Source organism: Neodiprion fabricii, chromosome 1 (assembly GCF_021155785.1).
Source record: "Neodiprion fabricii isolate iyNeoFabr1 chromosome 1, iyNeoFabr1.1, whole genome shotgun sequence".
NCBI classification, from domain to species: domain Eukaryota; kingdom Metazoa; phylum Arthropoda; class Insecta; order Hymenoptera; family Diprionidae; genus Neodiprion; species Neodiprion fabricii.
This window is the reverse complement of record NC_060239.1, coordinates 16,377,077-16,438,024: the sequence shown is the minus strand read 5'-3', so window position 1 is coordinate 16,438,024 and position 60,948 is coordinate 16,377,077. Positions and strand designations below refer to the sequence as shown.

General features: G+C 35.7%; 2 protein-coding genes across 2 annotated transcripts; one reads left to right on the top strand and one right to left on the bottom strand.

Annotated features, from left to right (window-relative positions):
* Positions 1-15,408: 15,408 nt before the first annotated feature.
* Positions 15,409-18,548, bottom strand: LOC124187803. Its single transcript, XM_046579988.1, has 3 exons — positions 17,371-18,548; positions 17,086-17,243; positions 15,409-15,452 (listed from the first exon to the last, which is right to left on the bottom strand). Exons 1-3 carry the CDS (start codon positions 18,546-18,548, stop codon positions 15,409-15,411), a joined length of 1,380 nt encoding a protein of 459 aa, XP_046435944.1.
* A 549-nt stretch (positions 18,549-19,097) lies between these two features.
* On the top strand, positions 19,098-24,471 carry LOC124187802. The gene is made up of 3 exons (XM_046579987.1): positions 19,098-20,275; positions 20,403-20,560; positions 24,452-24,471. The coding sequence occupies exons 1-3, from the start codon at positions 19,098-19,100 to the stop codon at positions 24,469-24,471; spliced, it is 1,356 nt and encodes a 451-aa protein (XP_046435943.1).
* Positions 24,472-60,948: the final 36,477 nt, after the last annotated feature.

The window sequence follows — 60,948 nt, the reverse complement described above, 5'->3', positions numbered from 1 at the left end:
ATACATTCATATAATTGATATGAATACATTTATTTATATATATATATATATATTGTAACCAATATTTTTATATATTTGAGGGTAATCACGATATAACGATAATTGGTTACCCTACGGCGCAGTCGCTAACCTAAATAATTAGATAGAGAGAGATACTAAGGGAGAAAGATACGATTGTTGGGCGCCAGACGCACATGCGTCAAAAATAGATAATTAGAGAAAAAGACAAAGGTAAAGGTAAAGGTAATAGATAAAGGTAAGGTCAGGTTCTACGACGGTTTTGCACAGTTCGCTCAGAGAGACAAGATAATGGTAGAGGGGCGGAGTCGAATCCAATAGATAAAATAAGAAACAGGTGAAGCAGGAATAATATCAAATATATTAAACAAGAAGCGATAAGTTTACTGACAAGCAAGTAGCTGAAGAGTTGGCGATACAAGTACGATAAATGCGATAATTAACAATAGTTACAGCCAGAGAAAGGTTAAGCGAGAGAGTTAACAATTAACGGAACGTTTTCCGAATAAGCGGGAAATATGCGTAAGCTCGCGATACTAAAGGTAATGATTAACACGGTTTTAAGATAGATAGGCAGAACAGAAAAGATATACTGTACTTAAATTAAGCGGTAAGTAAATAAATCATAAAATATGAGAAGCGATTATAAACACATGCGAAATACAGCAATTGTAATAGTTATCACATTACCAGAATAATCAGAAATAGGCAGACAGGGAATTATGAATTACAAGGCAAATTCAAGCGACAGGTCAAATAGAAAATTATTATAAAATATAGAGAATAAAAGATAATACGTAGTTTATAGTTTGCGGTAAGTGCGAGAGAAAGATAGATAATATTCGGTACGATAAAAGGCAATTCAAGATAAGACAAACAATATTCAAGATAATTAATAGGCAACGTACAGCAAACCAAATAGACTGTGGACAACTACGATTAGCGATATTAGCGAAGAAAATAGTGAAAAAGATGTTATGCGATACGGCACAATACTCCAATGTCAAATGAACGACGAGCGGGACCGCGCAGCGATATAAGATCGCTCCCGCGGTACTCGCAATAAGATACAATAATCAACGATAATAGGTAAAGAGACAGATAGAAACTAATCAGAGAAAATATAACAAAATAGTAATGCTCAGTAGCTAAGATAAAAATTGATCCTTCAACGGAACGCGCTGCTAGACAGCGATGTTAGACATTCAAATTTTCTAGAAGAGAAAGATAATAAGATAAAACGATAGTCACTACAATGCGTAAGTAATAGTCAACCAGTCGCGAAGTTACTTGCAATAAGACAGAGAAAGGGACAAGATAAGAGATAATAAGGTACGAGCCCAGGTGGCTCAAGCAGACCAACTGCAAGGTAAAGAGAGAAAGAGATAAAGGTAAAGGTACGATATATTGCAAGTAATCTCGTGGCTTCACAAAATAGAAAAGGAACCTCACTTACGTAAAAGAAGATCTAACAGGTGCGAGAGAATGCGATACGATAGCGGTAAACAAAGCGATAACGTGAACACTGGTACAATTAACAAAAGCTGAAGGTCGGATTAATAAGGGCGCTATTAACGAAACTGGAAGTCGAGTTACAAAAAGGCACGTCTGCTATGATTGGTAACTGAACGTAGAGTGACGAGATGAGCGATGATCCTGATTTTCGTCGAGCTGCTGTCACGTGATTCTTCCTAAAATTTGCGGTATTCTAATTGGACCAGCAGGTCGCGTGGCCTGGTCCACGGGTAGGCGGCGATAATCCCTCGCCGCTTGTTTTTCTTCTCCCTCGACGACAGGTATCAAGGTATCGGGACGTCGGAAGGTGGTTAGAGATGTTTTCCTTCAGCTGTGCGGTATCGTTGGTGAGAGGGGGGGGTCGTACTGCTCATGTGTTGCGATAATGAAGTGTGCGGCATTGTTACGTCACCGGTCCCCTGGACTTGCGACAGACTGTAACTCACTCCTTGCTTTACTGGTACTCCCCGTTGTAGCTATTTCGTCGGCGCTGCATCCCGGCCCTCGCTCATCGAAGCCCTCATGCCGGAACGATCTGGTGGTGATGGCCCTCAACCCGGATCCCCACACTAGATCCACCAGATCCACGTGGTCAGCATATCATTAGCCTATTCCACGCCGCAGTCCTTCGATAAGACGGTTCGTGAAGAGAAAACCGTCTTTTATTGGATAGTCAACGACTTAGTAGATGTTAGGGTCGGTTCAGCTCCAGGCTGATAAGTATCGTCGACGGGAGGCTTCGTCGTGTTTTTGACGCACAGCCCTGTACGCCGCCTGACGATGCATCCGAGCGGTAGAAGCATTCGTTCGTGGTTCGGCTCCTGGCCGATAAGTCTCAAATAGTTGGAGGTGCTGTTTGTGCATCACGCACGACCCTTTTCGACAACTAGATAGGCATCCATCGGGAGTGGTTTCAGCGGTATTCGTTCGTCTGTAGTCGGTGGTGTTGATGTTGAGCTGGTACGTGACCCCTGTCAGGCAGTGTCCTGGTGTCTTGACGCGAAGGTCTCGCGGATGGTTCTCGAAGAGCATTACAGAATTAGAAAATAGCATACAATTAGCTTAGTAAAGAGAATTCAACTTAAAGATAATTAGTCGTTCATTTTTGGAGTATTGGCCTCAGACGTGCTTTTGTTATTTTTAGCGATATCTGCACCTAGGGGAATGCGATAATTAAACAAAGTGACGGGGTACGAAATACCACGTCACAATATATATATATACAGGGTGTCCCTAAATTGCCTCCCACGGACTAGCCAGCGTGATACCTCGTTAAAATCCGACCGAGAATTTTTTTTCCGGAAGCTCGTCCGACGCATAGTTTTTGAATTATAAGCGATAGCGCTAGGCCAATCAGAGTGCACCATTTTATCTAGATTTGCCGCCACGGAAATTGCTGTTTTGTTCGCCTGGGTGAATTATTATTATTCGGTTACAAAGTAAATATCGGCACCTCCCCTCACTCGCTGTTGTACCCCTACTCGAGCGCTGACCTCGGTATTGTTGCCGCGGCACACGCTGCCGGCCGCACATCCACGGACGCACACTCGTGTGTGTGAAACAAGCGAATGCCCAGCTACGCAATACTACGAAACACACATCTACGAGTGAAAATAAAAATAAATCTCGAAATAAATCAGCGGATTTAAGATTTAATGTTATAAAATACTCCGAATCATCGTACCGTGATAACGGAGGTACGTGAATATCACTGTCAACGAATTGACGCGCTCGTCACATCTTCCATAATTACTCACCCAATCAAGCTGGCTCAAAATCGTCAAAATAATGTTGAATTGAATTATTTAATTTAGTTTCACAGAAAAATCGGAAAAAAATTGACGAAATTTTTAGGTATTGACGTGAATTGGGGTAAGTTATCGAGAATTCTTGCGAAAAAAACTAATTCGATCGAATTGAATGAATTAATTTGAACTAACGGAAGAAACAACAAGGAATTAATTGAAATTATTCAGATATTCACTAGAATCAAAGTGTATTACCGTGAATTGATGGTAGAAGTACTGCATTAATTGAATTGAAAGAATTCACTCGAATAAAGTTGAATTTAGTTGAATCAATCTAAATTAACAGAATTGTGTTGAATCAAATGAATTATTCTGATTTGTTTCAACCTGCGGAATTAATGTGGCAAACAAATGTTAAGTTATTTCCCCCTCGACTTATACTTTGCCTGAGCTTATTCGTGGATTGTTGACTGTCGATAAAAGATCTTATGAAATCACCGTATCGATACGAACGACAAATCAGCTAAACTTCGGGTGACGATTGATTTCTTATTAAGACGCAGTGATTAAGTATGCGAGGATTCGTCGTTACGTACGTATAGCAGGTATTCCGTATACCCACCAAATTACAGACTCTACGAGCCTGACTATTTTACATTTCATCAGTTAAATTGTTGTGACAATCGTCACATGAAAGAAAGGCTGATTTTCATTCAATAATTTATCAGCCCAATTCAACTGTCCTTTGTTAATTTTTCAAGCTACTTCGTGAACGTGAACTTTCGTATCGTAAGAAAAACTCATACAAACTCAGTGATGTGAAATTATTATTTCAACGATTTTGTATAGTATTTATCTGTTTTTCGTCTTTCGTTTTTTCTCACGGTGGTTTTATCAAATCTAAATAATTTTATCGTAATCACGATAGAATATCGTTGGTCCGGCCCTTGATTAGCCGAGGCTCCGGGGTATAAATAATGCCATAAAATAAGGCACCGACTCGTTAGATTGGTCCGCATCAGTCGAGTAGTCCAGTCGGAACCTACATGACTTCATTCGACAAGGAACTAAGACTGGGCAATTTTTTGACTGGTTAACTAGATCTGTAAGTTTGCCCTACAAAATGATTCCAAATATGCCGACAATTTTTTCTAGATATTTCAAAATTCCGTAATTCAGCGTGGTTTTTTTTTTTTGCTCATTTTAGAGAAAAACGGTTCCCACACGGTTGTCCATCGTATTGCCCTCAAATTAGACTTATACGAAAATCACAAATCATTGTTAGTTTACTTGTGAATTGCCGCTAGGCACAGACATCGAGCATGTTGTTTAATTGCTGTCATAAATTCAGTGAATTTTCAATGCCATATCCTGAAACTCATCCGACGTGTAGAACAATCTTTTCATGATATTCTAGTTCTGATTCGATGTTTTAATGTAGGTAGCAACGAGAAAATAATAATGGTATTATGAGCGTTTGTTCTTTACAATCTAGTTTGTTATTGCAAATTTGTTGAACGCATTTTTTTTTAATTCCAGCTTATTTTTTATTCCAGAACGTAACGCAGTACGCAAATTATTACGTGTGAGTGCACGTTCAAACCACGCGTTCGACTTTACCCTTATCTTGCGGTCATGCCAATAAAATACTGAAAAATGACAGTTACCAATTTTTTTTACCACTGACACACCATTGCGAAAAAATTAAAAAAATTACGGAAAATCACATCACAGCAAATATTTATACCGTAAAAAAAAGAAACTGATGCCTATCTAAAATCCACCGGAAACCGGCGATCTCAATGTTCAAAAATTTTTAGAAGATGGAATTTCTTAAAGGAAAATCCAAATAAAATTCTCGGTATGTACACATGGCTGGTGGGTCTGTGTTTTTATTCCAAATATTCTGAGTAGCAATATCGGAGTCATCGTGAAAAAACTGAAAATCACGTTTTATGCGCTAACTTCAAGCTAAATGGAGCTAGCAGGGTAAAATTTCGTATGGGTCAGTCACTTACCACACTGAGAGAAATTTTTAGCTCCGATTACCGCTCAGTTTTTAACTATTTTCATTTTTTACCACAATCGAAAAATATTATAGTTCTGGGTAGAAAATGAAAATTACTTTTCTAGCTGTGACCAGAAAGTTTAGTATCCGTTACTATTCTTTTTCATTGCGATCACTGTTACTACATTTTCTTGTAACTGTTGTCAAAATTTAATGCTTTGTGCAACAATAAATTGACTCTAAATCCTTGTTCAACTAAAAAAGTACAGTAAACCGAAGAAATTCATTTTGCGTTGCGATTACCAAAAAAAGGATCGACAATAGCGCAAAAGGATTACGTGTACCTCGTTCTTCGTAATTCCAACAATATTCAAACAGTTTTTTTTTTAACGATACCTGTTTCACTGATTTCATCTAGTTACTATAACAAATTACATTTTTGTCAGTGCACCACAAATTCGCAGAATTCGTTTCGAGAGAGGGCACTTTCGCATGCTTAATCAACTATGCCGTTCACAATACATTACCCACGCGAAAGTGTGGCCGAATAAAAAGTTTGTTAGTCTTAACAGAATATTTCAGCATTTTTTTTTTTTTTAATTTGCAATCAAATTTTCATAACTCTTCACTCTTCTTAACTTGGTTGGAAGAACGCAAAAGCATTTTTCGAGTCCATTAAATTATGTAGTATTGTATAAAATTCGGTAGGCATTTGTTATACTGTATTTGGAATTCACTGAACATACTGCTGAATTTACCTGACAAGTTTACAAAGGAATTCGATTACAGTCCGTTAAAATAAAAAATCTCTAGTAGCAAAAGTAATCGGTATTTATCTCTATTAATTTCACTGTACAATTTAGAAGAAAATACTGTACGTGGCCCGTCCGTGAAATGTTTTTGACTCGTACGATGATTTCAATACGAACTAAAGGTGCGAGCCGTTTAACTCGTTCTGGCGCGTACGGAAATCTTCGTTCTAGCCCTAAAAACACCTACTTTACGGGCATGCCTCTAAAAGTACTATTGAAGGTAAGATCGTCGGCTACCTGGCTCCACTGGTCGCCGATAAATGACCATAGACTGGAGCTGTAAAAACAATTGCCATCACGAAACATCGGGATTCGTAAGAGTCATTCTCAGGTAAAAGAGAAGCTTGATTCTGTGTCAGAGTCACATAATGATTATTTTTTAGGTGTTGAATTCTCGTCCACCGATGACGTGATGTATAAAAAACGGACTATTGCTTCTCTCCGAAACAGCTACTATTGTGTTATTGTAGTTCGAGAACCGAGAAAAAAATTTAAAAAAAACCCTATTACCGTTTTACAAATTCTATCTTTGAAGCGAATTAAGATATCATCAGACCCTCAGATGTTTATTTTTCATGTGCGTCATGAAATCAAGAGCCCTGGGAAATAATGATCGGCCACGGTGTTTCGATTTTTCACCGAAAAGATCATTTTCGTGTTCGTACCGAGCTGTGCTTTTTCATACATAATTTCGCATGAAAAAAGGGTGCTGCGGCACCCTTTTACTGCGGTAAAAGCGAACAAAAAAAAATTAAAAATTTCGAAATATCTGCTGGATGACTTACAATTAATTTTTTATTTTCATTAAACATATCGTCAAAGTAGTACCCCACTAAGTTCTTTCTAAGTTCTATTAAGTTCGATGAATCGATGATATCACAGTTACGAAATGAAAAATATCGGATGGCACTCTCGTTCATCTTCGTTACTGATGATGACCAATCCGTCTTTGCAAAATTATTTTGTGGCTCTGAAAAGTGCCGTTTTGTATTTGGCTCTAAAAAGTGCCGATTTTGATGACTCCTTCAAAATGTCCCCCGTTTTCGCGGAGGCAAAGCCTACAACGTTGGACCAGCTGGCCAATTGCTGCGCGAACGATTTCCGGCGTCACCGTCGCCGTTGCCTCAACGATTTTTACCTCCAGGGCTTCCAAAGAATTCGGTGGATCCTTATAGACGAATTCCTTTATCAGACCCCAAAGGCAATAATCTAGTGGATTCAGATCGGGTGATCTCGGTGGCCAAGCGATGGGACCCCCACGGCCTATCCACCTATCCGGAAATCGTTCGTTCAGAAATTGACGAGTCCGGGCACTGAAATGTGCCGGAGCACCGTCATGTTGAAACAACATTTCCGCTCGCCGTTCAAGCGGGCGGTCTTCGAGAAGATCTGGAATCCGATCTTCCAAAAACTGTCGATAGGTTTCACCGTCTAGTCTTGCGGGTAAAACGCAGAGACCGATCTGTAACAAGAATTACCCTCTATCAAATTGTTGCATAATAAATCCATAATGCTCGTCGAATCATTGATTAGTTTTGACTAATATTTAATATGAATCATACATATGTCATGATTTTACTGATTTACCGAGGTTGTTTGTCTCAACATCAGTAAAACGGATCTTTACTGAATTTTTTAAAATCAAGCCAACGAGACGATAGAAATTTATAATATCTGTATTCGAGCATTATCGAGTAAGCTTACCAACTCGTCGTCGATCATGCCACCCCACGCGTTCAGGCTCCAACGAATCTGATTTCTACACTCCCGAATATGATGCGGGTTTTCTTCGGCCCAATTGTGAATATTATGGCAGTTAAATACTCCGTCCCGATCAAAATTCGACTCGTCTGTAAATAAAATATTAAAAACGAATAACGGGTCTGCTTCGCTTTGTTCCAAAACCCATGTGCAAAATATCCGTCTCGCGGCACGGTCGGGCCCGTGCAAGGCTTGCACCTTCTGCGTATGGTAAGGACGCAAATCGTTTGATCTTAACACGCGATGGACGGTCGAGTTATCCGTTTGGTACTCCGCTGCCAAACCACGGGTACTTTTATCGGGCGTCCTTGCCACATCCTCCAGAATTCGTTCTTCAAACTGTACCGTCCGTCTTGATCTCGGACGTCCTGCGTTTGATCGGTTGGGGACAAAGGTGCCAGTTTCTAATAAACTTCTTTCCAATCGTCTGAAAGTTTTCGCATCCGGATGTCGTCTTACTGGATATCGAACCGCGTACTCACGAGCTGCTGCCCCCGCGACGTTGTTGCACGCTCCCATCGTCAGTACCATATCATACATTTCACGATTAGAATACTCCATTGTTTAATAAAGAAGTTATTGGCTCTGAAAAGTGCCGGTTTTCAACAGTTTATTGTTACTTGTATACGCGAGCGAGGCTAATAACAATATGACCCAATTTCGCAGTTGGAAGCGCGTTGTTTATAACAACTGACTTCCGAGTTGCTATGCAGTCGCATGAGATTTTCTACACAAAGGGTGTGAAATAAATACGAGTTCGATAAAATACGAAATACTTTGAACTTATTTCAGCGGTATTAAATGACATATTTCTTGAAATCATCAATTGATGATCTAAATAATCAGTAAATACTGATCATTTGAGTTCTTGGTAAATCATGTTCCTGCTAGATTTTTGTCTGTTCACAAAGTTACACTCAATAAATTATTCCTAAATAATCTAGGTTTGTTGAGTCTGTCTTCTCTTACCAGTTTAGCAAGCGAATGATGTAAAAGCAAATCAGGAAACTAAACGGGTCTGCTAGTATTTCGTATTTTATCGAACTCGTATTTATTTCACACCCTTTGTGTAGAAAATCTCATGCGACTGCATAGCAACTCGGAAGTCAGTTGTTATAAACAACGCGCTTCCAACTGCGAAATTGGGTCATATTGTTATTAGCCTCGCTCGCGTATACAAGTAACAATAAACTGTTGAAAACCGGCACTTTTCAGAGCCAATAACTTCTTTATTAAACAATGGAGTATTCTAATCGTGAAATGTATGATATGGTACTGACGATGGGAGCGTGCAACAACGTCGCGGGGGCAGCAGCTCGTGAGTACGCGGTTCGATATCCAGTAAGACGACATCCGGATGCGAAAACTTTCAGACGATTGGAAAGAAGTTTATTAGAAACTGGCACCTTTGTCCCCAACCGATCAAACGCAGGACGTCCGAGATCAAGACGGACGGTACAGTTTGAAGAACGAATTCTGGAGGATGTGGCAAGGACGCCCGATAAAAGTACCCGTGGTTTGGCAGCGGAGTACCAAACGGATAACTCGACCGTCCATCGCGTGTTAAGATCAAACGATTTGCGTCCTTACCATACGCAGAAGGTGCAAGCCTTGCACGGGCCCGACCGTGCCGCGAGACGGATATTTTGCACATGGGTTTTGGAACAAAGCGAAGCAGACCCGTTATTCGTTTTTAATATTTTATTTACAGACGAGTCGAATTTTGATCGGGACGGAGTATTTAACTGCCATAATATTCACAATTGGGCCGAAGAAAACCCGCATCATATTCGGGAGTGTAGAAATCAGATTCGTTGGAGCCTGAACGCGTGGGGTGGCATGATCGACGACGAGTTGGTAAGCTTACTCGATAATGCTCGAATACAGATATTATAAATTTCTATCGTCTCGTTGGCTTGATTTTAAAAAATTCAGTAAAGATCCGTTTTACTGATGTTGAGACAAACAACCTCGGTAAATCAGTAAAATCATGACATATGTATGATTCATATTAAATATTAGTCAAAACTAATCAATGATTCGACGAGCATTATGGATTTATTATGCAACAATTTGATAGAGGGTAATTCTTGTTACAGATCGGTCTCTGCGTTTTACCCGCAAGACTAGACGGTGAAACCTATCGACAGTTTTTGGAAGATCGGATTCCAGATCTTCTCGAAGACCGCCCGCTTGAACGGCGAGCGGAAATGTTGTTTCAACATGACGGTGCTCCGGCACATTTCAGTGCCCGGACTCGTCAATTTCTGAACGAACGATTTCCGGATAGGTGGATAGGCCGTGGGGGTCCCATCGCTTGGCCACCGAGATCACCCGATCTGAATCCACTAGATTATTGCCTTTGGGGTCTGATAAAGGAATTCGTCTATAAGGATCCACCGAATTCTTTGGAAGCCCTGGAGGTAAAAATCGTTGAGGCAACGGCGACGGTGACGCCGGAAATCGTTCGCGCAGCAATTGGCCAGCTGGTCCAACGTTGTAGGCTTTGCCTCCGCGAAAACGGGGGACATTTTGAAGGAGTCATCAAAATCGGCACTTTTTAGAGCCAAATACAAAACGGCACTTTTCAGAGCCACAAAATAATTTTGCAAAGACGGATTGGTCATCATCAGTAACGAAGATGAACGAGAGTGCCATCCGATATTTTTCATTTCGTAACTGTGATATCATCGATTCATCGAACTTAATAGAACTTAGAAAGAACTTAGTGGGGTACTACTTTGACGATATGTTTAATGAAAATAAAAAATTAATTGTAAGTCATCCAGCAGATATTTCGAAATTTTTAATTTTTTTTTGTTCGCTTTTACCGCAGTAAAAGGGTGCCGCAGCACCCTTTTTTCATGCGAAATTATGTATGAAAAAGCACAGCTCGGTACGAACACGAAAATGATCTTTTCGGTGAAAAATCGAAACACCGTGGCCGATCATTATTTCCCAGGGCTCTTGATTTCATGACGCACATGAAAAATAAACATCTGAGGGTCTGATGATATCTTAATTCGCTTCAAAGATAGAATTTGTAAAACGGTAATAGGGTTTTTTTTAAATTTTTTTCTCGGTTCTCGAACTACAATAACACAATAGTAGCTGTTTCGGAGAGAAGCAATAGTCCGTTTTTTATACATCACGTCATCGGTGGACGAGAATTCAACACCTAAAAAATAATCATTATGTGACTCTGACACAGAATCAAGCTTCTCTTTTACCTGAGAATGACTCTTACGAATCCCGATGTTTCGTGATGGCAATTGTTTTTACAGCTCCAGTCTATGGTCATTTATCGGCGACCAGTGGAGCCAGGTAGCCGACGATCTTACCTTCAATAGTACTTTTAGAGGCATGCCCGTAAAGTAGGTGTTTTTAGGGCTAGAACGAAGATTTCCGTACGCGCCAGAACGAGTTAAACGGCTCGCACCTTTAGTTCGTATTGAAATCATCGTACGAGTCAAAAACATTTCACGGACGGGCCACGTACAGTATTTTCTTCTAAATTGTACAGTGAAATTAATAGAGATAAATACCGATTACTTTTGCTACTAGAGATTTTTTATTTTAACGGACTGTAATCGAATTCCTTTGTAAACTTGTCAGGTAAATTCAGCAGTATGTTCAGTGAATTCCAAATACAGTATAACAAATGCCTACCGAATTTTATACAATACTACATAATTTAATGGACTCGAAAAATGCTTTTGCGTTCTTCCAACCAAGTTAAGAAGAGTGAAGAGTTATGAAAATTTGATTGCAAATTAAAAAAAAAAAAAATGCTGAAATATTCTGTTAAGACTAACAAACTTTTTATTCGGCCACACTTTCGCGTGGGTAATGTATTGTGAACGGCATAGTTGATTAAGCATGCGAAAGTGCCCTCTCTCGAAACGAATTCTGCGAATTTGTGGTGCACTGACAAAAATGTAATTTGTTATAGTAACTAGATGAAATCAGTGAAACAGGTATCGTTAAAAAAAAAACTGTTTGAATATTGTTGGAATTACGAAGAACGAGGTACACGTAATCCTTTTGCGCTATTGTCGATCCTTTTTTTGGTAATCGCAACGCAAAATGAATTTCTTCGGTTTACTGTACTTTTTTAGTTGAACAAGGATTTAGAGTCAATTTATTGTTGCACAAAGCATTAAATTTTGACAACAGTTACAAGAAAATGTAGTAACAGTGATCGCAATGAAAAAGAATAGTAACGGATACTAAACTTTCTGGTCACAGCTAGAAAAGTAATTTTCATTTTCTACCCAGAACTATAATATTTTTCGATTGTGGTAAAAAATGAAAATAGTTAAAAACTGAGCGGTAATCGGAGCTAAAAATTTCTCTCAGTGTGGTAAGTGACTGACCCATACGAAATTTTACCCTGCTAGCTCCATTTAGCTTGAAGTTAGCGCATAAAACGTGATTTTCAGTTTTTTCACGATGACTCCGATATTGCTACTCAGAATATTTGGAATAAAAACACAGACCCACCAGCCATGTGTACATACCGAGAATTTTATTTGGATTTTCCTTTAAGAAATTCCATCTTCTAAAAATTTTTGAACATTGAGATCGCCGGTTTCCGGTGGATTTTAGATAGGCATCAGTTTCTTTTTTTTACGGTATAAATATTTGCTGTGATGTGATTTTCCGTAATTTTTTTAATTTTTTCGCAATGGTGTGTCAGTGGTAAAAAAAATTGGTAACTGTCATTTTTCAGTATTTTATTGGCATGACCGCAAGATAAGGGTAAAGTCGAACGCGTGGTTTGAACGTGCACTCACACGTAATAATTTGCGTACTGCGTTACGTTCTGGAATAAAAAATAAGCTGGAATTAAAAAAAAATGCGTTCAACAAATTTGCAATAACAAACTAGATTGTAAAGAACAAACGCTCATAATACCATTATTATTTTCTCGTTGCTACCTACATTAAAACATCGAATCAGAACTAGAATATCATGAAAAGATTGTTCTACACGTCGGATGAGTTTCAGGATATGGCATTGAAAATTCACTGAATTTATGACAGCAATTAAACAACATGCTCGATGTCTGTGCCTAGCGGCAATTCACAAGTAAACTAACAATGATTTGTGATTTTCGTATAAGTCTAATTTGAGGGCAATACGATGGACAACCGTGTGGGAACCGTTTTTCTCTAAAATGAGCAAAAAAAAAAAACCACGCTGAATTACGGAATTTTGAAATATCTAGAAAAAATTGTCGGCATATTTGGAATCATTTTGTAGGGCAAACTTACAGATCTAGTTAACCAGTCAAAAAATTGCCCAGTCTTAGTTCCTTGTCGAATGAAGTCATGTAGGTTCCGACTGGACTACTCGACTGATGCGGACCAATCTAACGAGTCGGTGCCTTATTTTATGGCATTATTTATACCCCGGAGCCTCGGCTAATCAAGGGCCGGACCAACGATATTCTATCGTGATTACGATAAAATTATTTAGATTTGATAAAACCACCGTGAGAAAAAACGAAAGACGAAAAACAGATAAATACTATACAAAATCGTTGAAATAATAATTTCACATCACTGAGTTTGTATGAGTTTTTCTTACGATACGAAAGTTCACGTTCACGAAGTAGCTTGAAAAATTAACAAAGGACAGTTGAATTGGGCTGATAAATTATTGAATGAAAATCAGCCTTTCTTTCATGTGACGATTGTCACAACAATTTAACTGATGAAATGTAAAATAGTCAGGCTCGTAGAGTCTGTAATTTGGTGGGTATACGGAATACCTGCTATACGTACGTAACGACGAATCCTCGCATACTTAATCACTGCGTCTTAATAAGAAATCAATCGTCACCCGAAGTTTAGCTGATTTGTCGTTCGTATCGATACGGTGATTTCATAAGATCTTTTATCGACAGTCAACAATCCACGAATAAGCTCAGGCAAAGTATAAGTCGAGGGGGAAATAACTTAACATTTGTTTGCCACATTAATTCCGCAGGTTGAAACAAATCAGAATAATTCATTTGATTCAACACAATTCTGTTAATTTAGATTGATTCAACTAAATTCAACTTTATTCGAGTGAATTCTTTCAATTCAATTAATGCAGTACTTCTACCATCAATTCACGGTAATACACTTTGATTCTAGTGAATATCTGAATAATTTCAATTAATTCCTTGTTGTTTCTTCCGTTAGTTCAAATTAATTCATTCAATTCGATCGAATTAGTTTTTTTCGCAAGAATTCTCGATAACTTACCCCAATTCACGTCAATACCTAAAAATTTCGTCAATTTTTTTCCGATTTTTCTGTGAAACTAAATTAAATAATTCAATTCAACATTATTTTGACGATTTTGAGCCAGCTTGATTGGGTGAGTAATTATGGAAGATGTGACGAGCGCGTCAATTCGTTGACAGTGATATTCACGTACCTCCGTTATCACGGTACGATGATTCGGAGTATTTTATAACATTAAATCTTAAATCCGCTGATTTATTTCGAGATTTATTTTTATTTTCACTCGTAGATGTGTGTTTCGTAGTATTGCGTAGCTGGGCATTCGCTTGTTTCACACACACGAGTGTGCGTCCGTGGATGTGCGGCCGGCAGCGTGTGCCGCGGCAACAATACCGAGGTCAGCGCTCGAGTAGGGGTACAACAGCGAGTGAGGGGAGGTGCCGATATTTACTTTGTAACCGAATAATAATAATTCACCCAGGCGAACAAAACAGCAATTTCCGTGGCGGCAAATCTAGATGAAATGGTGCACTCTGATTGGCCTAGCGCTATCGCTTATAATTCAAAAACTATGCGTCGGACGAGCTTCCGGAAAAAAAATTCTCGGTCGGATTTTAACGAGGTATCACGCTGGCTAGTCCGTGGGAGGCAATTTAGGGACACCCTGTATATATATATATTATACATTGATATAATTAAATATAAATGAAGGTGATTAAGTTAAATAATTCAATAAATTAAGAAAATAATTAATTTCAATAAATTATTTTTCTCAAATTGGAGAATAATTAATTTTCAAAAATCAAAAATATGAAATTAAATAAATAATCATTTATATGTCTGTATGTTTTCTTCAAACCTTATAATGAGTTCAAATCCATTGTATAAATGTTTCAAATTACAATTCATGAAGTAAATTGATTGGCATTTTCGTAATAAATAACATTTTCATTTCAATTAATATGTGAGCAGATAATTAAAAGCTATATAGGATTTTTTATCAATTATATTCATTTTTAATGAACTTGATTACTGTAAAAATTTTTTTTTCTTTTGAATTTCTCCCTTTTTAAAAGTAACGTCAAAATTATAAAATGTATATATATACATATTATACATTATTATAATTGAATATAAATACATTTATTTATATATATATTATACAATAATATAATTGAATATAAATGGAGGTAATCAAGTTGAATAATTTATTAAAATAAAAAAATAATTAATTCATTCAAATTACTTTTCTTAAATTGGAGAATAATTAATTTTCAAAAATTAAAGACATGAAATTAAATAAATAATCACTTATCTATTTGTATGTACTCTTTGAACCTCATGATCAGTTCTAATCCATTGTATGAATGTACCAAATTACAATTCATAAAGAAAATTAAATGGCATTTTCTGTATAAATAATATTTTTATTTTAATTAACCTGTGAGCAAATCATTGAAAATATACAGGATTTTTTCAATAATTATGTTCATTTTTAATGAATTTAATTACCGTAACAAAAATTTTTTTTTTTTAAATTTCTCTTGTAAAAGTAAATTAAACAGTATAATATATATATATATATATATATATATATATATATATATTATACATTGATACAATTATATATAAATACATTAATTTATATGTTTACATTTAACAATAATAAAATTGAATATAAATAGAGGTAATTGAGTTGAATAATTTAATAGAATAAGGAAATAATTGAATTAAATAAATTATTTTTCTCAAATTGAAGAATGATTAATTTTCACAAATTGAAAATATGAAATTAAATAAATAATCATTTATCTATCTGTATGTTTTCTTCAAACCTTATAATAAGTTCTAATCCATTGTATAAATGTTCCCAATTACAATTTATAAAGTGAATTAAATGGCATTTTCTTAATGAATAAGAATATTTTTATGATGAAGAAGAATTATCTTGACCTTGGAGATTTGTTGATTAAAGTTATTCTTGGATATGAAGGTCACAACTCAAAACAATTTTTATCGTGTTAACGTTTCGGCCCTGGTGGGGGCCCTCTTCAGAACAATTTTATTTAAATATCTGTCACGAACAAATAAAAATGATATACAAATAGGTTTGACAAAGTAAGACATATTGATGTAACTGATATGCAAAGGTGTTGAAGAAGTATAAAAGAGAGATTACCTCATATGTGATAACACTTCCGATTAATTAATGCGTGTTGATAATTAAGAATAAATGGAACAAATAGTCAAAAACGACAGAAAACGAAACACACTGCGTTAGCGACACGTAACTCCCACGAATTCATATTTATAGTTGGTATGTTAAAAGAATTAAAATGCACAGCCGTTATGGTTGAGTCAGAGCACATAAGCACTGTGGAACGTCTAATGTGTAGTGGGAAGAGGTCGATCTCAATAGTTATCAGAGCAACGCAGAGTCAACGGGTTAGACCGAAAAACAAAAAATTTTTTTTTTTTTTTTTTTTTATGTCAAGAAGGTAAAATCGAGAGCAAGCTCAGTCGGTAATGGACAAATTACGAAGGTCGTATCACAGAGGTGTAAATATTGCTTAGGTGTTCTATGTCTTGTTTACGGTTGACAGAATTAGGATGTGCTACGATATTGCACATTTCCAACAGAAGCCTATTATAATACAAAGGTTCGACATCAATAATACTAGCTTGAGAATAGTTAAAAGAGTGGTCGAAATCGATGGCATGTCTCGTCAATGCAGTATAATTATCCTCGTGTTCGTGGATGTTGCGTCTATGTTCGGTTATCCTGGTGTGTAGTTGTCTACTAGTTTGACCTATGTAAGCCTTGTTGCAATGATTGCAAGGTATTTTGTAAACTACACACGAGCGATTGACCAGGGGTAAGGGGTCTTTACCCGAATCGAACGTCGAGGATAAATCATGTGCACATTTGCCCACAAATTGAATTTTGTATTTAGCGAATGTTCTATTAAGAGACTCAAACAGACCCGCTACATAAGGGATGGAAATATAGTTTTTTTGAATGGTCTGTGTAGTAGTTGCATCGAGATTGTTGTTGGGGCTGGTAGATGCCAAGATGGAATCATATTTGAACTTTATATGTTTGTTAAGCAGGCGAGAAGGATAGTCCATTCTTACATAGTACCTGCTGAATTAAGGACAAATTTTTATCGTGAAATTCCATGCTTGAGAGTCGGATCGCTCTGTCAACTAAACAATTGATCGTTCCAATTTTGTATGATTTGGGATGGTGAGAATGGTAATTTAAATACCTTTGTGACCAAGTAGCCTTGTGGAACCAATCAGTTTTAATGAGCTGATTATCATTGATAATCAGTACATCTAAAAAGCTGATTTGGCGATTAGACTCTAATTCGGATGTAAATTGTAGTCTCGGATGGAAACTATTAAAAACTGAAAGCATATCGGCGACTTTATGCGAAGGGACAGCTGTAATTATGTCGTCTACGTATCTGAAAAAGAATGCAGGCTTGAAGTCAAGTTTATTAAGACAGTGTTGTTCAAGGTCATCCAAAACCAAATCAGACAAAATTGGAGAGAGCGGTGAGCCCATAGGTAAGCCAAACGTTTGGGCATATATGTGATGGTTAAATTTAAATATGGCAGCCTTAAAACATATTTGTAATGCCTTTAAGAGTTCATTACGTGGGACCGGAATTTTGTCCACCAGCTGATGCCAACGCTGTTTGATGGCGTTGATTGCCAGATCTTGTGGTACATTAGTGAATAAGGATATAACATCCAGTGAAACTAAAATATAATCAGCTGGAAGACGAAGATCCCTAATAGCATTCACCAACGCAAAACTATCTCTTATCCGTGACAAAGGTGGTATGATGTTATTACCTATCCATTTACTAAGAAAACGAGCCAAATTGATCGTCGGACTATCAGTGAAGGACACAATGATTCGTACCGGTGTGTCAGGTTTATGGATTTTCGGTAGTCCATAAGCTCTAGGTGGTAGGCAGTCCGTTTTAGCAATTTGACGTCTTAGTTGATTGGAGATAAATTTGCTATTGACCCAATCGGTTGTTAGTTTTTTTACTTCTTGTTGCAGAGTAGAAGTGAGATCATATCTAACGACTTTATAAGAATTATTGTTAGATAGTTGTTGCAACATTTTGGCCTCGTACATTAGTTTGTTCATAACCACAGTCTTGTTTCCCTTATCCGCTTTCAAGAAAAGCAAGTCCTTATTGTTGTTTTGGAAGATCTTGGTTTCTTTGATTTTTTTGTGAAGGGCATTCTTATCTGCGTCAAGGGGAGCAGGAGTGTTAATGAACTTTTTAACTGTATTGGTGAAATCTTGCCGAGCCGTATTGCGAGAATTAGAAGGAATGCAAGAGATCTTAGATTCGAAATCCGATATGAGTTTGTTGGTTGGAATGCGATTATTCTTAAAAGGAATGCCATATTTAGGTCCCATTTTTAGTACGTCAATAACATTGGCCGGAATCTCGGTGCTACTGAGGTTTACTAACCAATTTTCAGAGGTCGTGTCAATTGGATTAGAATTGAGTCGTTTTTTGTTGTTGATCAGACTAGCTAGCTTGTTGATATTGGCCGTCTTATAAGCGTTGAAAGCCGGTTCTAATTTCAAGTGTTGCGTGTCAAAGAATTTTTTTGACACTTCAACCGGTAATTCGATTAAGATGTCATTCTCCAGAGACAACAAAATATTTTGGTACTTAACGTTAAGTTAACCATCGTTAAGTACCAAAATATTTTGTTGTCTCTGGAGAATGACATCTTAATCGAATTACCGGTTGAAGTGTCAAAAAAATTCTTTGACACGCAACACTTGAAATTAGAACCGGCTTTCAACGCTTATAAGACGGCCAATATCAACAAGCTAGCTAGTCTGATCAACAACAAAAAACGACTCAATTCTAATCCAATTGACACGACCTCTGAAAATTGGTTAGTAAACCTCAGTAGCACCGAGATTCCGGCCAATGTTATTGACGTACTAAAAATGGGACCTAAATATGGCATTCCTTTTAAGAATAATCGCATTCCAACCAACAAACTCATATCGGATTTCGAATCTAAGATCTCTTGCATTCCTTCTAATTCTCGCAATACGGCTCGGCAAGATTTCACCAATACAGTTAAAAAGTTCATTAACACTCCTGCTCCCCTTGACGCAGATAAGAATGCCCTTCACAAAAAAATCAAAGAAACCAAGATCTTCCAAAACAACAATAAGGACTTGCTTTTCTTGAAAGCGGATAAGGGAAACAAGACTGTGGTTATGAACAAACTAATGTACGAGGCCAAAATGTTGCAACAACTATCTAACAATAATTCTTATAAAGTCGTTAGATATGATCTCACTTCTACTCTGCAACAAGAAGTAAAAAAACTAACAACCGATTGGGTCAATAGCAAATTTATCTCCAATCAACTAAGACGTCAAATTGCTAAAACGGACTGCCTACCACCTAGAGCTTATGGACTACCGAAAATCCATAAACCTGACACACCGGTACGAATCATTGTGTCCTTCACTGATAGTCCGACGATCAATTTGGCTCGTTTTCTTAGTAAATGGATAGGTAATAACATCATACCACCTTTGTCACGGATAAGAGATAGTTTTGCGTTGGTGAATGCTATTAGGGATCTTCGTCTTCCAGCTGATTATATTTTAGTTTCACTGGATGTTATATCCTTATTCACTAATGTACCACAAGATCTGGCAATCAACGCCATCAAACAGCGTTGGCATCAGCTGGTGGACAAAATTCCGGTCCCACGTAATGAACTCTTAAAGGCATTACAAATATGTTTTAAGGCTGCCATATTTAAATTTAACCATCACATATATGCCCAAACGTTTGGCTTACCTATGGGCTCACCGCTCTCTCCAATTTTGTCTGATTTGGTTTTGGATGACCTTGAACAACACTGTCTTAATAAACTTGACTTCAAGCCTGCATTCTTTTTCAGATACGTAGACGACATAATTACAGCTGTCCCTTCGCATAAAGTCGCCGATATGCTTTCAGTTTTTAATAGTTTCCATCCGAGACTACAATTTACATCCGAATTAGAGTCTAATCGCCAAATCAGCTTTTTAGATGTACTGATTATCAATGATAATCAGCTCATTAAAACTGATTGGTTCCACAAGGCTACTTGGTCACAAAGGTATTTAAATTACCATTCTCACCATCCCAAATCATACAAAATTGGAACGATCAATTGTTTAGTTGACAGAGCGATCCGACTCTCAAGCATGGAATTTCACGATAAAAATTTGTCCTTAATTCAGCAGGTACTATGTAAGAATGGACTATCCTTCTCGCCTGCTTAACAAACATATAAAGTTCAAATATGATTCCATCTTGGCATCTACCAGCCCCAACAACAATCTCGATGCAACTACTACACAGACCATTCAAAAAAACTATATTTCCATCCCTTATGTAGCGGGTCTGTTTGAGTCTCTTAATAGAACATTCGCTAAATACAAAATTCAATTTGTGGGCAAATGTGCACATGATTTATCCTCGACGTTCGATTCGGGTAAAGACCCCTTACCCCTGGTCAATCGCTCGTGTGTAGTTTACAAAATACCTTGCAATCATTGCAACAAGGCTTACATAGGTCAAACTAGTAGACAACTACACACCAGGATAACCGAACATAGACGCAACATCCACGAACACGAGGATAATTATACTGCATTGACGAGACATGCCATCGATTTCGACCACTCTTTTAACTATTCTCAAGCTAGTATTATTGATGTCGAACCTTTGTATTATAATAGGCTTCTGTTGGAAATGTGCAATATCGTAGCACATCCTAATTCTGTCAACCGTAAACAAGACATAGAACACCTAAGCAATATTTACACCTCTGTGATACGACCTTCGTAATTTGTCCATTACCGACTGAGCTTGCTCTCGATTTTACCTTCTTGACATAAAAAAAAAAAAAAAAAAAAATTTTTTGTTTTTCGGTCTAACCCGTTGACTCTGCGTTGCTCTGATAACTATTGAGATCGACCTCTTCCCACTACACATTAGACGTTCCACAGTGCTTATGTGCTCTGACTCAACCATAACGGCTGTGCATTTTAATTCTTTTAACATACCAACTATAAATATGAATTCGTGGGAGTTACGTGTCGCTAACGCAGTGTGTTTCGTTTTCTGTCGTTTTTGACTATTTGTTCTATTTATTCTTAATTATCAACACGCATTAATTAATCGGAAGTGTTATCACATATGAGGTAATCTCTCTTTTATACTTCTTCAACACCTTTGCATATCAGTTACATCAATATGTCTTACTTTGTCAAACCTATTTGTATATCATTTTTATTTGTTCGTGACAGATATTTAAATAAAATTGTTCTGAAGAGGGCCCCCACCAAGGCCGAAACGTTAACACGATAAAAAGTGTTTTGAGTTGTGACCTTCATATCCAAGAATAACTTTAATCAAGAATATTTTTATTTTAATTCATATGTGAGCAAATAATTAATAAATATATAGGATTTTTTCAACAATTATATTTTTTTTCAATGAATTCAATGACTGTGAAAAAAATTTTTTTTTTTAAATTTCTCTCTTTTTAAAAGTAACGTCAAAATTATAATATGTATATATATACATATTATACATTTATATAAATAAATATAAATACATTCATTTATATATATATTATACATTATTATGATTGAATGTAAATGGAGGTAATTAAGTTGAATAATTCAATAAAATTGAAGAATAATTAATTTTTAAAGATTAAAAATATGAAATTAAATAAATAATCATTTATCTATCCGTATGTTTTCTTGAAACCTTATAATAAGTTCAAATCCATTGTATAAATGTTCCAAATTACAATTCATGAAGTAAATTGAATGGCATTTTCGAGATGAATAATATTTTTATTTCAAATAATATGTAGATATAAAAATTGAAGATATGAAATTAAATAAGTAATCATTCATATATCTGTATGTTTTCAATAAACCTTATAATAAGTTCTAATTCATTGTATATATGTTCCAAATTACAATTCATAAAGTAAATTAAATGACATTTTCTTAATGAATAATAATATTTTTATTTTAATACATATGTGAGCAGATAATTAAAAAATATACAGGATATTTTTAGTAATTATATTTATATTCAATGAATTTGATTAATTTAAAAAATTTTTTTTCTCTCCAATTTCTCTTTCTTTAAAAGTGACGTCAAAATTATAACATATATATATATATATATATACACACATATATATACATATACATATTATACATTATTATAATTGAATATAAATGGAGGTAATTAAGTTGAATAATTCCATAAAATAAGAAAATAATTGAATTAATCAAATTATTTTTCTTAAATTAAAGAATAATTGATCTTTAAAAATTAGAAATATGAAATTAAATGAATAATCATTTGTCTATCCGTATGTTTTCTTGAAACCTTATAATAAGTTCAAATCCATTGTATAAATGTTCCAAATTACAATTCATAAAGTAAATTGAATGGCATTTTCGAGATAAATAATATTTCTATTTCAATCAATATGTGAATATAAAAATTGAAGATATGAAATTAAATAAATAATCATTCATATATCTGTATGTTTTCAATAAACCTTATAATACGTTCTAACTCATTGTATATATGTTCCAAATTACAATGCATGAAGTAAATTAAATGGCATTTTCTTAATAAAAAATATTTTTATTTCAATTAATATGTGAGCAAATAATCCAATAATATGGAGGAATTTTTTCATAATTATATTCATTGTTAATGAATTCAATTGATGTGAAAATTTTTTTTTTTTTTAAATTTCTCTTTCTTTCAAAGTAAATTAACAATTATAATATATATAAATATAATATATATAATATATATACATTTCATATATATATATATATATATATATATATATATATGTTTATATATATACACATATATTATACATTAATACATTATACATCAATATAATTAAATATAGATACATTTGTTTATATATATATATATATGTTGTAACGTGGCGTTTCAGAGTCGCCCGTCACAAGGGCACACAACCGCTATTGTTTTTGGTTCACGCGTCCTCAGCAGGGTACTCCAACCGAACTCGATACAAAATAGGCAATAACTACTTTTAACTAATTCTTTTTCTTGTAAATTCTTTATTTCGCGCTTCGGCGCAAGCTAACGAGGTACTTGGACGACAACGATCCCGATCAACAAGGGACCACTAGCTACCGTTTGCAGCTCTCGACGACTTCGCCTACTGACGGTCTCATCAGACTACACTGGCTACCTTGGTGCACCTTTATATACACCTGGGGTAGCATCCACCCGAACCTTCCGTATCGCCTCGACTGCCGGTGAACAGGGAGATAAAAATCCTCCCGGCGGCCGAGGGCACCGTTTCTCGAAGAGGAACCAGCTGCCAGCTCTATCGGATGCCGTAAGGATAGCGTGAAGGGCAGACCGTAGCCTGCCATCCTCCGACTTACCGGCCTGGTGCCGGACCGACCCCAAACTACTACGTCCAGGTTGATAAAGCCATCATTCTGAGGATCGACGCTGCCTTCCTATCGGTAGGGACTAATTGTGTGGGTCGTGGTCCACGGTTTAGCCAACCGTCTGACTGCACGACCTCAGGTACAGGCAGCTAGCTACTGCCTGTACAAAAGCCGGTGGAGGTGAACAATGAGGCGTCACTCTCCACCCGGTAACTTTGACCGAGAGGCACCCTGTGTATGCCTCTGTCAAAGAAGTCCCCGATGATAGGCAGCCTGGACTGTAAACCGAAGCGACTACGAAACCGTACGAGTTGGTGTCAACGACGAAATCGCGAGCAGCACATTACACCACATCTAGCGATAATTTTTGGAAAACGTATGACCACGCAGTAACCAATATTCGCCACAGGGGGATGGCCTATTTGCGGTGGGGGTCAACCGACCAATCAAAGAAGAAGAATCACCTTTCGACAACCGCGAGATCGGCGAGCTGAACTACGACCTGCTATTCTACGCTTGACCTGCTGAGGGACAGCTTCGTTTTTCCGATTATTCTCCCGATCATTCTACCGATTTAAGCTACCGACACCTTCCCTTCTACCACTATCGTTCTATCGTTTATTCTACCGAAAACCTTCATCCTTCTAAACTCTTTTCATTCTTTCTCCCTTGCTTCTCAGTTTTGCTAATATAAAGTATAATTTAAATTAGAGTCAGTTTGTGTGCCTGAAGTCAACCGCCAAGGTAAGGCTTCTGCCTTTGAATTGTACCGTTACGAAGTTGCTCATAATTTTTATTCTTTCTTATAGTATCTACCGACTTTGTGTGAATCATGGTCCGCGACTTAAAGTTGCAGTAAGCCGCCGTGTGACTGCATGATTTCAGTAATTTATTATTTTCGTATCTGAGCGACCTCGTAACTGCCAAATAATTATTTCTCTTGTATTTATGATTTTGCTGATTATTTGTGAATCTCTATTATCCTGCTTCCGTATTTTCTATCGTATTTTGAGCCCTATTGGCTTCATATTTTATTCCATACTCTTCTTGTAATAGTAGTGTGCCTTATATTTTATTTCCGTTATTGCTTATTATATTTTTATTTATTTTTGTGCCTATTGTATCGTATATCGAGTTCCTTGGAGTACAAGCGAGCGTAGAATCACCCCTAGATATTACCGCATTTTTCTTTATTACTATTGACAATTTTATACTATTTCTGCCTGTTATTTATTTTTCCGTATTTTGTTAAATTAAGTTCTGTGAATTATTCTTTTGTAATGCGGTGTATTTTAGTGTATTTCTCTATTTTGTAAACTCTCCGGAATTCTCTCACTCTCATAACTTTGTATTTTGGTATTCTCTCAGAAGTTATGTTGAGGAATCCATTATTTAATTCCTCAAGTACGTAATCATTATAAATTGTCAAATCTACCGTTTATGAATAATTCCACCGAAGGCTACCTAGTCGATCGTTTGCCGACTTGGTAAATTGTTACTGAATGTCAATCTCTCATACTGGTTATAATTTATGGTAAATTTGTCGTATCATCCAGCGAACTATCGTTACGTTGTTTTCTACCGATCGCAGTAAAGTTCTCTCGTTCTAATTGACAGAATAATAATTCTCGTGGCGTCTTTGCAACTTGAGTAAGATCACGTCGCCCAGTGACGTGTAGTTTCAAGTCAACTCTTGTATTATATCGCATCTCTCGACCTACGTGCATTTTTCTCTGTTAACTACCGACTCTCGTTCTAAAGCTACCGTTTATTGCTATTCTACCGAACTTTTTGTGAACAACGATTACTTATTTTATTAACTACCGCTATCGATACCATCTTATTTGCCTGTCTTACTCATGTAACCTTCTCGACAATATATGATCGATTGACCTGTACATTTTCCCTTTTGACTGGAGTTTATTCTTTATTTTGTTATTTTCTTTAATTCTGGAATCACTGTTAGCTGCCTTGAATTTCGCCACTCTACCGGGATGTACGCGATCGCACCTGTGCCTAGCCAGCCATACAACGGGTTCTCTATTTATCTCTTTTGTACGGTTTTAAGTTAATTTTATTGATTTGCATTATTATTTGAAAATCAACGCTAAAAAGTCGACGCTAACGCGTCTGGCGCCCAACGTAATTATTTTGTTATAGTTTGATATTGCGGATAAGTAGAGAATCGCGCCAAAGTGTCAACGGTAAGTCCTCATCCGAGGGTAACAGAATTTAGCGTTACAATTTATATCATAAACACTAATATAATTGAATATAAACAGAGGTAATTGAGTTAAATAATTTAATAAAATGAGAAAATAATTAATTTAAATGAATTATTTTCCTTAAATTAAAGAATAAATAATTTTTATAAATTAAAAATACAAAAAAAGTGAATAATCATTTATCTATCTGTATGTTTTCTTTGAACCTCATACTAAGTTCTAATCCATTGTATAAATGTTCCAAATTACAATTCATAAAGTGTATTAAATGGCATTTTCTCAATGAATAATATTTTTATTTCGATTATTATGTGAGCAAATAATTAAAAGATATATAGGATCTTTTTAATATTTATATTTTTTTTCAATTGATTCAATTAATGTGTTACGTCCTCCAGACTTCATATTCCTTTCCCACGCTCTTAGTTACCTTACGCTCTGTAGTCTACTCTTATCGTTCGCGAGTCACAGGTTCTCCTGTAACTCGCGGCTAGCTTGCCTGCTACATCCGGCAAAACCAGGCAGATCCATTCCAGTACTCAAGCAAGACACCTATCCCTCTAAACCAAGACCATACCCTTTTTCTCTTGACCGACTCTGTTGCATTGACCACTCATAAACAATCATATACTTTGAATCGTTTACCTTTCCTCAATACCGATCCCTTTCTATTCCATTCCCTTCCTGCATTGGGAGTAGTAGCACGCGAGTGCATAGTCGACGGGAACGGACAATGGCCTACAATGGCCAAATAACACCTTGGCTGGGCGTGGAGTAAGCTCCGATTACCGCTCATCGGAGCCTACGCAATCTACCCCGTAACAAATGTAAGAAAAATTTTCTCTCAAAAATTTCTCTTTTTTTGAAAGTAAATTGAAAATTATAATATATATATATTAGGGTGGTCGTTAAAAATTAAAATCTTTGCGGCGCCCGAAAAAATCCTTCCTTCTGATGAGAAACTACGGGGAAAATTTTGCTTTCGCCATTTAAACAAAAATAACACATGCCGACGGCCAATTGAAGTTAATTTTTCGATAAAATTATGTTTTTTTTTTTTAATTTGTCTCAGTAGTTAAGTTTGGGTAAAAATCATCAAAAACGGCTTGTTTGAAAAAAATTAAATTCTCTACAAAATTTTCAGCAGTGATTTTGATAATAAGTTAGAATTTATAAATTTGATATTGAGATTATTGCGATGGATATGAACGTTATCAGAAACTTAAAGGAACATTTTTATAGAGAATTTAATTTTCTATTAGCCGTATTTAATGATTTCACCCAAACTTGAATACTGTGACGAATTTAAAAAAAAACTATAATTTGATCGAAAAATTAACTTCAACTGGCGGTCGGCACGTGTTATTTTTGTTTAAATCGCAAAAGCAAAATTTTTCCCGTAGTTTCTCATCAGAAGGAAGGATTTTTTCGGGCGCCGCAAAGATTTTAATTTTTAACGACCACTCTAATATATATATATTTATATATATATATATATGTCGGAGAATGGCCAGATAACACTCGCGAACTTTGTGTTTTGCGTGTGGGACGCATGATGAACCACCTTTTTATTCTTTTACAAGATAAAAACGGAACTTCACTTATTGAACAAAGCTTTTTAAAATTCAACGTTTATAACAAGATCCAAAATGCTCAATGTTTATTCTGTTATTGATCTTTGCCGTAGTTTCTCTGGAGACCGAATAGAAGAAAGCGGTGATAATCCTCCTTGTTATTCATTTCGTCATCCTTGACACGGCTAATCCTGACAATCACACGTCCTCGTGTGCTGTAATACAAAAATTAAAAGATATTTAGACCGTTCGGCCAACCTGATCATATTACCATTCCAAAAATCACGATGTGCTTTAACAAATCCATAAGTTTTAACAAATTTCGTACTAAATAACAAGTCCGGTGACAAACTGTTGACAACACCCCATTTCATAGAAATCATCTTCTTTCCACAAGAGCAAGAACTACAATCTTCTCAAAAGACTTGCATTCCTCTCATGAGACTTATATTTTTATCCAAACATGTAATTTCCACACACATTGCCAATTATCAATTGGGCTTCACATATGTGACCGTATGACAACGTCAAGCCGTCCATACATCGACATTTCCACACACAGTCGCCTCATGCGACAGCACCACACCATTAGCCGTTACATTGCGCCATCTCCGCTCACCGAAATGAGTAAGGTTTTTTTTTTTGACTTGCAACTAATAAGCGTAATGAATGTGTGCACTAGGATCAAGCTCAAACCAAAGGGAATGACAATCATTTCCTACTCCAATATTCTGATGAATTTCTTATAATAGGTGCGCCAACGAGGATGTCACAGGTTATTAATCCAAAAATAACACATTAAATTTGTAATTTAATACCTTGAATACTCAATGACTCTTCAGAAGATTTATCAAAATCAATATCCAATTCTGAAGGTACAGAACAGTCAGGCATTGCTCGAAGACGGTCATGAGCGTATTTGTACGTTCGATTACAATTTAGAGATTTTAAAATGTACCGATCTCCGTCTAACACTTCAATAACACGAAATGGCCCTTTAAATTTTGAATTCAATTTTGTTCGATTTCTTTCGTGATTTTCAATTAAAACATAATCCCCAACAGAAAATTTTTTAAATTTTGCCTTTCGGGCATCAAATCGTGATTTTTCAATTTGCGAGTTAATCTCAATCATATTGGCTGCTCGCTCTCTGATTTCCGATGAGTCAATTTCTTTTTCACAATCAGTAATCGGTAACAGATTCAACGGTCTGGCTACGCGACCAATCATCAATTCCAGAGGAGTAGCTTTAGTCGCACTACTGACGGAACAATTCAGTGCCAGTTGAATATCTCCAAGAGAATCCTGCCAAGATCTATTATTATCAACCTCAACAGAAGTGAGCATATTTTTAAGTGTACTCATAACACGTTCGACTTGACCATTGCCTCGACTAGTACCAGTAGCAATCAAATGAAGATTAATGCAATGGGAAGCACAAAAATCACGAAAATTTTTGTTTGCAAAACATCTCCCCTGATCAGCAATCACACGAACCGGTGCTCCAAATAATGTGACGATTGATTTTAAAGCTTTTATAGCACTTACAGCATCAATAGAAAGAGTATGGTAAAGAAAAACAAACTTAATAAAGGCATCAATAAACACAAAAACATATTCTTTAATATCACTTTTGCCACCAAGCTTTCCAGTAACATCAATATGAAGAGTACGCCAAGGAATACTCTTTGGGATTGGATGTAATTCAGCTTGAATTTTACCAGAAGTAGATTTGGAAATTCGGTAAGTAATGCAATTTTCGACAAATTTTCGGACATATTTGGACATATTAGAAAACCAATAATGTTGGTAAGCCTTCTCTAAAGTTTTATGCCATCCCAAATGAATAATCGATTCATGAACATGATTTATTATAGACCACTGAAAAGCTTTAGGGATTATTGGTAAAATACGAGTGTCATTATTTCGCTGTATTTTTCTGAACAAAATTCCAGATTTAAGTTCGTATGTATTAGAAACATTTGAGTCAAGCTCATCGTTTTCTAATTAAGAAATAAGATCACGAATTTCGGCATCCTTCTGCTGCTCCGCTTGTAACCAACCGTGAGAAATTTTTGAAAAATTTATACGTTTTTGCTCAACAGTTTCAACATTCAGTTTGTCATTCTCAGGTAAAGGATTTCGAGAAAAGAAATCTGCATGTGATAAATTTTTTCCTTCTCGATAAACAATATCAAAGTCGAATGACTGTAAAAATGCCCACCGCCTATAAACTCTTGGGGATAAGTCAAGTTTTGCACGAGATGCCTTGAGAGAATAACAATCTGTAAGTTTTAGTTTAGTTTAATTTATTGAGCTTCTAGGACAATTACATAATCCATAGCCCAGGGGGCACTTATACAATTAATTGACACATTTAATTATAATTCTTAAAAATAGAGTAAAATAGAATAAAACAAAATAAAATAATAAAGTAATAAACAAGACTATTACAATCAAGATAACGGCAATACAAATATACTTTTGTTATCGACAGAATGCGAAGTGATACTAAAGAGTACGCGACAATTGATTCGTTTAAAATGAATGCTCTCAGACGACAAGCCTGAGGTATGAACAGGCTGAGAGCTTTTATAGTTTGCATATCAGGATTTTTCAGAACATCGTGGATTGCAGGAGGTGCAAAACCAGAATTAATCAGGTACTGCTGACGGAGATGAGCCAGGACTGGGCAGTCAGTCATGAAGTGTTCGATGGTGTCATTTTCCTTGGTATTGCATATTGGGCATTTTGAGTGGTAGTGCAGTTCATAGCAGCATCCAGAGGTTTTAAATGCAAAGTAAAATTTGCTGGCAAGTCTTAGTTGCATAAACAGTCTGGTGGCGTTGAGCTTCATCCTTTTGGAGAGATATTTGCAGCAGCCTCTTGGATTATCATTTGTATAAGGTGTTTGTAGGTAATGGGCATTACTGGCCAGCCGCATTTCTTCCTACCAGGTTTGATTCTGGTATCTGCGTAGGAACGTATCCCTGTATGAGCACCATGTGGGTAAGTCCAGTTTTTCGAGACGTGGTACTATATCTGGATAGTATTTTTTGATGATCTCGAGAAGATGACAAAGCCAATTGAATTTAGCCTTGGATTGTGCAGCCTGGGAGAGACTGCTCATACGTTTAAGGCAGATCTTTGGTAGCCGCTTATCATCCATTGCCAGAATCTTGCAGATCCAGTCCCAGGTTGCCTTCAGTACGAAATACGCTAGTCTAGGTCGTCCTAGTTCCACTCTTAAGAGAGCACCGGCAGTAGTCTTTGGCAGGCCGAAAACTCGTTTGAAGAACTCACATTGAATCTTCTCTATGAGATCAAGGTTCGATAGTGCCCATATGGGTGAGGCATATAGGAGAGTAGCTTGAACGATGCTGTCAAAGATTTTCATAATGCACGGCACAGAGTCGGTTTTGGTTGAGAAGATGATTCCGGTGACTGAGCTGAGAGCTGAACGAGCTTTGTTGATGGCATTGATTGCAGTGGGGCGGCTGAATCCACTGGCCGAGACAGTTAGACCCAGATACTCATCGTTGTCGGTAATTTCGATTTTTTGATCACCAAAGCGGAAGTTCAGGTCTCTTGGTAGACGACCAGCGCAGCGGCAGTAAATTATTTTGGTTTTGCCAACGTTGACTGCTAGTTTGTTTGATTGACAGTATTGCGTGAGCAGATTTAGCTTCTTCTGGAGATCGGACTTGGTATGAGCGAGTAGCGCGAGATCATCCGCGTATAGCAAAGACAGTATGTCGCATTTACCATCAATATTGATACCGATGCTTCCGTTGTCTCTGAAGAAATCCTCGAGGTCGGCTATAAATAGGATAAACAATAGCGGGCTCAATATTTCGCCCTGCAGGACACCCTCTGCGACGTTAAAGTTCTTTGTTGTTCTGCCGTTGCTTTGAATTTTGAAGGTTGCAGAGCTGTACATTTTGCGAAGCAGTCTGACCAGTTTTGCACTAACACCCAGTTTGTGTAGCTTTAACCAGAGGAGCTTATGATTGACGGAGTCAAAAGCTCTCCTGAAATCCACAAACAGAATGTAGAGTTTGGCCGTAGGTTGACGCAATCGGAAGTTTATTGCCGAGAGTAAGTTAAACAAATTATCTGTGCAGCCTTTTTTGGCTTGGAAGCCAGCTTGCGACTCAGGGATGGCTCCAGTGTCACGTGCCCATTTTTCCAGTCGTTTGTTTAGCATGTATGTGAAAACCTTGGTAATATGGTTGACGAGTGCGATACCTCTGTAGTTTGAGGGGTCGCCACGGTCGCCTTTTTTATGGAGCATCGTTATCGAAGTAGAGAACCAGTTGCTAGGTATAATTTCAGTGTCTAATATTTTATTAAATAGACAGAGCGTGTAATATTTCCAGTTAGATGGCAGCGATTTGTAGAACTCGCTTTTGACTTTGTCGGGACCAGCTGCTTTGTTTGATTTAGAGTATTTTAATGCCGAATTTAATTCCTCGATAGTAAATTCTAGGTCCAGTGATGGATCTAGCACTCCGTAGAATAGTGTTTTGTCCGGTTCCTTCGGCGGAGTTACCAGTTCATAAAAAGAGTTCCAGGTTTCTATGTCTATAGGAGTAGCATTGGAATTATGCTTCTTTCTATGCTTCTTGATGGTAGCCCAGAAGTCGGCAGAGTTTTTGATGTTTGCCAAGGTTTCCAGTGCTCTCTTGTGCGACTGGCGCTTTTTGCTTTTGACCAAAGCTTTGAAATTCTTTTTAGCACTAATGTAAGCTGACTTTTCTGGGTCCTTGAAGCTTGCTTGTTTGAATCGCGCGAATAGGTTTTTAGCTCGTGTTTTTTGTATTTGCATTCTTCATCAAACCACTCCTGTGACTCTCTGTAGTAACTCTTGGAGGATGATTTTTTAGACATACCTGCATGTTGGGCACTTTCGATGATGGCATTATATAAATTTTCGTTAAGAGCGTCTACCGGGGTGTTATTGAAATCCACAGTAATTTTGGCTGATTGTAGCATTTGAAGTTTGAAGTCCGAGCGACTTGCCGGCAACCAGTGATAGGTAGTTTTGACAACTTTGTTTGTAGCTGTGCCGTGCTCGGCTGAGGCAATGCAGTGGGGATTAAGTATCGTCAGAAGTAGGGGAAAGTGATCTGAGGGGTTTTCGGCATGTAAAACCTCCATGTCGTTGATCAGTGGCAGGCTTTGGATGTTGGCCCAAACAAAATCAATAGTACTGAGTCCATTGCCAAAGTAGGTGAATTTGCCAGGTGAGTCGCTGGGCGTCCTTCCATTCAGGAGTATAAAAGAGTTATCAAGCATAAAGTTAGTTAGTAAGCGGCCCTTTGTGTCTGTTCTCAGATCATTGGAGATTCTCTGCTCGGTCAGGTTGGTTCCGAGAATGATCTCCTCGGAGATTTGGCCCAAAGGACCAACGTGTGCGTTGAAGTCGCCCGTGAGGAAGCAGGCGTGATGCTCATGTGATTGTGTGATCTCATCAATCGCGAGTTGTAATAATTCCAAGGAAGATACTATGTCGCGTTGAGGGCGAAAGTAGATACTCCCAATGATGATGCTGGTAGGACCGAAAGAGGCCTTTGCTATGAGCCAGCTGTCTGACGAATCCAGTATGGTGATGTTTAGAGATTTTCTGGCAATAATAGCAATGCCGCCGCTGGCATGTCCTAAGCTTTTTTCTTTAATGGCAGGAGCTATATGAAGTGTGTAATCTTGGAGGCTTGCTGGAAGAGTGAAAGCTGTTGTTGCCCAGATCTCGCATAGACAGATTATATCAGGACGCGGAGAGAATGTGTGTCCGAACAAATTCTGCATGCCTCTTGCATTCCACGATAAGATTAGCAGTTTTTTGTATCTGTGGATGGTGAAGGAGTGGGAATGGAACTGTTTTGGCTGTTTAGGGAGCGGTTTATCGACGATTTGAGCTGGTCTTCCCAAAAGTCCCAAACGAACAATTCATTATTCATTTCCAACCTGGTACCTTTTATCTTCGGGTTTTTGTCATCTTTTCTCATGTCGGCTGCGGTTTCTTTAATCTTCTTTAGGCAGTAAAGTTCTCTATTAGTGTATTCATTGTTTAGTGACAGGGTCGAACCCTTTAGAACCGTACGCTTGGCATTCATTACTGTGTCTTTGGCTTTTTCATAGCTGAGTTTGATTTTTAAGACTTTTCTGTCTTGACGCATTTGTATAACATCAATAACTGCATTAGATAAGCTGAATTTTTCCTCCATGAATCCATTTATCTGGTGTATGAGGTTAGGTTCACGCCAGTTGTGATTCTTGGCTATAATATAGAGCCGCTTTGCAGCTTTTTCTTGTTGGCTAACCAAGTCCTCCAGCTTATGGAGTCTGGCCTTATTGACTTCAGCTTCTGAGGAAGGATTTGTGGTGGACAGCGAGCTGTTCCCGGACTTGAGTGCTTCAAGCTCCTTCTTGAGTTTGTCTTGCCTTTTTGAGATGTTATCAATCCGGCCCAACAATGTTTTTTCGCTCTTCAGGAAGTCGTCTCTGATGGCTTGGATAGCATTTTGATTTTAGCGCTGACTGTTCTTGATCTGCTCTTTGAGAGCTTCAGTATTGTTGTTAGCCTGTGACTGCATCTGCGCAATTTGGTCTGTTAGCCTCCCTAGAAGGGCTGAGATGGGGTGAGCTTCACCAGTGTTGCTCAAATCGGACATCATCACGTCAGGATTTGACACAAGAGAAGCGGAGTTGGAAGCTTGGTTAAACATCTTTTTGGCAGCTTGTGTTGTTTCTTCTGAATCGGATGGTGAGTCGTCGGGGTCTCTATCATCAATGGTCCTTTTCCTGTTAAGATAATCTTTAATGTCACCAAGTGGGGCGGCTCTTTCTCGAGTAAAAGTGAATGCTTTGATTGGAGCCCCGGGTTTCTTGGAGCTGGCAGGTGAGTTGGTGGGATTGTGAACAACACCGTCTGGTTTCGGGCTGCTGTTCACCATATTTGTGGGTTAAGGACTACCGCCTGGCCGCACGAGGACCAACCCGGGACTGGCATTTATTTATCTGGATTAGTTTAAGAGCCTGAATCTCGATCACACTAATTTGCAGGTTAAAATTTAAAAGCAGATAGTTTATATTAGAGTCTGTTTATATGCCCTGATCAGAAACCTAACCTTCAAGAGTTGGCATCTCGGGCTTTATTTAAAATTCTAGTTAATTTGACGCGAACTTTTGTACTTTTGTGTTTAAAACACTTTTTGCTGCGTTACAATTCAATAAAAAGCAGTTCGGCACTGGTAGGATTTTTACTTGTTTTTAAAACTTTTTATTTTATTCACAACATAAATAAACACGAGGTTACTCAAGCAGCGCTACAGTGGCTCCCCCTTATAATCTGTAACTACTGTAAATTTTCTACCATGTAAATAATGCCGAAAATGCCTAATAGCATTCACAACAGCAAGTGTTTCCAATTCATACGAATGATATCGCGACTCTATTTCTGTAGTTCTTTTGCTAAAATAAGCTACAACATGGGCCTTTCCACCAACTTTCTGGATGCAAATTGCACCGTAACCAACTGAGCTAGCATCTGTATGTAATTCTATAGTAAAATTTGGATCAAAAATCATTAAAAGAGGAGAACTCGTCAGGTGAGAAACAATTTTTGTTCGAATTTCCTCAAATTCAGATTTCCAATCAATCCTACCCTTTCCATTAGTAAGTTCATACAAAGGACAAACAAGTTTAGAAAACCCTTTTATAAATTGCCGAAAATACGAGGCAAGTCCAATAATTTGTCTAAGTTGAGTAACAGTTTGAGAAGGCGGGAGTGCAGTCAACGCGATAACCTTGCGAGGATTTGGTCGAATTTCTCTTGCCGAAACTTGATAACCAAGAAATTCTATTTTCGTTTTCAAAAATGAACATTTCTTTAGATTGACTGAAAATCCAGCTTTAGTCAAGGCCCCTAAAACAACTTCTAATTTTCGAATACCCTCAATAATTGTTTCTGATGGGATGAGAATATCATCCATATAACAAATAATAGACGTATTCACTAGATCTCCCAAAGCTTTGTTAATTGCTCGCTGAAAAACAGAAGGTGCATTTTTCAAACCAAAAGGCATTGCTAAATATTCGTACTGCCCGTCAGGAGTAACAAAAGCAGTCCGTTCAATAGAATCTGGGTGAATAGGAGTTTGGTGAAAACCGCTAGCCATATCAAGAGATGTAAAATAATGAGCACCTCCTAGTCTATCTATCTGATCAGCAATAAGCGGTAACGGATATTTATCAGCCACCGTATTATTGTTAAGCTCCCGATAATCAACACACATTCGATCAGAACCGTCTTTTTTTTTAACTAAAATAATGGGACTAGCAAAAGGAGAACAACTGGGTCAGATGACATTCTCCTCTTGTAATTCCTTGATTTTATCTCACACTATTTGACGTTCAACAGTCGAAAGACGATAAGGTCGTCCTTGCACGGTTCGGTTAGGATCTAGCAAACGAATTTCAAGTTGTCCGGTCGTTACTCTAGATTTAGGTGTTCCTATGACGAAAGTTGAACGAAATTTGTTTAAAACATCAACCAAGAGACGTTTGTCAAGTTCAGAAACGTCTGTTTTTATTTCGTCAAAATTAAATGAATGATAATCTACTTCACAAACATTAACCCTCGGAATCCTTTTTAGAACTAAACTGTCAACTGTCATTTCTATTCAGTAACCAAGAGATAATATTTCTCTTCCAACAAGAATTTCAGTACTAAGAAAATCATCATGAATCACATGAAATAAAATTTCCAGGCAATGATCATTTATAGTCACTTGTGCCAAGATTTGAATGACACTTTGAATACTGGAAGGACCGATACCGGAAAGAATGACTACAAAGTTCTGACGTTTTCCTGAAAATTTTTTAGCAATGCTTTTTTTAATCAGAGAGCATTCAGCACCAGAATCAAAACAAAATGAAAACTTCTCACCGGAATGTAGTAACTCGCCAAAAGTCGGTTGAATAGAACACGAATTAACACGACGCTCCGTTTGACCTTGAGCAAGGGTATTTTGTCCAGATCCAGAAGACTTCTTGCAGCTTGTAGAAACATGTCCAACTTCTCCACATTTGAAGCACGTCACAAAAGATTTCACAGCGGTGGAGGGTATTTTCTTTGAAAGATTTCCAAAGTTGTCCGGGATAGTGCTCAATGAACGACTTCGACATTCCGATATTTTGTGTCCAAATTTTCCACAGTGAAAGCATTTTAATGAAGATACATAAGTTCTCAGTCGTTTGGAATCGAACGATGAGCCCTCTCTGGCTTGAGAAAAAGGAAAAGCTCTTTTTCGGTAATCAACGGCCATAAGTTCTTGTTGTAACTTCGTTCGAGAACTTATTTCCGTAGTAAGAGCCAAACGTTTTAAACGTGGATCCAACTGAGCCACGTGAGAAAGAACAATCGAAACAGCAATTTCTTCGGAATTCATCAGTTGTAGTCGTGGAATAAGAACACTTAGAACTCGACTTGAATATGCAGCGATATTTTCATCTCCATTTGGCTGTCCCGAATATAACGAAAGTAACGTCGCCGCGGGAGTTTCAATAATTTCATATCGCGCGAGAAAAATGTTTTTAAATTGTTCCCAAGTCATTCCGTTAAAGCTGATTTGAGGAAACCAAGATGCAGCTGATCCTTTCATAGCTTTACTCAACGCATTTACTAACTTGCTCCCTTGAAGTTCCTGTTCTTGCATACACAAGCTAGCTGTCGAGCACCAAGCTTGTGCATCGATATTTTGCTCATCCGGATTGAATAGCGGAAAAGTAACTTCATGATAAGAAACAGCAGTTGGACTTTGCATTTTTCGAATTAACTCCATTATATTTTTTATTTTGATTCTCAAACAAAATTTGCCAACGATCTTCCGAAGTATCAGAATTGCGTTAAGGAGTCTCGGACGGTAATTCTGAAATGGATGGTTCCGCGTCCCTTCGGTATCCCACTTCTGATGTCGGAGAATGGCCAGATAACACTCGCGAACTTTGTGTTTTGCGTGTGGGACGCATGATGAACCACCTTTTTATTCCTTTACAAGATAAAAACGGAACTTAACTTATTGAACAAAGCTTTTTAAAATTCAACGTTTATAACAAGATCCAAAATGCTTAATGTCTATTCTGTTATTGATCTTTGCCGTAGTTTCTCTGGAGACCGAATAGAAGAAAGCGGTGATAATCCTCCTTGTTATTCATTTCATTATCCTTGACATATATATCTATGTGTATATATATATATTAGGCTGATTAAAAAAAAACGGCTAATTTTTTTTTTTAAATCCTCACATAAAAACTTCCGAGAAGGTGTGAAAAGACGCCTGTCAAAAGCAGAGCCCTTAATATTATTATTAAGAGGTCGCGCATCGGGAATTTCTATTTCCCGTTTAAATAACACAGGAATAAATATTTTTAAATTTTGCAATTTCATATTTTTGCAACGGCTTAATAAATTAGCGGACCGAAGCACGTTCTTGTAGGAAATTTTACGCTCTACAAAAAAAGTCCTTACAAAGTTTTCGATAGTCACACTCCTTCAAAAGTTATTCGAGGTCAAAGTTGAATTTACAAAAAAATTCAATGTTTTTTTGTGTTCGATGATACTATGAATCTTTTCTCATTATTATGTTATAAAAATATATTTAATAAATATATCTTACTCTAATTGGGCTTTTTCAATCATTAATTTTCCCATCGAGTCAATATAAAGTTACCTTACAAAAACGCGATGTTAAATAATAAACATGTTATCATGGAGAATCCATAACTGATGTACTTGACTATTTAAAAACGTAATTGTGCCGAAATCTACCCTCTTCATAACAAAATAATGAGAAAAGATTCATAGTATCATCGAAAAAAAAAACATTGAATTTTTTTGTAAATTCAACTTTGACCTCGAATAACTTTTGAAGGAGTGTGACTATCGAAAACTATGTAAGGACTTTTTTTGTAGAGAGTCAAATTTCCTACAAGAACATGCTTTGGTCCGCTAATTCAATAAGCCGTTGCACAAATACGAAATTGCAAAATTTAAAAAAATTTATTCCTGTGTTATTTAAACGGGAAATAGAAATTCCCGATGCGCGACCTCTTAATAATAATATTAAGGGCTTTGCCTTTTACAGGCGTCTTTTCACGCTTTCTCGGAAGTTTTTATGTGAGGATTTTGAAAAAAAAAATTGCCCGTTTTTTTGGAATCAGCCTAATATATATACATAAACATTAATATATTATACATGACTATAATTAAATATAAATACATTTGTTTATATATATATCATACATTAATATGACTGAATATGAATGAAGGTAATAAAGTTCAATAATTTAATGAAATAAGAAAATAATTAATTTGAATAAATTATTTTTCTTAAATTGAAGAATAATTAATTTTCAAAAATTGAAAATATAAAATTAAATAAATAATCATTTATCTGTCTGTATGTTTTCTTTGAACCTGATGATAAGTTTTAATCCATTGTATAAATGTTTCAAATTACAATTCACAAACTAAATTGAATGGCATTTGCTTAATGAATAATATTTTCATTTTAATTAATATGTGAGCAGATAATTAAAAAATATATAGGATTTTTTTAATAATTATATTTATATTCAATGAATTTAATAATTGTGAAAAATTTTTTTTTTTCAATTTCTCTTTTTTTAAAAGTAACGTCAAAATGATAATATTTATATATACATATTATCCATTGATATAATTGAATATCAATACATTTATTTATATAGATATTATACATTAGTATAATTGAATATAATTGGAGGTAATTAAGTTGAATAATTTAATAAAATAAGAAAATAATTAATTTGATCAAATTATTTTTCTTAAATTGAAGAATAATTAATTTTCACGAATTAAAAATATGAAATTAAATAAATAATCATGTAACTATCTGTATGTTTTCTTTAAACCTTATAATAAGTTCTAATCCAAAATATAAATGTTCCAAATTACAATTCATAAAGTGAATTAAATGGCATTTTCTTAATGAATAATATTTTTCTTTTAATTAATATGTAAACAAATAATTCAAAAATATATAGGATTTTTTTAATAATTATATTTATATTTAATCAATTTAATTAATGTGAAAAATTTTTTTTTCGAAAATTTCTCTTTTTTTAAAAGTAAGTTGAAAATTATAATATATATATATTAGGCTGATTCAAAAAAAACAGCTAATTTTTTTTTTCAAAATCCTCACTTAAAAATTTCCGAGAAGGTGTGAAAAGACGCCTGTCAAAAGCACAGCCCTTAATATTATTATTAAGAGGTCGCGCATCGGGAATTTCTATTTCCCGTTTAAATAACACAGGAATAAATATTTTTAAATTTTGCAATTTCATATTTTTGCAACGGCTTATTAAATTAGCGGACCAAAGCACGTTCTTGTAGGAAATTTTACGCTCTACGAAAAAAGTCCTTACAAAGTTTTCGATAGTCACACTCCTTCAAAAGTTATTCGAGGTCAAAGTTGAATTTACAAAAAAATTCAATGTTTTTTTTTTCGATGATACTATGAATCTTTTCTCATTATTTTGTTATGAAGAGGGTAGATTTCGGCATAATTACGTTTTTAAATAGTCAAGTACATCAGTTATGGATTCTCCATGATAACATGTTTATTATTTAACATCGCGTTTTTGTAAGGTAACTTTATATTGACTCGATGGGAAAATTAATGATTGAAAAAGCCCAATTAGAGTGAGATATATTTATTAAATATATCTTTATAACAAAATAATGAGAAAAGATTCATAGTATCATCGAAAAAAAAAAAAACATTGATTTTTTTGTAAGTTCAACTTTGACCACGAATAACTTTTGAAGGAGTGTGACTATCGAAAACTTTGTAAGGACTTTTTTTGTAGAGCGTCAAATTTCCTACAAAAATGTGCTTTGGTCCGCTAATTCAATGAGCCGTTGCAAAAATACGAAACTGCAAAACTTAAAAAAATTTATTCCTGTGTTATTCAAACGGGAAATAGAAATTCCCGATGCACGACCTCTTAATAATAATATCAAGGGCTCTGCTTTTTACAGACGTCTTTTCACACCTTCTCGGGAGTTTTTATGTGAGAATATTGAAAAAAAAAAATTAGCCGTTTTTTTTGAATCAGCCTAATATATATATATATATATATATATATATATATATATATATATGTATATATATATATATATATACACATATATATAATATACATCAATATATTATACATTAATATAATGAAGATAAAATTAGTCGAAAATTCCGGTCAGGGAAAGAAGTTCAATGATTTGGAAAACGTAAACATAATAATCGTTTCCGATGTTTCGGCCGGGCCCTGCCGACTATCTTCAGGAATATTTCTATAATAATTACCAAAAAGAATGTTTCAAAAAACAATTCTGAATCGAAAGCAGCGAGGTACGTTTATAAGTATAGTTGTTGTTGTACAACATTTGTTGCACTTATACTCTTATCTCTCGTGATCCCACCATTAAAATACAAAAACAAGTTCATGATATGATAAGCCTGTGGCTACAGAAAAAATTTATAGATTCCAACTCGGCAAAAAAACTCAGAACGTACAACTCTTTGCCTCCTAAAATATATTTCCTACCAAAAATTCATAAGAACAATGTACCTCTCAGACCAATTGTTTGTAACATTAACTCTCCCACTTACAAAATTTCAAGATTTTGTACTAGTGTACTCTCTAACATAACAGGTACATCCAACTATCACATCAATGACACTTGGTCTTTTGTAAACAAAATTAGAAATACACCTATCCCTCGAGAACACCTGTTACACTTCTCGCAAAAATTAAGGAAACAACAAAATTTTCGAAATTTTTTGGTAATTTTCAACAGGCTGTATTTCAGTGAAAAATGGTCGTACAAGAAATAGAGGATCAAAGCTTTCGAAGCTTAAAGACTCTAGTTTTTGAATTTTTTGATTAACAATTTTTCGGAGCACTATTAGCCATGCAATCCTTGGATAAAGCACGAAGAAAAAATTTTCAAAATTTTTTACATTTTTTTTTTTCGCTCTACGGGCATGGAAAAATTTTTTCGAGCCAAACCAATGAATAGGTCGCATAGCCTGTTTATTCAGCTTCCAGACACTTTCTTTTAAACCTCGATACGACCATTTGTTTCCGAGATATCGAATTTTGAATGCCAAAGGATCACTCAACTGCCGATATCTCCAGAACTACTGGTCGCCTAGCGAGCCGAAGGGCAATTTCTTTTTCTGCAGAAAATTTCCTACAAAAATCTGTCATCGTTGATGTCAAAAAAATTTTTTTCCACCTGTAGCGTTAACGTCAAAAAAGAGCAAAAAAATGCCATTTTGCCTTTTTTTGGATAATCGACTGTATCTTCGTCAATATTAGGGGGAAAGCTTAGGTTGAAAGAAAATTTTACAGCCTAATGTACCCCAAAGGTCCCCCTGAATCGGTAAATCGATCGATTCAGCGGTTTTCCTGGACCAATTGATTGAAATTTTAAAAAAATTGAGGGAACAAGGATTTTGTTTCTTAAGGAATTTTTGGATAATCGACTGTATCTTCGTCAATATTGGGGGAAAAGCTTAGGTTAGAAGAAAATTTTACAGCCTAATGTACCCCGGAGGTTCCCCTAAATCGGTATATCGATCGGTTCAGCGGTTTTCCTGGACCGATTGATTGAAATTTTGAAAAAATGAAGGAAACAAGGTTTTTGTTTCTTAAGGAACCTTGTTCTCTTAATTTTTTCAAAATTTCAATCAATCGGTCGAGGAAAACCGCTGAACCGATCGATCTACCGATTGAGAGGGACCTTTGGGGTACATTAGGCTGTAAAATTTTCTTCTAACCTAAGCTTTCCCCCCAATATTGACGAAGATACAGTCGATTATCCAAAAAAAGGCAAAATGGCATTTTTTTTCTCTTTTTTCACGTTAACGCTACAGGTGGAAGAAAAAATTTTTTTGACATCAACCATGACAGATTTTTGTAGGAAATTTTCTACAGAAAAAGAAACTGCCCTTCGGCTCGCTAGGCGACCAGTAGTTCTAGAGATATCGGCAGTTGAGTGAAAAAGAATCCTTTGGCATTCAAAATTCGATATCTCGAAGACAAATGGTCGTATCAAGGTTTGAAAAAAAGCATCTTGAGGCTGAATAAACAGGCTATGCGACCTATTCATTGGTTTAGCTTGGAAAAATTTTTCCATGCTCGTAGAGCGAAAAAAAAAATGTAAAAATTTTGAAAATTTGTTCTTCGTGCTTTATCCAAGGATTGCATGGCTGATAGTGCTTCGAAAAATTTTTAACCAGAAAATTCAAAAACTAGAGTCTCCAAGTTTCGAAAGCTTTGTTTTTTTATTTCTTGTACGACCATTTTTCACTGAAATACAGTCTGTTGAAAATCACCAAAAAATTTCGAAAATTTTGTTGTTCCCTTAATTTTTGCGGGAAGTGTATATACATATATGTATATATATATATATATATAATATAATTTTGAATTGACTTTTGAGAAAAAAGAAATTTTTGGAAAAAAAATTTTTTTTACAATAATGAAATTCACTGAAAATAAATATAATTACTGAAAAGATCCTGAATATTTTCTAATTATTTGCTCACATATCAATTGAATCAAAAATATTATTCATATGGAAAAAAAATTTATTCAATCAATTATTTCCTTTTTTCATTAAATTATTTGACATTATTACCATCATTTATATTCAATTATATTAATGTATGATATACATATCCATACATATATACATATATGATAATGAACATATATATATATATATATATATATATATATATATATATATATATATATATATATATATATATATATTATAATTTTGAATTAACTTCTAAAAAAAAAAGAAATTATTGAGAGAAAAATTTTTTTTTCGATAAATAAATTCATTAAAAATGACTATCATTATCAAGAAGATCCTGTATGTTCTTTATTATTTACTCACATCTTAATTGGAATGAAAATATTATTTATTAGGAAAAACAATTGATTTCAATCAACCATTTTCTTTTTTTGTTCAATTATTTGACTCGATTATCTCCATTTATATTTAATTATATTAATGTATATGTTACGTGGGGGTGAGGGTGTACCGAGCGGTGGTAGTTAATGATTAATTGAATAATCAAGCTCCCACGTAACGACAATGAATAATTATTAAAACTAAGAGAAGACCTACCTTTCGATAAGCCGGTAATTTGTAGGATCGTGTTGCTATAGTCCTGTACAGGTCTGTGAGGTTTATTTAAATTGTTGAGGCAATTTTATAATAAAGAAAGTGGGAAAAAGGTCGTTCAAAATAAATGTTCAATATGATTCAACTGGTAAAAGATGAAGTATATTCTGTTTCTGTATATGAGCCGAAAATAACAATTTATAAAGTGTTCAAATTCATACAAATCGTGTGTTATAATATTCTAAAGGATATTATTATTTGGTACCAGGAACATCTACTCTGAACGTATGGTTAACTAGTTGGTCGTGATTATTGGATTGTATCTCTCTTTTTAGATTATCTTGAATCAATTATATATATATTATGGTCAAGTCTTATTCGTTAATTCTTGGAAACAATAAGTACGATTTAATTGGGGGTAGTGAAGCTAGCCACCAATTCTAGACTTGATTTTGAATGAAAATTACTGAAGTAGATTTTGATTATAAAGATGAAACAAGAATTCGTTTAATTTCGAAGATTAACACTCGGATTGACTTAGCTTTAGGTGAATCGGTCGACGAGATTGAGAGCCGTCGGATCGTGTCGGTCTGCGTCGGTAGAATGCTGGACCAGGAGCCTCACCTCAAGTTTGGAAGAGTTGATCAATCGAACGGTGTTAAACGTCGGTCACTTAGTCTTTTAGATTTAGAATTATATTTAAGATTACCTGATTCGATTGAATCAGGGCCGAACTCAATTTAATTATGGAAAATGGAATATCATAAAAATGTCTATTCACAGAAAAGATGAGATTTAGTAAAGAACAGAAAAGATGGAAATGTAGGAGAAAGTGAGTCTCTTGCAGCTAATAGAATAACTGAATGCTCGAATTTGACGAATTAGCGCGAGACTTTAGGCCGGTCACAACTAAGATTTTCCGAACGCTACTATTGCTCGAGAGGGCTAATCCGGGTTTACGTCCACGCACTTCGCGACTTGACAGACGTAAGACATGGCTGCTTGGGCCAGAGGGTATTAATAGGGAAAAATCTGCAGTTGCAACAAGTTGCAACAGTAATTAGCCAATTAAGTGCGGGGGCGACCTCCCGGTGTCCAAATCTACACGGTCAGCGTTAGTTCGCGCCATTCGATGGTATTCCGATGATTCTCAATCTCGTCACTTATACGTACAAGATGTTAACAGAAGGTATCTTAAGATAATTCTCACGCACACATCCACACATCTTAACAAATAATCTATTTTAATTTGGTGGTTCCAAAGGTAGTGGTTTATCCTAATTATTGATGATAATTTTGACTTAAAAAGAGAGATATTCCCGGGCTGAGCGCCGCTGTTACTAGGTCCGTAATTTTATAGTGCAATTCCTGGTGTCAGCAAATAAGATACAATGTCAGCGGATGCCGAGGACTGTACGTGACCTTATTAGAATATGAGATTGTAATGAAATAATTAAAGAAATGAAATGAAATGGAATTTTGAAAAAGGTACGCCAAGGCAGTACGTCGGGGCGTAACATATATTATATATGTGAATGTATGTATTTATATTTAATTATATTAATGTATAAAATTGAATTATATACATACATATGAATATTATGATTTTTGATTTACTTTGAAAAAAAGAGAAATTTGAAAAAAAAAACTTTTTCACGGTAATTAAGATCATTAAAAATGAATATAATTATTCAAAAAATCCTATGTATTTTTTAATTATTTGATCACATATTAATTGAAATATAAATATCATCCGTTAGAAAAGAAAATTTATTTAGATCAATTATTTCCTCATTCTATTAAATTATTTAACTTAATTACCTCCATTTATATTCAATTATATTAATGTATAATATTCAAAAATATACATACATACATATTATGATTTTTGATTTACTTTTAAAGAAAGAGAAATTTGAAAATGAAAAGTTCTATACTATAATTAAATTCATTAAAAATAAATATAATTATTCAAAAAATCCTACATATTTTTCAATTATTTGCTCACATGTTAATTAGGATATAAATATTATCCGTTAGGAAAAATAACTCATTCGAATTAATTATTTCCTTATTTTATTGAATTATTCAACTTAATGACCTCCATTCATATTCAATTATATCAAAGTATAATATACATATATATACATATATACATATACAATAATATACATATATATATATATATATATATATATATATATATATATATATATATATATATATATATATATATATATATATATATATATATATATACATATATATATTATAATTTTGAATTTACCTTTAAAAAAAGAGAAATTTAAAAAAAAAAAAATTTTTTTACAATAATCAAATTCACTGAAAATAAATATGGTTATTGGAAAGATCCTGTATATTTTTTGATAATTTGCTCACATATTAATTGAAATGAAAATATTATTCATTGAAAATAATAATTTATTTGATCAATTATTTCCTTTTTTTATCAAATTAGTTGGCATAATTACCTCTATTCATATTTAATTATATTAATGCGTAATATATATACAAATAAATGTATTTTTATTTAATTATAATCATGTATAATATACGAATATATATATACATATTATGATTTTTAATTCACTTTCAGAAAAAGAGAAATTTGAAAAAAAAATTTTTTATATAATTAAATTTATTAAAAATATATATAATTATTCAAAAAATCCTATGTATTTCTTAATTATTTGCTCACATATTAATTGAAATATAAATATCATCCGTCGAGGAAAATGATCTATTTAAATCAATTATTTTCTTATTCTATTAAATCATTTAACTTAATTACCTCCATTTATATTCAATTATATTAATGTATAATATATGTGTAAGTGAATGTATTTATATTCAATCATATTAATGTATAATATTCAAATATATATATATATTGTAACCAGATATTTTTATATTTTTGAGGGTAAGAACGATATAACGATAATTGGTTACCCTACGGCGCAGTCGCTAACCTAAATAATTAGATAGAGAGAGATACTAAGGAAGAAAGATACAATTGTTGGGCGCCAGACGCACATGCGTCAAAAATAGATAATTAGAGAAAAAGACAACGATAAAGATAAAGGTAATAGATAAAGGTAAGGTCAGGTTCTACGACGGTTTTGCACAGTTCGCTCAGAGAGACAAGATAATGGTAGAGGGGCGGAGTCGAATCCAATAGATAAAATAAGAAACAGGTGAAGCAAGAATAATATCAAATATATTAAAACAAGAAGCGATAAGTTGACTGACAAGCAAGTAGCTGAAGAGTTTGCGATACAAGTACGATATATGCGATAATTAACAATAGTCACAGCCAGAGAAAGGTTAAGCGAGAGAGTTAACAATTAACGGAACGTTTTCCGAATAAGCGGGAAATATGAGCAAGCTCGCGATATTAAAGGTAATGATTAACACGGTTTTATGACAGGTAGGCAGAACAGAAGAGATACACTGTACTTAAATTAAGCGGTAAGCAAATAAATCATAAAATGTGAGAAGCGATTATAACACATGCGAAATACAACAATTGAAATAGTTATCACATTACCAGAATGATCAGAAATGGGCAGACAGGGAATTATGAATTACAAGGTAAATGCAAGCGACAGGTCAAACAGAAAATTATCATAAAATATAGAGAATAAAAGATAATACGTAGTCTATAGTTTGCGGTAAGTGCGAGAGAAAGAGAGATAATATTCGGTACGATAAAAGGTAATTCAAGATACGGCAAACAATATTCAAGATAATTAATATGCAACGTACGGCAAACCAAATAGACTACGGACAACTACGATCAGCGATATAAGCGAAGAAAATAGTGAAAAAGATGTTATGCGATATGGCACAATACTCCAATGTCAAATGAACGACGAACGGGACCGCGTAGCGATATAAGATCGCTCCCGCGGTACTCTCACTAAGATACGATAATCAACGATAACAGGTAAAGAGACAGATAGAAACTAATCAGAGAAAATATAACAAAATAGCAATGCTCAATAGCTAAGATAAAAATTGATCCTTTAACGGACCGCGCTGCTAGACAGCGATATTCGACATTCAAATATTCTAAAAGAGAGCGATAATGAGATAAAGCGATAGTCACTACAATGCGTAAGTAATAATCAACCAGTCGCGAAGTTACTTGCAATAAGACAGAGAAAGGGATAAGAGATAATAAGAGATAATAAGGTACGAGCCCAGGTGGCTCAAGCAGACCAACTGCAAGGTAAAGAGAGAAAGAGATAAAGGTAAAGGTACGATATATTGCAAGTGATCTCGTGGCTTCACAAAATAGAAAAGGAACCTCACTTACGTGAAAGAAGATAGAACTGGTGTAGAGAATGCGATACGATAACGAGAAACTAGTCACAGTGATAGCGGTAATGATATTAGGTATAACAATAGCACGTCTTTTCAAGTCAGGAACTGAACGTAGAGTAATGAGATGAGCGATGATCCTGATTTTCATCGAGCTGGTGTCACGTGATTCTTCCCAAAATTTGCGGTATCTTAATTGGACCAGCTGGTCTCGTGGCCTGGTCCACGGATAGGCGGCGATAATCCCTCGCCGCTTGATGTTCTTTTCCCTCGACGACGGGTATCGAGGTATCAGGACGTCGGAAGGTTGTTAGAGATGTTTTCCTGCAGCTATGCGGTATCGTTGGTGAGAAGGGGGTGGGGTCGTACTGCTCAGGTATTGCGATATTGAGGTGTGCGGCAATGTTACGTCACTGGTCTCCTGGACTTGCGACCGACTGTAACTCACTCCTTGCTTTACTGGTACTCCCCGTTGTAGCTATTTCGTCGGCGCTGCATCCCGGCCCTCGCTCATGGAAGCCCTCATGCCGGAACGATCTGGTGGTGATGGCCCTCAACCCGGATCCCCACACTAGATCCACCAAATCCACGTGGTCAGCATATCATTAGCCTATTCCACGCCGCAGTCCTTCGATAAGACGGTTCGTTAAGAGAAAACCGTCTTCTATTGGATAGTCAACGACTTAGTAGATGTTACGGTCGGTTCAGCTCCAGGCTGAAAAGTATCGTCGACGGGAGGCTTCGTTGTGTTTTTGACGCACAGCCCTGTACGCCGCCTGACGATGCATCCGAGCGGTAGAAGCATTCGTTCGTGGTTCGGCTCCTGGCCGATAAGTCTCAAATAGTTGGAGGTGCTGTTGTGCATCACGCACGACCCTTCTTGACAACTAGATAGGCATCCATCGGGAGTGGTTTCAGCGGTATTCGTTCGTCTGTAGTCGGTGGTGTTGATGTTGAGCTGGTACGTGACCCCTGTCAGGCAGTGTCCTGGTATCTTGACGTAAAGGTCTCGCGGATGGTTCTCGAAGAGCATTACAGAATTAGAAAATAGCATACAATTAGCTTAGTAAAGGGAAATCAACTTAAAGATAATTAGTCGTTCATTTTTGGAGTATTGGCCTCAGACGTGCTTTCGTTATTTTTAGCGATATCTGTACCTAGGGGAATGCGATAATTAAATAAAGTGACGGGGTACGAAATACCACGTCACAATATATGTTATGATTTTTAATTGACATTTAAGAAAAGAGAAATTTGAAAAAAAAAAATTTTTTTTACTATAATCAAATTCATTAAAAATACATATAATTAATCAAGGAAACCTATGTATTTCTCAATTATTTGCCCACATATTAATTGAAATATAAATATTATCGGTTAGGAAAAATAATTTATTCAAATCAATTATTTGCTTATTTTATTGAATTATTCAACTTAATTACCTACATTTATATTCAATTATATTAATGTATATTATACATATATATACATATATACCCATATAATATTATACATGAATATATATATGTATATTATAATTTCAAATTTACTTTTGAAAAAAGAGAAATTTTTAAAAAAAAAATTTTTTTTACAATAATTAAATTCATTAAAAATAAATATGGTCATTAAAAATATCCTGTATATTTTTCAATCATTTGCTCACATATTATTTGAATTAAAAATATTATTCATTGAAAAAAATAATTCATTTAATCAATCATTTCCTTTTTTTATCAAGTTATTTGACATAATTACCTCCATCTATATTCGATTATATTCATGTATAATATATATATGAATAAATGTATTTATATTCAATTACATTAATGTATAATATATATATATAAATGAATGTATTTATATTCAATTATAGTAATGTATAATATTTAAATATATACATATATATATATATATATATATATATATATATATATATATATATATATATATATATTGTTACAAAGGGTGAAATCACCCCTTTGCCCCTCTTTAATGATCTAGTAGTCGGCATAGATAAAAGACGTTTATAAACCTCTTATGTCTTTAAAAAGAATAAGGTTGCTGCGTCAACCAACATTATTGTAAAAACAGTCTTGTTTCAGACTTTAAACAAGAAACACGTATATTGCATTCAAAGCATTTAACACGATATTTTTGTTCACGCCTTTGATTTGATAATAAGTAAACTCGCGGATCCATATTTTATTAACGTAACGCCTAAATCGTTACAATTGGTGTCAGAAGCGGGATCTTGAGTTCTTATTAATTGAATCAACTCAGTGCGCGAACTTTAATTATGAGTAGCAGTCGTTTGACGCGCTCACGAAGAAGAGAAAGTAGCGGAGAAGAACCTTTTGTTATGGAGAATCCGCGGGTCCCTGAAACAATTCCATCGCCTTTAGTGGACCCTCTTCCAATTCCTTCGACAATCTCTCAAATTGATCTGCTGAAGATCATGTCTCAACAGCAAGAGGCTGCTGAGCGCCAACAACAGCAACTTCTTCAGCTGCTTCTTGATCAACAAGAGCAGCGAAAAAGAGAACAAGAACAACAGTTGGAACAGCGAAGAAGAGAACAGGAACAACAGCTGGAACAGCGCAGGCTTGATAGAGAAGCACAAGAACGATCCGAAACTAGTCTACACGAACTGTTCCGGACGACTGTGGCAGCTCTTCAGGCTGTTCATCAGGTGAATGGCTCAGGAGAACCGGCTGTCACTCCACGAGGTTCCAGAGTCGTTACGCCGCTTCTCTCTCCTGTTCCTTCTCCTGTTCCCGTTTCCGCTGTTCGACAGGTCCGACATCCAGGACGAATCCAGGATGTTCGAGATTCAAGGTCTGTGCTTTTTACTAGGGAAGTAGTTGAATCTCCAATTAGTAGAAGGAGAGTAAATAATGAGGTTGGTTTTTCCGAGTCTTTGCCTCAAGTTCGACCTCAATATTCTCATTTTAATCAATTAAATAATTCAGGATTTCCTGAGGTTGCTTCTCAGATTAATGAGAAGCCTCTTTATCCTTTAAAACCGCCAATTTTTGACGGAAAAGTTCCATGGGCAGATTACGAACGCCAGTTTAATACAATTGCTAAACATAATCAGTGGGACTCCGCCATGAGGGCCCACAGTCTTGCCTCCTGTCTTCGAACGCCGGCTTTGAACGTTTTAACGGCGTTGTCTGAGGAAGAAATCTCTGATTATGAAAAACTTAGTTCTGCATTAAAGTTGAGGTATGGAAATGACCACTTAACGAAACTGTACACGGTACAGTTACAGACAAGAAGACAAGGACGAGACGAAGACCTCGCGTCTCTTAGTCAGGACATTGAACGGCTTTCTCGTATAGCTTTGCCGGATCACGAACCGTCTCGAAATTTATTAGCAACGCAAGCTTTTTTGAATGCGATTAATGATCCAGAAATTAAAATGGCCGTTGGAACGTCGGGCCTCACTTCTCTGCGGGAGGCAACCGCCAAAGCCCTCGAGGTGGAGGCAATGAGAAAGCAATATTTTGGGTTAAGCAAACTTCGTCGGATTGAGGTGTCTGAAAACACCTCAGGAAGACAGAGTTTTGAATACTCGGAGGAGCCAAAACCTCAAAATTATAAAAATAGAAATAACGGTAACAATTTTAAATCAAGAAATCGAGGTTCTTTTCAAAACCGTCGAAACGAGCGTATAAATAAAAACGTGGTCGTGACAAGTCAAACTAGCTTGACTTGTATATTTTGTAAAAAAACAGGCCACGACGCCAATCATTGTTTTTTAATTAAAAAAATTAGTGGAAAGCCGATGCAAGGCTCGAATCCAAATTCTTATAATTGGCGTAAGAAAAATATAGAAAAAGGGGAAGCAGATCCTCAATCGAGTTCTTCAACAGGAACTCACTCAAAAAACTAGTTTCAGATGATTTGTCAGGGCGAAAATCATCGCAGATTGTTAATAGTGAAAGCCCTCTTAGAGAACAGTTTTTAATTAGAAGTCTACGACAGTCTGGTATTTACGCGCGCGGTACTGTGAATGGCGTCGATTGTCTGTGGGTAATAGACACGGGCGCAGAAGTAACCGTAGTTCGATCGGATCTCTTTAAATCCGATGACCGGATTGTTCCCTCTTTTTCTCTGCGAACAGCCACTGGAGAGACGACCCCGGTTTTGAGACAGGCTACTGTCCAAATTAACCTTTTTGGGTGTATCGACTCTCCACATAAGGTTTTTATAGCAGATATAGAGGATAAAGGTATTTTGGGAATAGACTTTCTTACAGCTCATAACTGTGTTATCTCGACTAAGAGAAATTCACTAGCTTCAAACAATCGCGAAATAACTCTTTGTACAAATAGGAATGGAATTTATTGGACTCCTCCTAGAATTCGAGAAATAGAACTATCGGAAGATGATTTGCAACAACATTTTCCTTTTCATTTACGGAGCCTTGTTGAGAAATCTTCGATTTCGTTAAATTTAGCTCAGGAAGAATCGTTGAAATCTCTTTTACTAGAATTTAAAGATTCTTTTGCGAAAGATAGTAGTGATAAGGGCCGATGTACTTCTGTCAAGCACAAGATCGATGTCGGAGAGAGTTCGCCAATTAAACAAGCTCCTCGAAGACTCGCTCTCAACGCCCGAGAAGAGGTGAAGAAGCTGGTGGAAGACATGTTAAAGAACGATGTTATTGAACCATCGTCTAGTCCCTGGGCCTCACCAATCGTCCTTGTTAACAAAAAGAACGGATCCAAACGATTTTGTATCGATTACAGGAAGCTGAACGATATAACGAAGAAAGATTCTTACCCTCTACCCAGAATCGACGAGACACTCGACCTGATAGCTGGTGCAACTTGGTTCAGCACCATAGATCTTCAGAGCGGATACTGGCAGGTCGAAATGGATCCTCTAGATAAAGAAAAAACAGCTTTTGTTACGGGTTTAGGAGGATTATGGCAGTTCAAGGTTATGCCGTTTGGTTTGAGTAATGCCCCGGCTACCTTTGAACGAATGATGGAGGCTGTTCTCCATGGGCTCACGGGCAAAATATGCCTCGTTTATTTAGACGATATAATCGTTTTTGGCAAGAACTTTGACGAAGAAGTTCAAAATCTCAGACAAGTTTTCGCTAGGCTGAAGCAAGCAGGTCTGAAAATGAGCCCGAAAAAATGCCATCTGTTCCAGAAAGAAGTAGGCTTCCTTGGACATATCGTTTCAGCACAAGGTATGAAGACCGACCCATCCAAAATAGAGAAGGTTTCTTCTTGGCCGACACCTAAGAATAAAGAACAAGTTCAAAGCTTTTTAGGCCTTTGTACGTATTACAGAAAATTTGTAAAAGGTTTCGCTAGTATAGCTAAACCTCTCCATCATTTGACCGGAATCAAGATTCCTTTTGACTGGACCCCGGAATGCGAAGAGGCTTTCAAGAAATTAAAAGAAAATCTTATTTCTTCGCCGATTTTAGCTTATCCAGAGGTCGAAATTCCTTTTATTTTAGATACGGATGCATCTCTTTCAGGAATAGGCGGGGTTCTGTCACAAATTCAGGGAGGTCAAGAGAGAGTGATAAGCTATTTCAGCAGAGTTTTGAGTAAAACCGAGAGAAATTATTGTGTCACTCGTAGAGAGCTTTTAGCTGTCGTTAAGACCGTAGTACATTTTCACCATTATTTGTATGGCAGAAAATTTTTAATACGTACAGATCATGCTTCTCTCAGGTGGCTACTTTCGTTTAAATCTCCCGAAGGTCAGGTAGCTAGATGGTTAGAAAGGCTCGGTCAGTACGATTTTGATATTCGTCATCGAGCAGGAATTCATCATGGAAACGCCGATGCTCTCTCTCGTAGACCCTGCGAGGAAATGCCAGAGTGTAAACAGTGTGCACGATTAGAGAAAAATCGTGACCCCTCTCTTGTAATACGGAAGATTTCTTTCGAAAATAACCAGGAAGAATGGAGAAAATCGCAACAAGAGGACGACACTTTGAATCAAGTGAAGTCTTGGAAAGAAGCAGAAACTCGCCCGGACTGGCAGGATATATCTTTAGCCGAGTCAGATTTGAAAATTTATTGGGCACAATGGGACTCTATTCTTTTAATTGATGGAATTTTATACCGAAAATGGGAATCTGCAGACTTGAAAGAAATCAGGTGGCAACTTTTGGTTCCCAGGTCACGAGTTCCAGAGATTCTTGCTCTTTATCATGATTCTCCTGCAGGCGGACACTTCGCTCCGAATAAAACTCTGGGCAGAATTCGCAACTTCTACTTTTGGCCCCGTTGCCGGATGGACGTTGAAGATTGGTGTCGACGATGTCGAATCTGCACGGCAAAGAAAGGACCTCGAGCGAAGGGACAAAGCTCTCTTCAAATTTACAACGTGGGAGCTCCATTTGGAAGGATAGCAATGGATATTCTTGGACCTCTCCCGATAACCCATTCTGGAAATAAATATGCTTTGGTTATTGCTGATTATTTTACTAAGTGGCCAGAAGTGGTCCCTCTCGCTGATCAAGAAGCCTCTACTGTAGCGCAGGCATTCGTTAAAGAATTTATTTGTAGACACGGAGTTCCTCTAGAACTTCATACTGATCAAGGCCGAAATTTTGAGTCAACCTTAATGAAAGAGGTTACTCAGATTTTAGGGGTTAGAAAAACTCGTACAACTCCTTTGCATCCGCAATCTGACGGCATGATAGAGCGTCTGAATCGGACTTTGCTACAATATTTGTCGTCCTTCGTAGAACAGAATCAGAGAGACTGGGACTCCTGGATCCCTTTCTTCCTCTTATCTTACAGATCTGCGATTCACGAGACGACGAAACAGACGCCAGCCCTCATGCTTACTGGAAGAAATCTTCGACTTCCGTCAGATTTAGAGAAAGGCCCTGTTCCTGTGCAAAGACAGCATCAAACAGATTATGCCTTTTTATTACAACAACGTTTAGAAGAAATTCATCACTTTGCTAGGAATAGAATTTCTATGGCTTCAGATAAATTGAAAACTCGTTATGATATTCGAGCCAGAGATTTAAAATTTAATCCTGGAGATTCTGTTTGGCTTTTTCAACCTCGAAGACAGAAAGGACGATGTCCAAAGCTACAAAGAAATTGGGAAGGCCCTTACTTAGTGGTTAACCGGATAAATGATGTTGTTTATAGAATCCGAAGATCTCCTCATTCGCGTCAGAAAGTGGTTCACTTGGATCGTCTTGCTCCTTTTGAAGAGGATCAACCTGGAACAGTCTCTCCAAGACCAGGGACATCCTTCGAGGTTAGATCTTCAAACGAACACCCTTGACGACTGTGATCGACTTGACCTTCTTTACAGTCGGTCATCGATTGGGAGAAGAATTTACCTTTCGGAATTCGTTTGAGTAAAACTCGACCGCTTACGATTATTATAGAAGGAAATATCGGATGCGGAAAAACAACTTTCACTAAGAGGTTTTTAACAGATCGCCAGGTCTGTACACTTTTAGAACCTCTTGAAGAATATCGAAATGTAGCCGGAATTAATCTTTTAGATTTGATGTATCAGAACCCAGATCGTTATTGCTATTATTTTCAACATTTTGCTCAAATGGTTATGTTAGATAGACATCTGCAGACGACTTCATTGCCTGTAAAGGTGATGGAAAGATCGATATTCAGTAGCAATTGTTTTGTAGAAGCTCGCCGAAGATTAGGTAATTTCCGCGACTTCGAATCTCATTTATTGACAAAAAATTTTGATCTTCTCATTCGCTCGTCTGAGCTCAGAGTAGATTTGATTGTTTATTTGCGAGTTTCCCCAGAAACTTCTTTTGCTCGTGTTAGTTCCCGTTCTCGTGAGGAAGAATCGAGTATTTCTTTAGAGCTACTCAGAATTATTCATGAGGTTCATGAAGATTGGCTAGTAAAACAAACCTTTTCTTCTTTATCGGCTCCTGTTTTGGTTATCAATGCAGAATCCACAGCCGACCAAGTTTATTCTAGTTTTTGTTTTGCAATGACACACGGACAAGGCTAGAGAAATTTCTTGTTCAAAGAAGGGATTTATTCAATAGGAAATTTTATTCAAATTTCAACAAACAATATAATTAAAAAAGAAAATAACGAGAAACGTTTTTAATTTTTTTAATCTCCTCTTTCACTTTTTCGCATTCATTGCACCCACTCGTCTCTTTTTTTGCGATGAATAGACTTCGGCCACAGATCCAGCATTTAGCCTTTTCCTCATGGAATGTGAGGTGAAAGGAAATTATATGGTCCAGTAATTTGGATTCTGAGCTGTTTTCAAAAAAAAATATTTTTATGTTTATAATTTATTTGTGTTATTCGATATGATGAACTTACTGGAGGGTGAAGCAAGTTTCGCAAGAATAATCCGTTCTGCCTTTTTCTTGATAGCCTTCTAGCTTGCCGCATGACATCTCTTTCCATTTTAAATCAAGAAAATCACAGATTTCTTTTTCTGAGAGGTTTTCGATATTACTTGGGAGACATTTACGCGATAATGCTCCCGCATTTAGGGAAATATGCTCTTTCGAATTAGGGTTCATGATATGTCTTCAATGACTACTTTTCTGATAATGATTTGTTATTTCTGGGTTGCTAATCAATTTGAAATTTGTTTTCTTCGATTGTTTCTTTCTAGAAACTTCTTCTCTGGAATCGAGTTTTGTGTCGGATAGGCTTTGGTTTAAGGAATAATGTGAAATGAGCCACGATTATTTTTCGAGGTCGATGAGCGATTGCTTGATTTTCACATTTTATTAACCTTAAGTGTCAGTTTTTGTGAGCACTTTTTCAGGTTATTTGACACAGCCCTTTCCTTCCAATCTTCCCCGATTCCTGAGGATGACTGGTGGTTTTATTTTGAAGAAGGACGCAGAAATAATTCAGATAAGATCGTTTCTTTTCTTTTGAATACATATTCAATTTATTTTATTCAAGTATCCTCCCAAATTCACTTAGTGAATTTGAATTGTTATACCATCACTCACATTTGTCCTTCCAAAACTCTAGGGTGAACTATTTCTAAAGAAGTCACCCCACGATTTCCTTATTTTATATGAAGAGAAGTCTGTTTTCGTCTTATTTGGACCTGGAATTGTCGGTTCCCGTTTCGGTGTTTTCATCCGAACCTGTTTCGGAGGGATCCTTCATGAAGAAAATCGAATTTCTTCCCGACGTCAATCTGGGCCGTTGCGGAAAACTTTGTATTCATGAAGCCACATAACACTTAATAACACTAACCTTTATAAAACATAGCACATAAATTTTTGAGATTACTTAACGCTCAACTATCTGCTCAAGGTTTTCTGTGGTTTACCTTGAGACTGTGGGCAAATGCCAGATAGTAAAAAAGGGAGTTCTTAAATTTTTAGAGCCACAGCTCCAATTCACCTTTGAGCACTGACTACTAGACTATTTTTTTTAAAAAAAAAAAAAATTGTTTTATCTTTTCCCGAGTCGGGACGACTCTTTTCCTCGGGGGGGAGTAGTGTTACAAAGGGTGAAATCACCCCTTTGCCCCTCTTTAATGATCTAGTAGTCGGCATAGATAAAAGACGTTTATAAACCTCTTATGTCTTTAAAAAGAATAAGATTGCTGCGTCAACCAACATTATTGTAAAAACAGTCTTGTTTCAGACTTTAAACAAGAAACACGTATATTGCATTAAAAGCATTTAACACGATATTTTTGTTCACGCCTTTGATTTGATAATAAGTAAACTCGCGGATCCATATTTTATTAACGTAACGCCTAAATCGTTACAATATATATATATATATATATATATATATATATATATATATATATATATATATATATATATTATAATTTTTCGTTTACTTCTAAAAAAAGAGAAATTTGAAAAAAAAAAAAAATTTTTTTACACTCATTGAATTCATTAAAAATAAATATAATTATTCAAAAAATCCTACGTTTTTTTCAATCATTTGCTCACATATTAATTAAGATATGAATATTATCCGTTAGGAAAAATATATTATTCAAATCAATTATTTCCTCATTTCATTAAATTATTCAACTAAATTACCTACATTTATATTCAATTATATCGATGTATGATATACATATATATACACATACACATATATAATAATAAACATATATGTATATATATTATGATTTTGAATTTACTCCCAAAATAAAAAATTTTTGAAAAAAAAAATTTTCGATATCTAAATTCATTGAAAATGAATATGATTATTGAAAAGATCCTGTATGTTTTCCAATTATTTACTCACATATTATTTGAAATGAAAATATTATTCATTAGGAAAAACAATTTATTTCAATCAACTATTTCATTCTTTTATTAAATTATTTGACCTGATTATCTCCATTTATAGTCAATTATAATAATGTATAATATATATGAATAAATGTATTCATATTCAATTATAATAATGTATAAAATTCAAATATAAACATATATACATATTATGATTTTCAATTTACTTTCGAAAAAAGAGAAATTTGAAAAAAAAAATTTTTTTTTACAGTAATTAAATTCATTAAAAATAAATATAATTATTCAAAAAATCCCATGTATCTTTGAATTATTTGCTCACGTATTAATTAAAATATAAATATTATCCGATAAGAAAAATAATTTATTTAAATCTATTATTCGCTTATTTTATCGAATTATTTAACTTAATCACCTCCATGTATATTCAATTATATTAATGTATAATATGCATATGTATACATATATACATATATAATAATAAACATGTATATATATATATATATATATTATAATTTTCAATTTACTTTAAAAAAAAAAAAAAAATTTTGGAAAAAAAATATTTCTCACAATAAATCAATTCATTAAAAATAAATATGGTTATTGAAAAGATCCTGTATATTTTTTAATCATTTGCTCACTTATCAATTGAAATAAAAATATTATTCATCAAGAAAAATAATTTATTCAATCAATTATTCCTTTTTTTTATGAATTTATTTGACATACTCACCTCCATCTATATTTAATCATATTAACGTATGACATATGTACAAATGAATGTATTGATATTTATTTATATTAATGTAGAATATACAAATATATATATATATATATATATATATATATATATATATTATATATATTATATATTATATATTATATATATTATATATATAATATATATTATATATATATATTATATATATTATATATTATATATATTATATATTATATATATTATATATTATATATATATATATATATATATATATATATATATATTATGATTTTTAATTTACTTTTAGAAAAAGAGAAATGTGAAAAAAAAATTTTTTTTCTCAACGATTAAATTCATTAAAAATAAATATAATTATTCCAGAAATCCTGTGTATTTTTTAATTATTTGCTCACATAATCATTAGAATATAAATATTATCAGTTAAGAAAAATAATTCATTTAAATCAATTATTTCCTTATTTTATACAATTATTTAACTTAATCACCTCCATTCATATTCAATTATCTTAATGTATTATATTGTGGCACCCGGATCGGCAGTACCGACTGTCACCGCAAGGGAGCACGTCAGTGCTCAAGGCGGTGGCGACAACCAGCAGCAGCGTAGTCGGCGGAAACAGACGTTGACCGTGAAAACTGATTTCATCGACTTCATTAGCTGAACAAAGGCTACAGCTGTAGCACGTGGTCAAAGTTCAGACAAATAGTGATCATTGGGCTGTAATAGTTTTAAGACATTGAATAAATATATAATATTTATACATACTAGGTATTCGTCGTTGGTGTGTGTGTAAGCCCGCCTAACACAATCCCTACAATATACATATATATGCATATATACATTGTGACGTGGTATTACGTACCCCGTCACTTTGTTTAATTATCGCATTCCCCTAGGTGCAGATATCGCTGAAAATAACGAAAGCACGTCTGAGGCCAATACTCCAAAAATGAACGACTAATTATCTTTAAGTTGATTTCTCTTCACTAAGCTAATTGTATGCTATTTTCTAATTCTGTAATGCTCTTCGAGAACCATCCGCGAGACCTTCACGTCAGGATACCAGGACACTGCCTGACAGGGGTCACGTACCAGCTCAACATCGACCACCACCGACTACAGACGAAAGAATACCGCTGAAACCACTCCCGATGGATGCCTATCTAGTTGTCGAACAGGGTCGTGCGTGATGCACAAACAGCACCTCCAACTATTTGAGACTTATCGGCCAGGAGCCGAACCACGAACGAATGCTTCTACCGCTCGGATGCATCGTCAGGCGGCGTACAGGGCTGTGCGTCAAAAACACAACAAAGCCTCCCGTCGACGATACTTATCAGCCTGGAGCTGAACCGACCCTAACATCTACTAAGTCGTTGACTATCCAATAGAAGACGGTTTTCTCTTCACGAACCGTCTTATCGAAGGACTGCGGCGTGGAATAGGCTAATGATATGCTGACCACGTGGATCTGGTGGATCTAGTGTGGGGATCCGGGTTGAGGGCCATCACCACCAGATCGTTCCGGCATGAGGGCTTCGATGAGCGAGGGCCGGGATGCAGCGCCGACGAAATAGCTACAACGGGGAGTACCAGTAAAGCAAGGAGTGAGTTACAGTCGATCGCAAGTCCAAAGGACCGGTGACGTAATATTGCCGCACACCTCAATATCGCAACACATGAGCAGCACGACCCCCCCTCTCACCAACGATACCGCATAGCTGAAGGAAAACATCTCTAACCACCTTCCGACGTCCCGATACCTCGATACCTGTCGTCGAGGGAAGAGAAAATCAAGAGGCGAGGGATTATCGCCGCCTACCCATGGACCAGGCCTACGCGACCTGCTGATCCAATTAAAATACCGCAAATTTGAGGAAGAATCACGTGACAGCAGCTCGACGAAAATCAGGTTCATCGCT

Bases quoted from the DNA above. Each gene is read 5' to 3' on its own strand.
- LOC124187803 (XM_046579988.1), bottom strand. From the start codon at position 18,548: ATGGGACCTAAATATGGCATTCCTTTTAAGAATAATCGCATTCCAACC. The intron at 17,244-17,370 runs GTATTTAAATTA...TTAATTCAGCAG, and splicing joins AAGGCTACTTGGTCACAAAG to GTACTATGTAAGAATGGACT. The intron at 15,453-17,085 runs GTCTGTTTGAGT...ACAATGGATTAG, and splicing joins TTCCATCCCTTATGTAGCGG to AACTGATCATGAGGTTCAAA.
- LOC124187802 (XM_046579987.1), top strand. From the start codon at position 19,098: ATGGGACCTAAATATGGCATTCCTTTTAAGAATAATCGCATTCCAACC. The intron at 20,276-20,402 runs GTATTTAAATTA...TTAATTCAGCAG, and splicing joins AAGGCTACTTGGTCACAAAG to GTACTATGTAAGAATGGACT. The intron at 20,561-24,451 runs GTCTGTTTGAGT...TCTTTCTTATAG, and splicing joins TTCCATCCCTTATGTAGCGG to TATCTACCGACTTTGTGTGA.